At 31.5% G+C, this 72,089-nt stretch overlaps 7 protein-coding genes and 1 long non-coding RNA gene across 16 annotated transcripts in view; 3 read left to right on the top strand and 5 right to left on the bottom strand.

The window, feature by feature from the left end:
• The first annotated feature begins 1,369 nt into the window (after nt 1–1,369).
• LOC129882317 (uncharacterized) lies at nt 1,370–3,614 on the top strand. Its single transcript, XM_055956564.1, has 4 exons — nt 1,370–1,899; nt 1,994–2,338; nt 2,418–2,760; nt 2,908–3,614. The coding sequence occupies exons 1-4, from the start codon at nt 1,597–1,599 to the stop codon at nt 3,168–3,170; spliced, it is 1,254 nt and encodes a 417-aa protein (XP_055812539.1). The 5' UTR covers nt 1,370–1,596; the 3' UTR covers nt 3,171–3,614.
• Nucleotides 3,615–13,794: 10,180 nt separating this feature from the next.
• On the bottom strand, nt 13,795–17,680 carry LOC129882318 (uncharacterized). 7 transcript variants are annotated; one of them, XR_008765745.1, is made up of 4 exons: nt 17,270–17,680; nt 16,392–16,478; nt 14,607–15,138; nt 13,795–13,991 (listed from the first exon to the last, which is right to left on the bottom strand). It is a non-coding gene; the product is annotated as an uncharacterized LOC129882318 (long non-coding RNA). The 7 variants fall into 7 exon arrangements; XR_008765744.1 differs by lacking the exon at nt 17,270–17,680 and having other exon boundaries at nt 14,607–14,726; nt 14,978–15,138; nt 16,392–16,673; XR_008765743.1 differs by lacking the exon at nt 17,270–17,680 and having other exon boundaries at nt 14,607–14,710; nt 14,978–15,138; nt 16,392–16,666.
• An 8,944-nt stretch (nt 17,681–26,624) lies between these two features.
• Nucleotides 26,625–27,558, bottom strand: LOC129881505 (copper transporter 1-like). The gene has a single exon (XM_055955698.1). It carries the CDS (start codon nt 27,309–27,311, stop codon nt 26,859–26,861), a length of 453 nt encoding a protein of 150 aa, XP_055811673.1. The 5' UTR covers nt 27,312–27,558; the 3' UTR covers nt 26,625–26,858.
• Nucleotides 27,559–30,225: 2,667 nt separating this feature from the next.
• LOC129882320 (18.1 kDa class I heat shock protein-like) lies at nt 30,226–31,929 on the bottom strand. The gene is made up of 2 exons (XM_055956565.1): nt 31,520–31,929; nt 30,226–30,683 (listed from the first exon to the last, which is right to left on the bottom strand). Exons 1-2 carry the CDS (start codon nt 31,850–31,852, stop codon nt 30,450–30,452), a joined length of 567 nt encoding a protein of 188 aa, XP_055812540.1. The 5' UTR covers nt 31,853–31,929; the 3' UTR covers nt 30,226–30,449.
• A 7,562-nt stretch (nt 31,930–39,491) lies between these two features.
• Nucleotides 39,492–40,433, bottom strand: LOC129882001 (17.3 kDa class I heat shock protein-like; the record flags this gene model as incomplete). Its single annotated transcript, XM_055956108.1, has 1 exon — nt 39,492–40,433. A coding segment is annotated over one exon (747 nt), but the record flags the coding sequence as incomplete, so codon positions are not given.
• Nucleotides 40,434–41,047: 614 nt separating this feature from the next.
• Nucleotides 41,048–41,743, top strand: LOC129881506 (16.9 kDa class I heat shock protein 3-like). The gene has a single exon (XM_055955699.1). The coding sequence runs from the start codon at nt 41,195–41,197 to the stop codon at nt 41,627–41,629; it is 435 nt and encodes a 144-aa protein (XP_055811674.1). The 5' UTR covers nt 41,048–41,194; the 3' UTR covers nt 41,630–41,743.
• A 23,210-nt stretch (nt 41,744–64,953) lies between these two features.
• LOC129882321 (uncharacterized) lies at nt 64,954–70,381 on the top strand. Of its 2 annotated transcripts, none has more exons than XM_055956566.1 (3): nt 64,954–65,102; nt 67,324–69,656; nt 69,748–70,381. In XM_055956566.1, exons 2-3 carry the CDS (start codon nt 67,380–67,382, stop codon nt 70,018–70,020), a joined length of 2,550 nt encoding a protein of 849 aa, XP_055812541.1. In that variant the 5' UTR covers nt 64,954–65,102; nt 67,324–67,379; the 3' UTR covers nt 70,021–70,381. The 2 variants fall into 2 exon arrangements, with proteins under 2 accessions (XP_055812541.1, XP_055812542.1); XM_055956567.1 differs by lacking the exon at nt 64,954–65,102 and adding an exon at nt 66,174–66,471.
• Nucleotides 70,382–70,728: 347 nt separating this feature from the next.
• Nucleotides 70,729–72,089, bottom strand: part of LOC129882322 (uncharacterized) — a 12,711-nt gene continuing 11,350 nt past the window's right edge. For both annotated transcript variants that reach the window (XM_055956569.1, XM_055956570.1), the window contains one exon: nt 70,729–71,522. In XM_055956569.1, coding sequence (XP_055812544.1) covers nt 70,948–71,522 — 575 coding nt within the window. In that variant the 3' untranslated portion in view covers nt 70,729–70,947. The remainder of the gene's footprint in view (nt 71,523–72,089) is intronic.

The raw sequence follows: 72,089 nt of genomic DNA on the forward strand, positions 1-72,089 counted from the left end.
TACATTATCATAAAATTCACTACATTCACACAACAATTAACTTGCAAAATACGTGAGTATATATATATATAACATGTTGAATTATTAATGAGCCAGATACATTTGCCACTTTATAACATACTTGTTAGCTACTTAAATAAGGAGAATTATACTCAGTCACATACATTGTGTATTCAATATTAGGTAAAGAGGGAAAATATTTAATAAGTGAGAAAACATAAAGAGAACCCTTTATATGAAGAAAAGAAAAGGGGAAAGGGAGACTCATTTAAAATAAGATTTACTAAAGACGAGAAGAGGAAAATGGATATTTTTTTTTGATGAAGTTACATTGTGATATAAAATATTTTAGCACATTATGTAATTATCCGACTAAGTTGATTTCCACTAATTTTCCTAGATTAATTACTTATGTTTAGCATAGTTATATTCAACTACAATTGACTTTAAAAAGAAAAAAACTCTTTACCTGAATTCTCACAAATCTTATTACGTCGCTCATTCATACATTTAGAAGAAAATATAAAAATTGGAGAAACTTATCAAACACATTTCAAAAATCAAACGCAATTTTAGTTTGATTTGTATTAATATTTTTAATGATTAAATAATTTTTTAAAATTTCAAACAAAAAAGGAGAAGAAAAAAAAAAAAAAGCAAAGTAAAATGGATCCAATATCCATTAGTTGCTTACATGCAAAGCATGAAGTGCCACATGGGAGTGGATGAGGGACAATTGTCATCATCCACCACCCACATTAACGAATCACAAAGGCGCTAACACGTTCTCATTACGGTTTTCCTCTACTAATTAATTAACTCTAATTCATTTAAATTTGTCATAACTACCCCTCTCCATTTGTTTTTTCTTGACACATTTCATCATATTACTTTTTGAATAAAATAAGCTTAAAAATGGTTTGAAGTAAATTATACATAAATAATACTTATCACATTTGATAATTGGTTAGAATATAAATTATTCATGCATAAATTAATATGTTGTTTATTTTGTTATTTAGATCTTTGCATAATTTACATACAACTAAATCATGCTATATAAATTTTTTCATAATTTATCCATCTATCCATAATATTTATATAACTTTAACCAATTATCAAATGATCCTATTTTTCGTAGTGGGCCCACCACCGGCTCACATGCATGCCGTGCAACTATTGTCAGATTTAATGGACCCACTCCACTAGTCGAGCGAGCCCACTTTCGGCCCACTCACTCTTACCTGGCTACAACGCTGCGCTTGAGAAACACGAAAATTAAACGCGAGTGTATGGAAGAACTGTTCCCCAGTACCTAGGGTTCGAAATTTTCGTTATAAAAGACTCGCTGCCTCCATTTCTCTCTCTCCTATAAGCATCTCTTTATGCAACTTTCATTCTCTCTGTATCACTGTTTTCAACTTTTCTTCTTCCAATTTTCTCTTCTTGTTCTACTTTGGACCCTCACCCTTTGGAGGCTATAATAATTATTATACCTTCAAGAATCAGCAACCCTTTTTCTTTGCACTTCATAGCTGTTTGTGGGGTTTTTATAAAATATTGAGTTTGGTTTGTGTTCTAGGTGGATTCTTCAAGATGGAGAAAGATTTGGTGGATGATTGTGAGTTTTGGTTACCCCCACAGTTTCTTACTGATGATTATCTTTTGATGGATTTTAAGACGAATTCTCCAGGGAATGATGGGAGTAAGTTGTTTGGAGGGGAGTTTGGTTGTGGGTTTAGCCTGTTTGGTTCGAACTCGGATCTGAGTTCGCCGGTTGAGTCTGTAGTTGGTTCAACAGAGAACGAGAGTGATGAAGATGATTATATCACTGGGTTAACTAGGAAAATGGCTAGTTCTACTCTGCAAGAAGCTGGTTTAGGCTATGAAAATGGCAAGGTAACTTTTATTTTCTTTTAGTTTATGGTTCAGTTTTGGGTTTTTGATTTGGTTGGAACTTTGTTTAATTTTTTTCTGGGGTTTTTTTCTACAGGGTTTGAGTTTGTCAGGTTCGCCACAATCGACGTTGTGCGGTGTGCTTGTAGCTGGGTGTGGTTGTAAGCAGGGGTCAAGTCGTGGAAGCCCAAACTGTCCATCTCAGGCTTCTTCTCCGCCGCCAATGAACAGGCCGGATGTGTCTTTGGATCTGCTTTATGCGGCCGCCGGAGAAGTGGCGAGGATTAGAATGATAGAGGAGTCGGCCGGACTGTACCATAACAAAGGTGGAATATGGTCTGCTCCTCCAGTAACTGTTGGCCCAAAAAACCCCAAACATAATCTCGGTCTATTCAACACAAATCAGCCACAACTCTCTTACCAACAACTGCAGGTGGCTCAAGTATGTTTGGGTCTCCCCTGTTTTCTTCTTTTTTCCTTTTTATTTAGAGCGTTTGCTAATTTTTGTTTTGGAAATGCAGTTTCAGCGTTTGAAGCAACAGCAAATGGTTAAGCAAGTGCAAGGGCAAGGTGTTTTGGGCAATGGAAAAGGTGGATTTAGGCAGTTTCCATTGAACCAAAGTCACCAGCAATTGGCTGAAAACAGAGCCAGAAATGGAGTTAAAGGTACTTTGAACTTGCCGAACTCTGCTTGGCCTACTTTGCAACAATCTCAGCAGCTACAACAGCAGCAGCAGCCTCACTCTGGCTCAGGCATGCGCGCTGTTTTCCTTGGTAATCCTGGCCCTAAACGGGAATGTGCTGGAACTGGCGTCTTTTTGCCTAGAAGAGTTGGAACACAAACTGAAACCCGAAAAAAACCAGGTAGCTTTCTTCATCCCAGATATACTGTTTTTCCCTTAATGTTAATTTGACTAAATTTTGTAGCTATTTACTGCTCCATGTGATTTGGGGTTGATTTGTTCTGATATTCTGATACCATTTTGCCATTTTTTGATGTGTCAATTTCAGGTTGTCCAGTTATCTTGCCAGACAGAGTGGTCCAGGCTCTGAATTTGAATTTGGAAGCCATGGATGCGGCTACTACTAGGCCACAATCCCATGTTCAAACCAGATGTCACAATGAGAATACCAGTTTCACTCCAGCTCCAGAATACCGGAACATGGCGGCCGCGGCGGCAGCAGCAGCAGCTCAACAGAGGAGAAACCAGAGAACACAGCCACCGCCAGCAATGCCTCAAGAACTTCAACTTCCTCAGGAATGGACTTACTGACAAAAATATAATATTAGTTTTTTAAAAAATTGAAGCAGAAAAAAGGGATTTGTTTGTTTGTTTGTTTGTTTTTTGGGTAATGATATTTGCAGAAACATAGGGTTTTAGATTTAGAAGGAAACGATGATGACGAAGTAAACAAATGTTTTTTTTTTTTTGGTGTTAGTATATTAGAGGGAAGAATAAGCTAAATGGAGAAAGAAGTATGAGATTTTTCTTAGGTTAATACTAAGTAGTAAGAAAAAAATAAGCTATAGTTTTTATATTGCTTAGTTTTAAAGGTCAAAGAGATGGTAGGAAAAAAGGGTTGGGCTCATGTTTTGGTTGGAAGAGTTGCAAACCCTTTTATTCATCTTATATTTTATTGTCAAGTGTAACGTTGTATCTGTCCAATGCATAATATGGTCAGGTATAATTAATCAATAATTATATACCATTATTTAATATTTATTGCAAGAATTAATTTTGAAATTTTTTGTTTGGTATATTAATTTTACTGTGATGAATGGTCAAAGTGTTTAGAGGTTTGTAACATGCCTAAAAAGGGTTTTTGATCTAATTTCATGTTGCAGCACATGCATTGGCACTCTGTTCCTTTGACTATAATGGCTGTCCACTAAGTTGCCCTTTTTCTTATTTCTTGTCGCTATCGATGTAGGCATTCATTATAGTATATACTTATTTTAAAATTTTATTGGTTATACCTCAAATTAGTGGGGTATCGAACTATCTATTCAATTTGTTTATATTTGTCAGATTATTAATCTATTTATTAATTTTAGCATAGTTTGAGTTGTAATTTATATTTGAATTCAATTCGGTCCATCGAATGTTGTTCTTTATAAAAGTATTTTATTACTAGTGAGAAATATAGTGGGTGTACATATGGAGAAATGTGCAATGCTTCGTTGAATCTTGTGTCTGATAAATTCAGACTTCTTTTTTCCAGAAGAGAAGTTTGTACCTTTTACTTTACCCGATGTGAAACACTTCTTTTTTTAATTTTAATTCAAATTGCTCTTTTTAATACAGTAATGTAAATATATTTGTTTTGTTCCTTTTCCCCCCTTCATTTTTTACTTGTTCAATTTAAATTTTGTAGGATCCATTAAAGTAATAATTAATGTAAATATTTATCACAATATTTGTATTTGTTGATGTTTGATTTTAGATCTTAGAAAATAATTAATATTTGGGATAAATATAAAAAATTAATTGATAATTAAATATGAATATTTATTACAATATTTGTATCTGATGTTTGATCTTAGAAAATAGTAATTGATAGAATAAATATTTATCATAATATTTGTATCTGTTGATGTTTGGTCTTAAATCTTACAAAATAATATAAAGAATGAATAATTACACTATTGAGCATAAAATGTAAAAAAATTAATTACTTTTTCTTCATATGTTTAAATAAAATAAGTAAAAATATAGATCTATTTTTTCGAACTAGAGGTTTTGTAAAAGTGAACTGAGGGAGTATTTAGATCTGTGCTAGTGTACACTCTTTTCTGTTTATGTCAGTTAACAAATGTATTATATGTGTTTAATAAAGTTTTGTATTAATAAAGTTTTGTAATTTTTAGGAGTTAAACTATCCTACTTATAAAGTTATACTCCAATAAGAGAATATTTATATTTATGATTTCAAATTTAATCATTTTTATGAGACTGATTAAACAAAAAGGTAATAGAGAAAAATATGATTCAAATTTTGTCCTTAATAATTTTATTTAATATGTATGTATTATCTTAAAAATTTAATTAATATGAAATAGAGGGAGTAGTTAATGGTAGTAAAGTAAAAATTTATGCACAACTTCATTAAACTACCTACCTAATAATAAATTTCTATATTTTAATTTAAATGTCTAATATAAGTACGTATTTAACGTATGTGTGCGCATACATCATTTAGTAAAAAATAAATTTAATACATCAACGACTGCTTAAATTTATTTGTACGATTTATTTGGACACTTAAATTATGATCTGCTTTAATTGAATACCTGAACGCATGATAAAATGTTGCTATTAGATATTTTCAATTTAATCTTTTGTGAACGTCTATTGAGGAGTTAAGTTAATCATATAAAAACTATCATCATCTTTAATTATGCACATTAGCATCAATTCAAACATGCTTGAAGTTTTACGACTTATTGAGACTAAGGTGTATAGTTGAAAGAAATAACATATTTTTAATAGTTAACTTATCTACGTAATTAACACTTTAGATGACACAAGAAATTTCTCAAATTCGAGTCAAAAATACACTATAAGAACACTTTATCATGAGTTCAAATTTTTAAATATTTAAATGACAAATAATGTATTAGGCCAAAAATAACATTCCTTTTATACACTCGTAAATATTTTTCTTGGAGGGAAAGAAATTTGAGATTTAGAAGTGTATGTGAGCTGTCAAAGGAGAAAAAAGGAAAAATAAAAAACGAAAAATAGCGCGTTAACTGAATTTAATCTAAGAAGATTTTTTTTTTATCATGTTGCCCCCCTGACCCACAAACAGTAGACAAAGTGACCCCCATATTATACAGAAGGATACCCTCACGCGTTTTATTTGAAAAATCTTTAATGAAATCTGCAATTGAATTGACCCCTCTAAGTTTTTAAATGTTCATAAAGTTAAGGATCTGATTTGAGGAATTGGCGGGGTATGATGGTCCACAAAAACATCACACATTTCTTCACTTAGACACTTTCATGATAATGGCCTCACACAATTTCTATTTTTTTCCACATTGGTCCCATTGCTTTGATGTTTTTTTCCAGATAAGGTTCTTAAATGATCACTTAGTAATAAAGGAGGTAACCGTGAAAAGACGATTCGAAGATCAATTTGCCTAAGTAATTAGTTTTAAAAGAGTATATTATAGTTTATTGATCGAGCATTTTTGTGTTAAAAATAATAGAGTTGAATTTGGGTCTTTCCTACATAGTTCAAAGGAAATAGGTTTTGCCTTGGATTGAGGTAGAAGTACTATTGATCTAAATATAAAATAATGTTTCATAATTTCATAATCCAAAATATATGATGCCAAAATAAATAGAGATATTGTTTTATGTCTTGCCATTTGGATGATTAAATATTTCTATAGGCGAATATTATAAACAATTTTTTAAATTTGTGATTTTTTGGATTCTAGATTAGTGGTATCAAGAAAAGATACAAATTATATCATAGTGAATAATGGAATATAAGTATATAACATTTAAGTTGCGAGTGTATTGAAATTAATCTATCTATTTTTAAGGTAAGAATAAAGTATGTATATTTTTTTTCCAATAAATAAAAATAAATTGAGAGACGGGGGGAAGAGAATTATAAGGTAAGGAATAGAATCATCACCATCTCCGGGTCTCATTTTATGTGATTATTGCTATATTAATTTACTCTTAATATGGAAAAGGTGAAAGTTCAACTTTTCTTCTTTAAATCTCATTTTATATAATTATACCGAGTATGTTGTTGTTATATTAATTCACTCCTAAAATAAGATAAAAATAAAAATTTAAATATTCCCAAATCTACCTACACTTTCTTTTTTCAGATCCCATATTATTTGAATATGTCGAATTATGTTATGGTTGTATTAGAAGAGTAAAACTGTCAATTTCAATCTGAGTCAACTGCCGTCTTGTAAGTTGGGGCAAATGTGTTGGATACTTTTATTTTCTGCCGTTTTCCCACAATGTTTGCAACTAATGGTGGAAAATATCTAGAAGCTTATATTATGATGAATAATAATTAAGGTATTTCCTATATTACCTTATATGAGTTGTCATATTTTTTTCTTTCACACATTATTTAAGGAATTATAAATAGAAAATATTTATATTAATTTATTTTTAATTTTTTTTTAATATAATCAATATTGTTTATTTTCAAAAAACAATTAAATTTAAGAATAAAATTAATAAAGTTAATTAATCCTATCATAATTTTATAAATAAAAAATTATGCTTAGAACAAATATTTTTAGTAAAATTAACAACTAATATGAGAGGGGCAATACTATATATATTTCTTATTTTGTGTTTGTTCTCTCGCAAAGGTTCATTCGGTCGGCTAATTAAGCATTTTCACAGTAATTTTTCTTTTTAAAAAATAATGATGATGTCTGAATCAATTTAACAATTTATTTATCTCAATCTACAATCTTCTATTATTTCAATAATGTATCCACCAAATTTAACAAGAAATAGTTATCTAATATTTTATCTTAGACTTATATTTAGCCTAGTTTTATTTATTTATTTTATTGACCGCTAGATCACATATAAAGTACACGATTACTAATGAATTGTCGTTGATATCCTCCTTTTAAAAAAATGCATATTTTAAATAGTTTTGGGTGTATCTATTTATAGCACTACTATGGAATGGATCTAACTTTCAAGTTCATATTCTCTCCGTCTCAAAATAAGCACTAATTTAGTAAAAATAAATAATTTCAAAATAAAAATTACCTAAAAAATTCAAGATAACAAACAGTACTAATTGTTTTCAATAATACCCTTATATTAAAGAACTACTCCTTAGCGCCCAATCCTCAAGAAACGTCTAACAAATACAGGTAACTTAATAAACTATACATTTACCTATAAAAATCGCTCTGCCACTGATACCTTTTATATATATAAGTTTTGTTTATAAACATTAGCTAAAACAACCTTTAAGTAGGATGTAGCACTGAATAATCAAAGTATGCATGATGAAAATAAAAAGTACTAAACAATTAGTAAACTTGCTCATTAAGTGTTTTTCTCTTTGTATGCTTTGTGATTAGATGAATGCAAAAATTCTACTTTGCTTAACTATATCACTTACATAAATCAAAAGAAGGTAAAGAAAAAGATTCTCATCTTAAGATGCAATTTCTAATTAGGACTGCCCATTTGTCATTAAAAGAGTGGTTTTGCTTGTGTGTTTTAGGAAATTATATCATGAGGTTTAATTTCTCAATGGTAGTGGAATGTGTTTTGTTTTATGTGTTCAATTTCAATAGTTGCTCACCAACTAACAAACTTGTTCTTTAAGGTTGTTTGCCTAATTACAAACTAGAAAAGTTTTTATTTTAAATTTAACTCTTATATGATATTTGAAATTTAGTTGTCCTTTTTTTCTTTTTTTTTGGACATTTGTGATGTGTAAATTACTTGAGGTAAGGAATTTCTTCAATTTCAGGATTCAAAAATAAAAATTTTTTGATTCACATTATTTAAATACGAGACTTCTGATTATGGATAAAATTTACATGAATTTCATGCATTTCAATACATCTTGAGGGGTTAAAACTAAAGGGATAATAGTCTTTTTGATCGTTAAATTATTAGTAAATTCTTCTTTTGGTTCTTATGATATATAATTCATGCATAGTCAATCTTCAATTAATCAAAATACACATTTTGGTCCCTTTGTGTAGAGTTTATGTTGTATATATTTAACTGTTATAGAACTTTATTCTGTCAAATATAAATTAACAATATAGATTTAATATAACACACTAGTAATTAAATGATAAAATTATAATTAATAATTATAATACATTTATAATAGAAGAATTTCCCATAATAATAATTTTTTTTTCAAACGAATTCAAAGTGCACAATTTAATAACTTAAGGACCAAAAGTCCCAATTTTTAAACTCAGTTTAGATTAGAGAAAATATTATAAAATGATACACGACTGGTTGATGAACCACTTAAACAAGCAAACACGTTATCAATTTTACTTAAAATGGTCATTAAGATAAACATAAAATATTTGTTTGTTGTAAGTAAATTTTATTGGTTGGTTTTTTAGTTGTTCTATTTATTTTTTTGATTTAATAACTTTTCGAAATGTTTGCCTATTATTTTGGGTAATGTTATGATTTGGACTTCGACGGTATACATTATTTTTTTCCACTGGTTTTCCTAGAATAGTTTTTAATTAGGCATACCAATATTTATTTCGATCAAATACGCATGCAAAATTAATTAATAATAGTTCTAAGGGATCAAGTTGTGTATCAATTTAGAATTTCCACTCGAAAAACTATATTTGTATCGTTCGATGTATTATTATATCTCATAAAAATGTGGAGCTACTATCATAAACTTCGTACTATATTATTGTTTTGATACATAAAAGATAATGCATATTCATTATTAAGTTACGAACTTCAAAAGAAATTATATTTAAAATTATGGAAAAAATTCACTATTTGTGAAGTTAAAAGTTTTTGAGTCCATAACGTATTGATACACATACAATATATCAAAAGAAAGCTCATCTACGATCCTTCAAAATGATATATATATAGATCACATAAAATAACAAATTTGCACATCATACACTATATGTTATGTCGGGAGGTACATTTATGTAAAAAGTCCTAGATACTAAAGCCAATTTTTGAATTGTGGGCTTAAATTTTTGAATTGGGTTGGAACATTATCAATAGGCCCAAGTAGTTGTTGATAAATTATACATGTTTTTCTGCTCTTAATTAATTTCCTGCTCGCCTAAGTATATATTTGGTTAGATTATATATTAAAAAAAATGAGGAATCACATACTGTATAAGCCTAATTTCATTCTATTCCAACTCTTTTTAATTTTACAAAAATCCCCTTTAAATAACATCATCCAGATACATCCTTGGAGCGCAAATACATAACTTATGATACATAAGTTTAATGAGTCTGTTGAGCTTTAAAAGGAAACAAAACGTAAAAATTAAATTTTAGTGGAGCAAATCACGCACGCGAATTGATATTAATCGCTTTCAATTCGCATCAATTTCAAATCATTCAGAACTCAAATTTTCTTCTGCCTCCAACACAACCCAATACTGAAAAGAGGTTGCTTCTTCAAAAAACAAAGGCTGATACATTATGAACTTAATAATTTTGTTGGGGAATTTTAGAATTTGGAAAAGATGTGATTTATGCCAGATACAAGAGCGAAGGAATAGTTGTTAGTCAAACGATTTCGATCGTGAATCTCAAATCTGCAATTGCAGGGGAATTAGATATCGATGAGATGAGGAAAAACATAGAAATTTAATACATAATTGAAGAAAATTCATCTCCAATGATAATTAGAAACGATATGGGAGTAGGACTGTATTTGGAGGTAAAAAAAACGAGCCTGAAATTGGAATGTATCCATTATGCATTGATACAAATTATGGGTGTTCAAAATTGAATCGTAACCGATAAGCCAGCCATAAAATTGACTTATTGGTATTGGATTATCAAATAAATGGTTGAGTAATTGACTAAAATTTTATAATTAATGGTTTATTGGTGTGGGGACGGATTATTAATTTTTCTTATCGGATAAACCGTTAACCCGTTAAGAATTATCATATACTTACACTTCTTTTCCAGTCTTCAGTCAATTGACATGAGTCTTTTACTCTGGTTGTGTGCAATTCTGTAAAAATATGAGTCATCAAGTTGATGCCAATGTATCCTTGACTGATTTGATTCTCTCAATAGATACCGAGATTCATATTGGAAATCCAAAATGCTTGTTTGGTATATCTTCTCTTCAATAAACTCCACCCTTTCAATGTCAATTTAAGTTCTTTCTCATTGTCAAATAGTCTATGAACTTTTTATAGGTTATTCGATACACCGCCCAATAACCGTTCGATAATTGGTAATCCATTACTGAACCAACCGATATCTTATAGGTTGGTTAGCGGAATAGTAAATTTAAAAATTGATATTCGATAGACCAAACCGTTAAGTGAAATTATCCGCTCAATTCGCCCGATATGCAGCCCTAATACAAATGATAAAAATGGTGAAAAGATACATTGCTTTGATCATTCGTCAGGTGAAATTTTATGTGTCAAAGATTCAAGAAGAGATACACAAGTTCTTGCTTTGATTGAATCAAAAAATAACGATTCATGTTACATTCCCGAATTAGAAATTACGAATTACATAAGTGATTCGAATAGTACAGATGTAAAGGAGAAGCAACTGTATAAGGATAAATCAACACTGATCTCTGTTATGGTGAAATACAAAATGGAGCACAACTTCAATTTCAAGGTAAATAGATCTGATGTGAAAAGGTACGTAAGTCGTTAAGTATTTTGTGTATTTGATACAAAGCTATCTTTATTGTTTACAGATTATTGTGATACACTTTTTTTGGTTTACTGTTAATGATACATTATTGTTCAAAAAATACTCAGGAAATTGTAGAACTGTACCTTTTATTATGATATTAATAGGTGTGAGATACATGAGAATATGTATGTATCTGATACATATTAAAATGTCAAAGTTTAATTTGAATTGTAAGTGAATGTATGTCACAAGTAATGATTTAATTAAATGTATCATATACGTCAAATAATACTACATTGAATACTGATACATAGTCTTTCAACTGAGATTTGAGTTTGACACCTTGAATACTGATACATGACCTTTCACCGATACATTTATGTGATACAACTGAATGATGTATCTGCCACAAGACATGATACGTAAGGCCAAAATTCTGTTTTGGATATGATAAAGTTCATGAGACATTATTGTATATGTGATTGGGTGTTTTTGTGTGAAATGTTATAGTTGTTGACTAATACATGATACACTTTTTGAATTGACATGAATCTGATACATGCAACTATGTTTTAGTGTGTTATTTTGCTGACTGTGGTTGGACTTTGAAGGCATCGTGTCGAAAAAATTCAAAGATATTTAAAATTAGATACTTCAATAGTGAATATATCTGTCCACTAAAAGATAGGATGTTAACAAAGATTCAAGCAACAGTGGGGTTTTTAAGTGGTGTAACTGGTCCTAAGTTGTTCAATCATAAAAGAATACATACTCCAAATGCTGTACTTGAAGATATTTGAGCAATTTATGGGATTGAGATTTCTTACCAACAAGCATGGCAGACTAAGGAACGTGCACTAGAGATAATAAGGGGTAAACTTACCGATGGTCATAGAAAGATGCCCATATACATACATATGTTCAATAATGTGTACCTAAATTCGTATATAAGGATGTACAAGTCAAAAAAAATCAATTTATGTATCTATTCATATCACTGAAGCCCTTTATGAAGGGTTTTGATTTCTATAGACTTATAGCCGTGGTTGACGGTGCATATCTTAGTGCAGTTTACAAAGGGACCTTTGTATCAGGAAGCACACTTGATGGTGCAGATAATTTATTAGTTATTGATATTCTGTTGTATTTAATTTGATACACCTTTCAACTATTAACGGGAAAAAAAACTAACATTTGGCTGGACTTTTTTTGATTAAGTTGCATATTACCATTAGCTTATGGAGTTGTCGACACCGAAAATGATTCTTCATGGACCTGATTCTTTCAACAATTCAAAAATGCATTTGGGGAGAGGAAAAAAATGTGTTGTATCGAATAAAAATGAAAGTATAATAAAGAGTTTAAGCATTGTTTTACCAAATGTTCCCCATTATGCATGCATATGACATCTTTGAAAGAATGTGTGTACGAACTTCAAGAGGAGCAAAAACACATTGAGTGATCTATTCTACTCAATGGCCAAATCCTATAGAAAAGAAGATTTTAAAAACTTGATGGCTAAGGTGGAAAAAATTGATTACCAGATTAAGGAATACCTTGAGAATGCTGGGTATGAAAAATGGTCAAGAGTTCATGTAACAATAAACAGAGGAAGAATGATGACTTTTAATATCGTCGAATCTATCAATAGATGCGTTGTTGAGGCACGACAACTATCTATATTAGAATTCTTGGAGGAGACTAGAATTCTATTTGATTCTTGGCACTGCAAAAACAGAGAGATTTTCTCGTATACAAAGAAAACATTAGGGAGAAGGTTTGAAGAGATTTTGATTCTAAACGCGTCTAAAAATTCAAGAATGAAGGTATGTATTAGGGGGTGTTAAAATGAGCCGAAATATAGGTAACCCGTCCAAACTTTTATGGGTTGGACTCAAGATAATTTGTATTGGACTCAATTGAGCCCAACTTAATCTTCAATTTCAACCCATTTTAAGGCTCTTTATTTGCATTGATGTAATGTATGCTCTCATATTAAATGTATGAATTACTATCTATTTTATATCTTTTAGGATTAATCTATCTATTTGTAAATTTTTATTTTTATTTTCTTAAGTTGAAATTCAAATTGGAGTTACAAAAAGTAAATTATAATATGTTAAAATTATTGAAATTAAGCGGATCAAATTGGGCGGGTCATAATTCAACCCGAATTTTAGCTCAATTGAGCCCAAAGTAAATTTGAGCGTGTCATTATCCAACCCAATTTTTATTTCAACCCATTTTAATATTCTCAATTTCAACCAAACCCATCCATTTGACACCCAATATGTATTTAGGCCTCAAAAGGTTATGTATCACCAGTGAGGTGATGTATCAGTGTGTTTTCTAGATTTATTGATTTAGATCATGTAATATGTCTCAAACTTTCTTAATCTTTATAGGTTATTCCATCATCTGAGTTTATGTTTTCAGTTTATAAATCTGAAAGAAAATACATTGTATGCTTTGAGTGAAAAATATGTAATTATGGAAGATTTCAACTAGACGAGATACCTTGTGCATATGCAATTGCTTTTTTAAAAATCAAAAATATTACAGATATGCATTCATACTACTCTGATTACTATAAATCAGATGCATTAGCCAAAACTTATGAGGTTCCAATAATTCCAATGCCTGGTAAAGAAGATTGGTCGGTTCCAGAGTGTGTTACAGATGAATTAGTTTTGCCGCCTAAATTCAAAAGAATACCTGAACGACCAAGGAAAAGAAGGAAAAAAATCCAGATGAGAAGCTAACATCAAACACAAATTGTTGTGGACGTTGTGGACAAGAAGGTCATAATCGACGAACTTGCACTTTTTTTCCTGAGGAGAAGTGACACAATGTTCTTATGATACATTAATACTACTAATACTTTGATCTTTCAATATAGATTTATGTTGAATTTGAATAAATGTCATTTAATCATTTGGAATAACAATGTATCTTGTTTTTAAATTATTGAGAAATTAAATGTCTAAAGCTCTTATTAGCTTTTGATTTATTAAACAAAATCTTCTCTGTGAAGTCTTAGTAACCTCAAAGTTGTTGGCTGATATTTATCTATCAAAATCTCCTATTGTGGAGTCCTAAGATCCTCTCAATTTTTTAGCTCAGCCAACCCAACAGTGATCCCTTTAACACAATACACTAGCAAAATAATATGATAATCAAAAGGCAATAGCATAACAACTAAAAAGACAAGGCAATAGTGACTAAGCATCAGACTAAATTTTCTAAAATTTGACCCCATTGAAATGAAGAATCATAGCGTTAACAATGATATAGAATTTTCTAAAATTTATTTCTGAATGATGAGCTTACTTGCATAGAGAAGACTAAGTGGAAGGAGACATTGCGCCCTTTGCAAAAGTGTCATGCTTCCTGCCAGTGGTTCCAAGAATGACTTCATGCCATCCAGAGTTGTTCTAGCATATGGAGTACCTTGACATCAGAGCGCGCTCTTTGAAGTCGATAAAGCAGTGCCAATAGGTTATTCATCTAGACAGAGAAAAATTATGCGATCTACCCACATGTTAAAGTGGTCAGAGCAGTTTCAGAGTGTTGAAACTCCTCGGATGGAATTTTCGCAACAAAGACAAGTGGCAGCGAAGGGCAAAAGGAAAAATGTAATATATAGACAGTGAGGATAACATGAAGTAGCATGGCTAGAAAATTGCAGAAACTTTGTTCACCTTAAATGGGTCCATTAAGTTGTTGGACAATGATAAGATACACTCGTGTATAGCTCTCATCACTTCATCTCCAATAATGGAGGTTTTAGAAGCTATACTGGATTGTCCAATGGTCACAGAAAAAATATCAATTGATTTCAAGAAATAAGAAAGTAGAGCTCCTGCAATTAGAATAGTACTGCAATAAGAACGGTACTGACTGTAATTAAAAATAACACAGAACATCTGATAAATATTAAAAGATCACTGCAATAAGTAAAAGAAAAGCTCCTGCCAATGACCCAATAGTGATTGGCTTCAAGTAAAAACAATGACAACCACCAAAAAGTACATATCAACCATCGAAAATTTCATTACAACACATTTTGGAAGCACACTATAAAGGAAGTCTTCACAAAGTTGATAGTACAATACCTACCAGAGCAGCTATGTTGCTCGTCCTCTCTAAAAATATTGCCGCATCTGTGTTGAATCTCAAAAAAATACACTATTTTTAAAGTATGTGACACGTACCCAACTATATTTTGGAAGAGTCCGAGCAACATAGCAGAGCAGTGTTCACAGGTTCCATTTCATGAGACAATCTCCTCAGCAATTTAACAGTCTAAGCACCAGGATTCTTTTCCTCAAAAAGTCATATGACGATACATCACAAATTACTCCCTCCATTACATGTATGTGACTTAGTTTCACTAACCATGCAGTTTAAGAAAATAAGAAAGACTTTCGAATCTTATGATTTTAAACTAAAGATGTGCAGAATGTATCAAAATACTCTTTACATCTCGTGGATTTAAAAATGCTAGATGGGATGATTGAATTAAAGAGCTACTAAATATAGAAAGTGGCTTCTTTTTAAAATAGAATATAAAGAAAAGTAAGTCACAAAAAATTGAACTCAGGAAGTACTTTACAATCCCATGAACCAAACAACACACCAACCATGTGTTTTATTGAAATGACTTTGTGGATGACTAACTAACATGCTGACATTAAATGGGTATTCATGATAAGAATATAAACTCCACAAAGATGGACATTTACAAAAGAAGATTAACAATTTGGTAAAACATTAGATGATTTTATATAACTGCTAAATCTCAATTAATTGAACGAAATAAAAGATTGATTTAATATATTATTTTAATAGATCTAGAGAAACTACTTATCACCACATAAATAAATTGCGGTCCTCAAACATCATAAATGCATTTTAAAATAGGGTACAATATAAAAAAAAATACAAAATAAAGGGCATGTACTGCAACAACTTCTATATTATTCATTTATTTTATGAAAGGTAAAAGTTTCTATACCATTCATATATGTTGGTCCTTAGGTCTAAAGATTTCTTTCATTGCTTTTAAATATTATATTACTGAAAGCATATGTAACAACTAGAAATATAAAGAACCTTGTAAACCAATCACGTTTCAATGGGCAATTTTATCAAAGCAGCTGGCTGATAAAGTTGTATCTCCACGATCAGGTTTACGCCTGACTGTGCCAAAGGGCATGAAAAAACAATTTGTTAAGTTAAATTCAAGAGGAACTAAAAATAATATCTAAGTCAAATTCATTTTCAATGACCGTGATCAAACAAAAAACTCAAATATGTTATTCTCTTTGGCAAACAGTTTGCTTAATCAAACAAGAAAAATTGTTAATAAAGTCTTCATACAAGAATAACTGATTTTGATAACTCTCTTTGTTCAATCAATTGATACACAAAAACAAGTTCAAAACTTAAAAAAAAATGAACTTAGGCAGAGAACATGGAGACTAAACGTAATGTCAAGTTGATGTTTTAGATAAACATGAACTAAGAATTAAATAAAATTCATATCTTAAGTGAGAATTTAAAAATGTAACAAGTTCATGTTTAAATAACTGAAATAGAACAGTAAGAAACATTAATTCATGCTTAACACACAAAATTAAAATGAAGCTAAGACATCAGTCATATAATTAAATTAAACCAAACTACCAAAATAGAAAAGGAAGTGAATTGTGCAAGATTAGTTGATTTAGGCATACTATCAAACAACTTCAGGGCATGAGTGAGCAAACTGATTACTAACATCTATGTGAATCCATCAAGAAACTATTCAAAAAAATCTAGAAACTACCAGATATTCATAAAATCTGATAAACAATAACTATAAATTAAAAACACAAAGCACTCATCACAAAGACTTGAAACTCAACTAACATCAACTTCAGATATATGTGTGTGCCAAATTTACTATTACATCAAACTAACAGGAGACAAAGATTTCAAAATGAACTCACCAGAAAGAGCAATGCAAGCAGAAATTGACAAGCAACCAAATTAAAGAAGAATCAGAACAAAAGAAATTGCAAAAAATGTAAGAGTAGGAAAAAAATGTGTGAGAGAGAATGATTAATTATGCTCGTTTATAGAGCAATGTCAGCAGTATCATCTGAAAAAATGTGCGTTAAAAAAAGAAGGGAAGGCTCAATTTAACAATTCACTATAAAATGGCAAAGCTTAGAAGTAAAAGAAAATATAGAAATTAGTGATGAGCGAAACAAATTGGTACTTTGATTGAGAAAATCTATAAGAAAACGGTTGTGGAACACCATAGATGGAGAGATATTGGTAGTCGAACACCATTGATGGAGAGAAAATGTTCATATGGTTTTGAGAGATACAGGGCCAAATATCATAAAATAAAAAATTAAAAAAATCTTTTTCTTGCCTATTTTTTTTTTAGCCTAAAATTTAGTGAAAATATAATTTTTATTTTTTTAAATATTATTAAGTATAAAATATAGCGGAATTATCTCCCACTCAAAGCCTACAATTATCATTTGGTACCAGTTTGTAAAAGTTTTAGGGACCGAATTTAATTTCTTCGCAATAAAATATACAAATAAGGACCAGGATATAATCTGATCCCAATTAATATACTTTTAGAGACAAGATTATAAGTTCGTCCCAAAATGTTGGTCTTAAATAAAGCTTTTTGTTGTAGTGAAAATAATTAAATATTAATAACTAATACATGCATGGTTGATAATTATTTTCATCGTAATTTACTTGATACTCAAGTAGTAAAAGTTATTAAATATAAAAATAAATAGATGAAGTAAGATATTTAAACTTACACATATCACTGATACATCATTGTTGTGAATCTGATACAAGAGACAAAGTTATATAATCATTTAACAGACCTATGAAAATGATAAATTCAAAAGATGTATATGATACAAAGAGAATGTGTGAGATATAAATTTGATGTTGATTTAGGCATATTTGGTACAAAGCACTACAGATTTTTTATTAAAATATATCAGATACATTAAAGATGATACATTAAAATACTGATACATGAACTTTCAACTTATATTTGAGTTTGATACATTGATTACTGATACATGACCAATCGAATGTTATTTAGGATTGATACATTGAAGACTGATGTATAAGCTTTCAACTGTTACCTGTAAATGATATATCAGAATGATGTATCTTCTACAAAAGATGATACATAAACATTGTTATGTAAGTGGTATATTGAAAGGTTAGGTATCATGACCAAAATTGATATTGATTTAGACTTATTAGATACAATGCACGACAGATTCAAAGTGTTTATGATCTAAAGTTTTAGATTGATATATTGAAGACTTGTACATAAAAATGATATATAAGAGAGATGTAACTGATACAAGGCTTATGTTATGAACAACAAAAAGTTATATTCAACAACACCTGCTAAATAGTTGCACAACAAACTATTAACATAGTATTTTTTCAAAAAAATTCTTACAAATAGTACATAAATAAAAAGATGTTTACTGTAGGTGCCAAAACAAAAGTCTGCATTTTACTACTATCAATTTCAAAAAAACTACTCGACGTCCACCGGTTCTCCTTGATTAGGAGAGATGAAATCTCTCTTAGATTTTTTGGATCGTCATTTTCACTAACATCACCATCCTTGATTTTCTGACAACCATAATTCCATAATAGCAAGGTGTATCTTGAACGAAAGTATTCAGTATATAGTCCAGTAATTAGAATAGAAATTTCATTACTAAGATATTCAACAAAAATAGCCAAGAACACACCACAATCCCTGCAAACAAAGTTTTAATCAACTTTTAAAAAATAAAAATGGCATTTTAATATATGCATAATTGTTAATACTCACAAGCTACTGCTTTCTTGTTGCGCAATGCCTTCAACATATTCAACTTCAAAAGGGTGTTGTGCATCAAGCATGTTACTAGTTGATTTGTTCTTGTATGAATCAAGTGATGACCAATCAGTACGTTTATTCTTTTCAAAAAAATCACTATCCTGAAGGTACGTAGGTAGCATTATTGCTATCTTTTGAATTTTTGGAGAAAAGTTTTTACTTCTTGTTCTAGAGGATGAATCATAGACGCGTATCAACCTCTCTTTCAACATAATTACTGTCAGAACCCAATGAAAATTTCTATCACAATTTATCGAAATGATTGACCAACTATATCTTGAATTTCTTCCGAATGTAGTAAAATATTACATCAATGTGATACACATTTTAAGAAAAATATTAGTTATACAAACTAATACATAGTTAATAAATAGAATAGAAATATATGTATTAGATGTATCTGATCCATAGTACTTATGTATCAGATAATGTCTTGTACTATATCAAAAAATAATTACCTCATCATTCCAACATCTGTTCGGTTGTGACATGAGGTAAAATCAGTTCTTTTCTTGAGAAAATGCTGCTACAAAATTTATTTTTTCAAATTCAAATAAAGAGCATTTTTTTTGTAGTGTTCATCTTTTGATTTTCTGAATGAAAACTTATATTAAAATGAGAGTAAATATATAATAAATAGTTTGTATTGATATAAATTGTAAACATCATACTTACTTGTTGGCATGCGATTTTAATAGTCCCTTATCTATTCATTGGGAGTAGTCAGTGATAAGATCGGTTGGGGAACTATAGCATATGCCAAAACCTTCAAAGAAGTGTGTTTGATACCTATCAGTTGACATTTTTTTTTATCTTTTTCACTCGATCCAAAGTTTGTTAGGTACGGTAATTATAAGATCTTAAAAGGCATCCTACTTCGTGGAAGATGTGTCTTCGCATCATCTGACAACACAACGGGTTTAGATGGAAGCGTGGTAGGCACCTGGCTATCACGTAATAGATATTCAGCTTGAGCTACTTGTTCATCACTAATAACCGTTAATGGCGTAATCGGTAATGAAAGTCTGTATATTAGAGCATCTACCACCTCTCATGTTTCAAACAATATCGAGGTTGAAGTTGTGGAATCTTATTTTTTAAGAATGATAAAAATATTATGAATTTAGAATAATAATTTGTACTGAATTTAATGAATCAGATACAAATGTGGAATATTACCGATACACCGAGCTTGATTTTGTCTTTATTAATTTGCTCAACATGTTCTTCAGCTTGATCAGTATTATCAACAACCTCTCTTGCATATTTTATGACATAATTTGATTCTTCTGATGCATTATCCTAAATTAAATGTATCATGTGAATACTAAACTTATTAATGTTGTATGCATCATAAGAATTGATCTCATATATTACCTTTAATGTATCAAAAGCAATATGCACTTCAAAAGATTGTACAGTAACTGATTTCAGGTGATGTGCTAATACATCCTCCAATTGTTGTGAAATATTGAATGGTTCTGCTTTCTACAAATATAATAATACCAATTACATATGAAAATGACTATTGAAATGAAAAATGAAGGATCTGATACATGACCATGAAAATGTATCAAGAGCTATAGATCATCATAGATGTATCAGATAAAAGAGCTATGTAGTATCAGATTGATCATAAAATTAGTTCTAATACATTACCTTTAATGTATCAGTAGCAACGTGCTCTCCATAAGATTCTGCAGCATCTGATTCCATGTGATGTTCTAATACATTCTTCATTTCTCGTATCATATTGAATGATTTTGCTTCCTACAGATATAATAATAATAACAATTACTTATGAATATGACTATTAAAATAAAAACTGAAGGATATACATGATCATGAGATGTATCCAGATCTCTAGATCATCACAGATGTATCAGATACAAGAGCTATGTAGCGTCGGATTGATCATAAAATTAGTTCTAATATGTTATCTTTAATATATCAATAGCACCTGTTGTTCAAGGACTTCTGTAGCATCTGATACCATGTGATGTTCTGATACATCCTCCATTTCTTGTATCGTCTTGGATGATTCTGTTTTCTACAATTATAATAACAATTACTTATGAAAATGACTATTAAAATCAAATTTAATGATCTGATACAAGTAGTTTAAAAGTATATCAAAATAGAATAACAGATCAAGAACTACATGATGTATCTACCTGAATATCTTCCTGGTCATGAGATTGGCCATGTGCTATGGGGGAGTCAAATTCAAAAATAATAAATGTATCATAAATGTTATGTATACTGAATTAGTACAAAATTAAAAACTAAATAATCTTAAACTACAGTTAATTAGCATCAGATGATATATACATTTGATATAAATATGAATAGGATTTTATGAAATATACCTCATTGAAAATGCTAGACATGAAGGTCTCATATTTGGGCTTGACCGCAACAACACGCCAATTAAAAATTCTGAAGATATGATTACCCACTTTTACAATAATTTTAGAAGAGACTTGAGATGCACATTCATAAAACCATGCATTGAGAGCATATGGCATGCCGCCCAAACGATACATTTGTTTGACAATAGTAAACTCCTACCTCATGTCTTTCATCAATTTAAAAAATGTTATTTTACCTCATCGAAACTGCTCATATTTGTCATCCTCTACCATCTTAAAGTCATCAACATAAATAGGTTCATCACCTAGTAGAGAATAGTCATCTGAACAACGTCTTTATTGTTTTTCATCCTTCCATCAGGAAACGCTGAACGAAACGTCCTTTGTTTACCCTATTTTTGCACCATGAAAATATATAAACAACAATCTGCTTGGGGGGGCATCCGGGTATCGAAATTTATTGATATTATCGGTACATCGCAAACTGATAATAATAGCAAATTTCTTGATTGAGAAATGGAGTATGTTATCCTGAACGTGATGAATGTGCAATTTATCTGTATTTTTCTGCTCCACCTCGAGAATTAAGAGACATTTGATGATTTGACCTTGAAAATTACACTGTGGCATATCTAGGTAGTGACCAAAGATGATTTGCCTAAACAACTGGATACCTTCTTCACCTATTGATGATTTAAAATCATCAATAAACTTAGCGGTATATGTAGTGTCGAATCTCAAAGAGTGGGAAAGAATCTTTTTAATGACGTACTTCAGTCCCTGCATTGACAGAGAAAATGAATAAATACAACTTGTACTTGATACATTGTATATCTGACTTTATGAAAACATATAATAACATAATACATTAGAATAGATGATACAAAGTGACTTTATGTATAAGGGGCATGACTAATCAGTATACATATAGAGCTTAGGTATATTGATATTAGACACTTTGTTTTGCCCTTATGATAAAAAAAATAATAGAAAAAACAGAAATTAATGTATCATAAACAACGCAAAATCAAAAAAACCTTATGTATCATGATTAGTACATGATGTATCATGAATATTATAAAAAGCAGTAGACCTTATGTATCAGTAACATAATAACAAAAATCATATCAGAACCTTATGTATCAGCATACAAACTTTAAGAAAGATACATTGAAATGTATTAAAAAAATTGAGATTTAAAAAATAAAAATAACAGAATACAGATTAGATGAACTCATACCTTTGGGAGATTAGGATGTGTTGTAACACCTTCAATCTTTTTCTCTGCTTTTGTGGGTGCTTGTTGAACTGGAGATTTCGACTTCAATTTCGCACGTAATTTATTCATAACTACGTGATCGTTATGATGTTTGGATCTAATCTCATGGTAACCTTCCCAAAATGAATCAAAATCCGGTGAAACAAGAATTTTTTAATTTTGATTCAATTGTATGAGACCAACACTAAAGGATGGAGCGAAATCTATATGTATCAGTGAAAAAAAGAATAAAAACAACAAAAAATTACAGTAGAAATCAATGGAAGATCGAAGGAGGTGAAATTGAAGTGAGACGACATAGAAGGAAGAAATTGAATTATCTTAATTAGAAACTTGAAATTCAGTAAAACTGAAAATTCAAAAAAAAAACTGTAGCAATTGTGGCTTGAAAATAGGCGTGAATTTAGAATAGTTGGGAGAACTGAAATAGAATGTATCAGTGAGTTTGAGAGAGAGTTAAAAAAGAGGGATTTTTGAGATTTTTATAAATGGTAGAGAATAATAGTAAATATAGTAATATAAGGTGTGTAGATAGGTATTTTTTTCATATATATACGTAGGGAATATGAATGATAAACAGGCGGATTGTGCTGAAGTTAGATGGGTGAAAATGACTTGAATTAATAAATAGGGGATCATTGACCCACCTAATTTTGAACAGGTTGAATGAATTATATTTGTATGAGCTATTATCACCCTTAAATGCCACGAAAGTCTTTATGATTAATTTTTAAATGTCCCTTAAATCACAATTAGCTTCTCTAATGGGCTAGTGGTTAAAGAGATCTTAATTCTAAAAACAATATCTCAAGTTCGAATTTGGTATTAGATAAAAATAATTATGCGTCTAAGCAGATATATAATACTTAATTATTTATCATAGCTATAGTTGTAAACAATTACCTCTCACCACTAACCTTTCATCTGATTTACGTGGGACCACTATACCCAACATATATTACCATATTTTTCGTTTTTCCCAACTATACAAAGTAGACTTTCTCTCTTTTCCTAAATTTTTTTTACTGATTTTTCTCCTTAATTCACTCAAGCACAATCAGATTTCAAATTTTCAAAAAATTTGTTTCTTCCTTTCAATTCCTGCTCCCACAATTTCAATCAACTTCTTTGTGGTTTCATTTTTTATTTATTTCTCTTTGTGCGGTTTCAATCTTTTATTTTTGATTTATATTTGTATATCACACTGAGTTCTTTTAGTTTTTCAGTTATAGATATATACAAAATCATAGGTAACATATATATATATAATATAATATAATATAATTATACAAATGATAATTATTTATACATATACAAATACTATGTACTATTTGTTTATATATATACAAATATCGTATGCTATATTTTTTGTATAATGTATATAACTATACAGATGATAACTATTTATACATATACAAATATTATATACAATATTTTTGTATAATTATGTAATTATACAAATGATAATTGTTTATATATTTATACAAATATTGTGTTCTTATACATACACACTTACTGACTGATTATACATATACATATTTTTACCAACAATTTATTCTCACAAATTATACAAATTAACTTTGGATATATATTTCATATTATTTTTCGGAACATAACTCCAACCTCAATGAAAATTGCAATTATTCCATTACCTCCTGAGTATGTCGAATCAGATACAACTCCACTTTGAATTGATTGTATCATGTACTTGTTGTATAATAAACAAAAAAATCAATTGATTTTTTTTATTTATTATTTCCATTGATCTCATGAATCCAGATAGAATTGTCTTGTTCGTATGGAGGAAGACATATTCAGTATGAAACTCTAATGTGATACAATACCATGGTTTATTAAATTGTTTTCCTTTTTATAAATATTAAATGCAATCAAAATATATAAGCGGAAATATTCATAGCAACTGAAACTATAGCTATAGTAAATAATTAGGCAAACTGTAACTAAAGAGTCTCATTATGTTTTAAGTCTTTACTATTTTTGAAAGTTAACCATATTGATTTTAGGTTGAACACATAGATAGGCCCTTGAACTTGGTTGGTTTTTCCTCTCAGGCATCTCAACTATGCTGTCTTCTTATTGAATTCTTGAACCATACATAATTTGTATCTTTTAAACATTCATTGTTGACATTGCATAAAGCGTTTTATTACGGTTGAAGAGAGCGTGAAGGGGATTTAAAGGGGCTGATGTGGAATTCATTTTGGAATGTAATGGACTTCTTTTTCACGTGCTCTTCAAACGTGATAACACGTTTAATGGATTCCACATCAGCCCCTTATATCTCAAAATAGATTTCACATCAGCTCCTTTAAATCTTTTTCACGCACTCTTCAAATGTGATAAAACGTTTTATGCAATGTCAGCAATGAATGTTTAAAAGGTACAAATTATATATGATTCAGGAATTCAATAGGAAGGCAGCATAGTTAAAGTGTCTGAGAGAAAAAACCAACCAAGTTCAAGGGCCTATCTATGTGTTCGGCCTTGATTTTATTGTTCTCATTGATTCTGAATGATGGCAACCGAATTCTTGTGTCGTATCTATCACATGATGATGGATCTTTTTTTTTCTTTCAGAATTCTTCAACTTTGTAAAAATTAATTGGGATAATTATCTTTTTGAATTTCTATTATAAAATATTTATTGCTTTTAAATATATTTTTTATTTATTACCTAGATATATCACATTTAGAAAATATTTATCATATTTAATAATTGTACTATGTATTAAAAGTAAATTATATATATATATATATATATATATATATATATATATATATATATATATGCATGCATTTCAATGTATTGCATTTGTTTTGATAAAATAAAAACTACACTATGTATTAAAAACGAATTATGCATGCAATATAGATGTATTATAAGTGTCTTAAAATATATTAGGCTTGTTTTGATTAAAAATAATTATGCATTATGTATTAAAAATGAATTATACATATAGTACAGATATATTAAAATTATATAACTATAAATAATAAACAATTTCTAAATATAATATATTTAGGAAAGTTTCCCAAATTAATTGGTGAATAGTTGACGTTCAAATATAAACAGAATCTATAAGAAACCCAAAGGCCCAAAAGTTGTATATAATGATGGCAATCTTCTACCCTCTACTATCTGCGTCTATATCCTGTCGAGCTGTGGTGGAATCTGAAATTTAAATAAAATTATATAAAAAAAATTCTATTATATTAAAAATATGCGAAATTAAATATAAGAATAATTAAAAATTTGCTTAGTACAATTATAATTATCCAGCGAAAAGGGTGTGCACCAGATCACCTTAGATGGCTCCGCCCATACTGTCAAGCATACTTCTTAACATATGATTACATAACTTATGCTGTTACATACAACAAAATTACATAGAAACATTGTCGCAACAAGAAAATTTTTCAAAAAATCAAACTTGTAATTTAAAACAAATTTTTAACTAACTTACCACTATCAGAGAATTGAAAAGTTAATACTTTTCCTTTTATTGCCTTATTTATGAAAATACGATTTTTCAATAAAAGGAAATTCAGTTGAACTCTTTCTTTGCTCTGACTTTCCAAATCTATATAAGCACTATTTAAGTATTTATAATGAGCTTTTCCCATAAGTCATAATTGTGTTGACTAATTTCCCATAATTCATTCCATAGGAATTTTGTTGCACAAACCATGACGATCACAAAACGAAAGCCAAATAAATTATACTTTTTTATATCATCCCACAAAATTACACACATGAAAAAGAAGAAAAAGTTAATATTAAGCAAAGATTAAAATTACCACCTAGTTAGGTAATATATTCAACTAAAAAAAGAAGCAAAGATTAAATTATCCTTGTGGTGCATTTTTTTTAAACCCCTTCTTTTGACTTGATAAATTGCATCTGAATTCACTCCAATTTCAACATATATCCATTATCTGTAACACCAGTTCTAGACGTATACTATATTCAAGAGCCTTTAAACTTTAGGATCAGTAACATTTGAGTCCATTGTCGTCTCAGCAGTTTCAAGTTCACGGAACTTAACGAAGACATAGCCCAATCCATGGCCTAAAATAGCAACAATGAAAATACCAATGTTGAAGGACATAACAGCAAGCATAACAAAATAAACAAGAACCATTCGTACAGTATAATAAATCCCAGCTTGAATAAACCCAACAGCAGCTATGGGCCTCTTGCTGATCATTATTGGACCCATTGACATAATTTCAACACCAAAAGCCATAAAGAAAACAAAGAACAAAGACAATATGTACATGCCTAGGTTATTGTCCGGCCATCCTTTGAATAATATTGTCACATCTTTACCCCAATAGAAATTCATCTTCATCACCATGTTCATAATCATAGGCATATCTTGATCATGAGGCATGTCCATGTTTCCTTGATGGTCATATGTGTGAGACATTTTGAGGAGTAAGAGTTGCAACTTTGGATATGAGACACAAAGATGGATGAATTGTTTGGTTAGGAGTTGTGAGTGTGTTTAAATAAATTTGTGAGAGTCATTGTCATGGGGCGGATGCAGCTATAAGTTTCTGCTTCATCTGAATTCAGTATTTTTGATGCACAATATAAATTTATGTGTAGGAGTTCATTAAAATTGCCACAAATGGTAGAAATGAACTCATAATTTGAAAAGGAAAAAAGAGTCTGATATAACCCTCAACTTTGTCATTTAGAGCTAATATACCCTCATTATAAAAGTGTCTCATATACTCCTATTGTTACACAATGATCCAAATATATTCTTTTCATCTAATGAAAGTGAAAAAAATTATTTTTAATTAAATAAATAAATCAGGTAGTTATTGGGTTCATCTGAATTCAATATTTTCGATGCACAACATTAATTTATGTGTAAAGTTCATTAAAATTGCGATAAATAGCAAATATGAACTCATAATTTGAAAATAATGATTCAATACTAAGAATCTTAAAGATTAAACTCATAGAACTTAAATTCTGAATTCGGCTCTCTATCATTATTAGCTCAATTGAGTGGGGAAAAAACAAGGATGAAATTGACTACTACTAGTATTTTACTACTTTGTTGTCTGTTTATTTGGAATGGGCAAAGCCAAGGGAGAATATTATTATTTGCTGGAGCCAGCCTAAATACAACAGCGTCCGTTATCTTTCGTTGTTGAAATGTTTAACGTAGAATAAGAATCTGCATCGTTTGAATGAGTTACAGAATTAAAGACAACAACAACCTACCAAAATATTTGCGATGTTCCAAATTCCGAGTCAAACTATATGAATTTTATTCAGCATTTTAAGATGTCTTTTTTCACCACATTTTTATGATAAGGACATATATAACGGAGAAAAAAGTTAGGAGAAAAGATACCTTTTCGTAAAATTAGAGGCCAATGTAACCTTTGGAAAATACTTTCAATTGAAACTAAAAAAATTGGACGTATAACATATAGAGTATATAACAAAAATTTCAACAATTGCTAATTTTTAAATCCTTTAAAATCAAATTAACATTAAATTCAATGTAAATTCACCTTAAAAGTTGAATTCATCGTATTTAAATCATGAATCTGCTACAACAGGAAAGTTTATTAAAAGGAATGAGGAACTTCTCTCCTATAAATCTTCTTTGCATGAGCTTTTGTAGGTCGAGAAACAAACTCCAATTACATGTCGTGTGATTCCATATTCTATGCCAATAGATTCGTGACATTCATGTACTGAGTCGTCAAATGAGCCACATTAAGACGCGCTAAAAGATGCACTAATCACATATGGTACTCCTAGTAGCAAATTCTGATAGTGTTTGGCTCTGTTCATTATGATATTGGTATATCTTACAAACAAAATTTCCAACGAAATGACCTGAAACAGACACCAAGAAAAATCTAAAATCTGTGCTGATTATAGAGATGATAACAAAATAAGACATAAACATCCTCAAACAGTGAAATCCAGCATCTAGTAAACAACATTTGGGGCCTTTTCCTTCTAATTTCCTCATGGTAAAATTGTACAAAGAACAGAACTCAGACATAAATGCAAGCAAGAAAATGAGGCAGAGATAAAAGCAAAAGTCCATTTGAGATATTTCATGTGACAATTAGTAGATAAGAAACTAGAGACTTTGGACTTTGATAATTGAGAAATTAATTGGTTGTTGAAGTATTATATATAAATAGATGGGGCAAATTGAAAGTGATTAGAGTAGTAAGATAAAAGTAATGTAAGAATTTATCTACCATAGTCACATAATGCATAATTAATTGGTGTTCATAATTAATCATCACAAATACTACTTACTATATATTATCAAATCCTTATTTGCAATTATGAAGATTAACTTCTACTTCTAATTCATGACCAATCATTCCTTTCTTTTGACATGATAGAGCTTCTTTTGATCTTTCCCTTTACGTTACGATTTCTGTATAATCCAATTAATCTGAGACAAATAATCATGATTGATAACCTGTTTGACTAAACTTCTAAAATCTGTTTATTTAGAAAAATATTTTTTGTTAAGTACTCTAGCTATTTGTATTTGACGAATTATTTTGAAAAACACTTTTGTCAATATATTAGAGCAGTACTTGGTGCTTGACCAATATTTCAAAAATACTATTGGAAAAATTACTTTTTTATCTTATAAAAATCAATTTCTGCTATTACTCATAACACTTATTTTTTAAAAACATGTCCAAACACCTCAATTTTCTAAAATATTTTTCTTTAAAAAAAAGAAGAACAATTTTAGCTCTAAGAAGTTTAGCTAAGCAAGCTACTCCTATCAATCTAGGAAGAGGTTCTTTTGCCCTTTAACATGTGAGCAAAATCGAATTTACTAAGCCCAAAAATACAACAAAACTTCTCATGTGCATGTAATACTGACATCATTTTTAGGACGTGATGCATTTCTAACTTATCGAGGGCATGTCTTAAATAGCAATTTATAAAAAAAAAGGATTATAATAAATAGTTAGTTAGGTAGTTAAGGGTTCTCTCTTAATCATTCATACTATTAATCGTTATTTTTCTTGCTATTCCATCTCTAGTACTGTTTATTATATCTAGCTCTTCGATTATCATGTTCTTTTGTGGTAGTGACTGCTTCATTTTTAGTATGTATTTTCATGTTTTCTTTAGCATGCTTTCTTTAGCATTTTGTCTTAGCTTCTTCACTCTCCTTGTTTCCTTTTTATATTGCTTTATTATGATTTTATTTGAGCGGATGGTTTATCGATCTAAAACAATCTCTCTACTTTATAGAGATAAGATCTGCGTACACATTAACAGTAGTTTAGAATGGAAAGCAAAAAATATAAAAATCAAAGAAAAAATAATAAACATTAACATTTTATTTATGTAGTAGTTACTACTACTATTACACAAGCATATGTCAAACTACTTTTAATTCTTCTCTCCATATTATATAGTACTACTAAAACTTTTTACTCTTCTCTCTTTATTTTTACTTCTCATTCCACAATATTATATATATTATGTGGAGTAGCAAATTAAACAAGACATATATATTATACCATAAGATTCATGCTTTATTCAATTAATTAATTTGAATAGTTCTAAGATGGTGGTGGTTCCTGCTAATTTCCTTCTTAGGAACAGTTATAGTGAGCACTCCATTTTCCATTGATGACTTGACATAATTAGCCCTAGAATTCAGAGGCAGTGAAAAGGATGTGAAGAATTTCCCACTGCTTCTTTCATAATGGTTCCATTTATCTCCTTTCTTCATCCTTGTTTCCCCAGTAATCTTCAGTACTTTGTCGTCCTCCACCTGCGGAAGAGACGTATACAACATATAATCAATGGGTTCAACTGAATTAATTTTACATTCCAAAAAAGAAAGATAATAAATCCTTATAATCCGATAAAAAAAAGAATGACACTTGTTAAAATTTAGAAATATTTCATTTTACTTTTAGTGCATGACAAGCTTTTAGAGCCACCACAACAAATATTATGACACAATTGATACTTCTTTTATTTTAATTTATGTGTTTTACTTTTTTTTACTATATTTTAAAAAAGATTATCATTTTTTCTATTTTACTGTCATCTCAATTTATGTGTCACTTTTCGTTTTTTGAGATTCAAACTATGTAAACTTGACCAATATTTAAAGTCTATACTTTATCATATTGACATTAGAAGAGATGCAAGTAGTACTTTTTGTATAAGCATTGAATGTTTAAATTTTAATTTTAAAATATTATGTTGATTTAATTCAATTTAGCTTCAAAGATTAGAAATTGACTTTCAAAAAGTGAGAAGTACCACATAAATTGGGACGGAAGGGCTAACATCTTTATTCCAACATCTTACATAACATGTTTAAGACCACACAATTCAGAAAAGTCATTTTAGTAGATTATACACATTGTTAATTTAAAAATCACTCTTACTTTCTTAAATTACGTCTTCAATCAAATTAAGACGTTATGAAATGAAATAGAGAGAATACAACAAGTTTCAAAAGTATTCCTATCTATTTTAAACTTCGTGTACAAGCAAAATATGTCATATAAATTGAAAAAAAATAGTATATATGTTTTAAAAAAATAAGAAATTAGTAATAGTTTCAATTATAATAACCTAAAGGGATACATTTACCTGTACTTTGACGTCTTCTTTCTTGTAGCCATGCAAGTTACACCTAAAGATATGTGCCTCTGGTGTTTCTTTATACTCGATTTGCGCCATCGTTGCAGGTGCTGGGGCTATGAGGGCTAGAGGGTTTTCGAGATAAAATTCGTGGAAAGAATCCCATACTTCATGAGCAAAAGGGTCGTGCACTTGGTGTGCGTGTTGAGAATAAGGATCATGCACTTGATGTGGATGATGAGAATAAGGATCATGCACCTGATATGCATGGTGGTCGGAATAAGGATCATGCACCTGGTGTGCATGATTTTTCCGACCACCAAATACAGGCCTGAGAGACATCTTTTTTTCTTTGGCAAAACAAAGTAAAGGAGAAAACTGAATGTGATTTGTGGAGTTAATTTTTTGGTGAAATTATTATGAATAATAGGGTAACGTATTTATATAGGATAAAGATCTAGAAATTTCAAGAAATGGAATTTGTTTGAGAGGGATGTAAAGTTGAGGAGATAGTGTAATATGGAAAAAAATTATGGCTGAAATAAAAGAGAATGGAATTATTTAAGGACATGATAGACACAATGTGGAAAACAGGATTGAAAGATTCGATCTTTATCAAGAATAGAACAAAAAACATAGAAAAATCCAATAGCTCACGAGTCACGACGAAAGGCTTAAATCAGTGAATCTTAATAATAAGGTCACTTTACCACTTATAATATTTCATTATGTATTTAAGTCGTGTAATTCTATAAATTGAGATATGAAAAATTAAGCAGACAAGTCAGTCAATTTACTCTCGTGGTCTCCTTTCTATAACTTGAGAAATTATAAGAGAAGAAGAAATTATTGTGTAAAAAGTCATGCTTATTATCTCCTTCATTGCGTAAAAAGTTGTGTTTATTATCTCCTCCATATACATAAACACATACTCACTTACTCCCAATTAAATATTTTAATTTGATTGAATACGATATTTAAAAAATAAATAGAAATTTTCAAATCTTGTAGTGTTAAATTAAACATACGTATACGTATAGAGTCCTTGAAATATTTCAATTTAAGAAGGTTCAAAGTGTTGATTTTCTTGAGGTTTCAATTAATATTTAAAATACAGTTTGAACGTGTCAATTCTAATTCTGTTCATATCTATCTATACTTTATTCGATCTGATCTTTCATTTCGGCTCACAACTTTAATTATGCGATTCCAACGAGATGAAATATCGAATGACTTAGAAATTTTTTTATGATACCATCACAATATATATACTATGATGGTATCATTCAATATTTGTATGAAATGATTCATAATGATACAATACCAGTATATGATGGTTTCATGGAAATATAGCTGAAGAATTGAAGTAGACATCAATGATATCATGACAACATATAGATATACTGTGGTGGTATCATTAAGGACTGAACCAGCCTCAATGATACCATGTCAGCGTATTGATACTGCGACAGTATCTTGGTCGCAAATCTCATGCTTTAGGGGGGAGGAGGGGTTATAAATTGTAAAGGGGAATTTGTCTGTAATTATTTTGCTTTTATGGGGCATGTGCTTAGTTTTTCCTAAAATATTTGCTTTAAGCCTAATAATGAATTTTATGATTTTAATTTCACATAAAATAATATTAAAGATGGTAAAGAAGGTAAAAAAAAATTATCTAAAAAATAATTTTAAAAAAACTATTAGCTTTTTATCAAAAATATTTTAGAACTTTAGATTAAATAACTCAAATCTTCATACTAGTAAATAAATTTTTTATAACAACATCCAAGATAATATATTATAAAAAAATGGCCAAATTCTTATTAACGAGAAATACTATGGCCAAATTCTTATTAACGAGAAATACTATGGCCAAATTCTTATTAACGAGAAATACTTAATAAAATAAGGCTACAATTTTTGGTCTGCATTTCAAAAATTCCAGCATTCTCATCATGTACCTCTTCGTGCATTAAAAATTCATATATAAAATGGACTATGTGGTTACAACAAACAAGAAGTATCTAATTAAGCTAGTTAATAAAACTCAATATAATTACTTTTAAAAAAATAGTAGCTTTTTTTTGATTGATTGTTGAATATTTCTTAACTAAATAAATAGTTTTAAACAATCTGACGGTGAATAACAATATTCAGATAGGTTAGAACTATAATTTTCTTTGATATTGCTTTATGATTTAGTCTTTTATTTCATTATAAAAAAATATTACACAAGTTGAATATTGATTAATTAACCGAATTCAAGTATTATCTGATAAACCCTATACCTGATAATCATGAAACATTAAAATATTAATCTTTATGAACTTGAGTGTTCAGAACAATTTGTTTCACGAAATGAATCACGTTTTATCTCTATAATCCTCACCCCATTTGTCATACACCATTCCACACCTATTTTCAGAGTCATAATTTCTTCATTGTTCATAAATCATATGCCTGATAATCATAAAAAATTAAAATATTAATTTTTATGATTTTCAGAGACATGTCATATATTAATCTTCCACTCGTCTCTAATAATGTCAGCCCCACCCCATTGTCCTAGATTGTCTTTCGAACATCATATGTGTTCAGTTTCATTCATGCCGCCTCAAATGCTAGCCACTTCAGCTAAAATAGTTTTACTAATATTGGCCTCTCCGATAAAGTGAATTCATTTCATATAAGGAGGGATATTTGGCAATTGTTTGTGATCAGATTTGTGTTGATTTGTTGAATGAATTTCAAGATGATTCTGTTAGAAGACATTTTCATTCCTTCAAATCTGCATTTAAATTTTATTTCTCAAATCTTTCAGATAATAATTTCAGGTAAAATATGTAAAGTTAGTTTGTGAACAAGATTGTGTAATCAATTTATGTCTAAGACTTTCTTAATCCATTCCAATACCTAAAAGTTGGTTAAAATATTTTCAAACAATTTTCCCAATAAGACTATTCATGAATAATTTTATTCATCTTTCAAAGCAGGAACTATACAACAATCACACTTAGGAACTAAAATTAAATCCATCTCTAAAGGAATCCACAGCAATTTTGTATTTCAGCACTTTTTATATTAAAAAGGAAATTTTTGAAAGAATTTTTTTTTTGTGTAATATCACATTAATAAGAGAAAAATTGTGACTATCATAATAAAGATCCAAACCGAAAGTTGGTCATCTTGATTAGGAGAGTGAATAGTGATTCTTAAAATGTGGCGCACAATATGATAAAGAAGTTGATTCGAGAGAGTACTAATATTGGCCATTAGTGATGTAATCAGCAACTTTGGATTTAATAGAAGTGGGAGCATAACTATATACCATCAAAAGTTAGAGTTACCTCTATTGATCTTCTATTGAATCTAGTGATCAACTTGGTCTCTGATTTGTATTAGCCTCCTCCAAGTACGCGAATGTGTATACTTTCATTTTCTAGCCATGTTCTTTGAGCATAATTAGCTCTTATGAATTTAGTCTACATAGTGTCTTTTGTTCTAAATTTCCACCAGAGCTTGCCGAGCATCTAAGATGTCTTGTATTCGAATTTCAGTACCACCTTCTTGAGTAGGTTTACATAGAATCTGAATTAGAATGGTATTGAGAGGTTCACAGATTGATAGCACATGCAAAATTAATCAAAAAAAATCGCTCTTATGGATAACATGTTACGATTCCAAGAACCCATTCTTTGAATAATTTTGGTGATCATATTTGTGAAGCAGTGGACTTTGTTCTTTCCAGAGAAGAATGTGCATCCTACATAGTTAATTGAGAACTTTTTTTTACTGATAGTTAAGTGTATTGGGAACTTTTTTTTACTGATAGTTGAGTATTCTAGCCATAATGCTTCTTCTCTTTTGATGGTCATTCTCTTCCATAAGAAAACAACTTTTTTTTGATGTTGATTAGAATTGATTTCATAGTCACTCAAAGTATTCTTGATGAGATGCAAAGTAGCCGACTTACCTGCACAAAAGATTATTATAATAAGCAGATAAATTATTTATCTTATGGCATGTTGGGTGAATATTAAAAGCAATAAAATTTGGATTCTCAAATAAATTATTTAGCTTTCTAGATAAAATTTCAGCTTGAAGGAGATAAGGGTCTCCCTGTTTAACTATCCTCCCAGATTTGAAAAAATAATGTACTCCCTTCGTTATAAAAAGAATGAGTTAGTTTGATTTGACACGGTATTTAAGAAAATAAAAAATGACTTTTTAATTTTGTGATTCTAAATTAAAATTATGTCAAATATATTAAAACATTTTTTTATCTTGTGCTCTTAAGTATATCATGTGTAAAGTTAAAAGTTAAAGTTTTACAAAAAAAAAAAATTCATTTTTAAACAAACTAAAATAGAAAGTAGATCATTCTTTTTAAAAGAGATGGAGTATCCTAACCTTCGCAATGGCTGTTGGATATCAAGTTTCAAATGATAACTATCCATTACTGTGGAAAGCCCATTTTCTTCATTACTGCACATATGAAAAATCATAAAAGTCTTTATGATTTAAGACTTTAGACACCAATTTTTTGAGAAACATTACTGAAGCTAATTGGTCTAAATTCTCAAAAAGATAGAAGAGTCCCAAATTTAGGTATCAAAACTAGACATGTAATAATGAAAATTTAGATATTTGCTTAGCATAACAAAATTCTCTAACAAGTTCTTGGATATCATTATCAATAATATTCCATATTTTTGAAAAAAAAACATAGTATTAAATCCATCGGGACCTGCTAAGCAATTATGGTTGATATAAAAAAAACATTTGAAACTTTTTTTCTTAATCGGTTTAGCAAGTAACATGGCATTATCTGAATCAGTAATCAAACAGGGAAAACAATTAAGGATATTTGGTAGAATTCATAGTTGTATCTGCAATGTTTTCATTTTCTTCTGTCCACTGATTATCTGCAAGTATTATGTTGATGTTGTGAAATTTCCTTCTACCCTTGACAACGTTGTAAAAGAATTTGATATTTTCATCTCCCACCAGCTCTGCCTTAGCATGATTGAGATCCATTCTATCTTCTTGATTCAGAGTGGTTATGTAATGAGCTTTCCGTTGATCCATTGTTGTTTTCAGGGCTTTAATATTTGCTAAAATATCCCCAAACTTTGTATCTTGACCACTCATTGAGGGCCTTACAGGCCTTTGTCATCTTCTGGTGAACTCTCAAAAAAAATATTTTCATTTATCTGAACATCAGAGTGTCATAACAATCCTTTTTTCAACCCAAAAGTTCAAAATTTTAAAATATTTGACGTAATGATCTTTCTTTTCTTTCTCAGCAGTCATGAGTATAGCGCAATTATCAGGACTGGCCTTTGTGAGGTGCTAAATAGATGTTTTGGAGAAACACGAGTTTCGGTCTTCATTAGCAATCAATTTATCCAGTTTTTTTCAAATAATGTCAGTGCCTTTCCTCTCATTGCATTATGTAAAGGGGTGACCAAAGTATCCCATATCAACTAAACCACACTCAAAGAGACATTCCATAAATGACAAGCTCTTGTACATCCTATATGGATTACCTCCCAACTTCTCATCAACATTTAGAATACTATTGAAATAACCTATGACAGCCTATGGGTGGAGATAGTACTAGCAAACACTCACATTTTTTCTGAAGTTTCTTCTCTCCCAAATTGTCTTGTTTTGGCATAAACTATACATATGTTACTCTTTATTAGAATTCTTGATGGTAAGTTTACAAGTAAGCATCTGGTGTGAATGGCCAAAACATTATAATTTAGATTTTTCTTCTAGAATATCTATATCTTGTTGCTTAAGTTAGCATAACTTCCTTGCATATTCAGGTTACTCTTATATATGCAGAATTTTTGTAAAAATGGTACTGGAGAGCCACAAAAACAATATTATGATGTTTAGTCATGCTGATCAATCTCTCGATTGCAGCTTAAGATTTCTTACTCTTGATATTCCAATTTAAGAGCTTAATCATTAAACAAGATCGGAAGTGTTGGTTTGTGAAGATCTCTTTTGATTTTCTGTCACCAGAGACTAATTCTTTGAAAGGATTTTGCTAGATATTTATTGTTTATCGATGTTCTCTTCTTGTGCATTCTGAAATATCTCAATCACCTTTAACTTTTCCTTCAAAAACTTGAGTCAACGATTCTGCTTCTTCATCAATTGTATCCTGATCTATTTCTTCTTCAGAAGTTTCTACTTCATCAATAGACGTTTTCTCAGCCCACTCATCTATAGTTGGAGCCTTCTCATTTAAAGTATGTTATGTGCATGTTCCCTCTTCCTCACTTTGTTGATCTTTTACCCTCTGAATACTCTTCTCAGTGTTAAAGGTGTCAAATTTATTCTTAGAGTTGGGTGTTGTTTTCGCATCATTTGGAATAGCTCGTGTATTGATACTTTTTCCTTTAGAGTCAGTCATTGTTCTGTTTCTTTTACCTTTTTCCCAGAGCATTTAGGTTAGTGATAAGAACATGATTTCTCCCATTTTTATTCGTTTGTTGGACATAACTTTGGATAGGTTGATCCAGATCTTTTTGGTTAGTATTAGTTATTAGTATTTAGAATATGTTTTACTTTCTTCGCGGTTGCAAATCTCTCCAGTAGTTGGGGTTAGGATCATGGATTTGGTCGGAGTTAAAATTTTGTATAACTCAGATAAGTTAGGCCATTTTATTGACCCATTTGCATATATGTGATTATTTTTAGACCAAGAACAAGCCGAACGATCCCGAAAAAGAAAAACTCCAGCAATTTAGAGTTTTCAAAAGCTTGGTTCGAGGTAGGTGATGGTTTTACCTTCCCGTATGAGTTATATATGCTTGATAGTTGCTTTATATGCATATATGTATGTGAGTAGGGAAGGATGAAATGAACCATGTGAAATAACTGTTTTATTGTCTATGGCTTGCAACGAACCTATTCTTGGTAGTTGGGACTGTTGAAACTATTCAATGTGTGTGTGATTGATTGTGTATGTTTGGACCGAGTGCCACGTTCCAACACATAACTGAATCAGATGTCATGTTCTGATACGTATTTGGATCGGGTGTCACGTTCCGACATTGGATCGGGTGTCACGTTTCGACACAACCTTGGGCCGAATGTCACATTCCGACACATTAACAGGTGAATGTAGGTTTCATGAAAGGACCCTTCTTGAGTGGGTATTGCGACTGAGACTGTTAACCTGTGTAGATGTATATGTATTGTCCCTTAAATGAATTTAGTAAGGTGTTCTTTATATATGTGTGTAACTGTGTTGTAGTTACTTGTACATAACTCATTTATTGGAATAGCCACGTAATTCTATCAATACACCATTATGTAATATACTGATACTGCATTTGCTCTTTCCTTATTGAGTACAGGACATTGAAAGCCCTCACATAAAAGATCATTAATTTGTCGTTCAAGGGTGAGCTGTATAATTATTACTTGGTATAACTACCTAATTTTCATTGTTCTCCCAACATCTCAATAAAGATTGAAATAAATTACGACAAATCGACTTTTTATTTCATATGTTACAAACTTACGGGCCGTTACACTAACAATCTCCTCTTTGTTCGTTGCCTTAATCTCTTCTCCAGCATTCAGTATATCTTTTTCTTGGTTTTCCTTTTCTTGGTTTTCTTCATTGATAGAGTTTGACCTTGGAAGTCTACAATGTCTAGAGCATTTGGGTACTACACCCTCATATTCTATTTTTTGGCCATATCCTTGAAAATGGTTTACAGAATTTCTTCTTCCAACAAAACGTTATTTTGCTTAGGTTGATAAGATCAATTTCAACTCGTACCTTAGTCATACTAGCTAGGTCTAGGTCTAGTCCTTCCCTTTGTGGGCTGGCTATTTGCTTCATATAATGCCATTTGTGTAAATGAAAAGACAATTTATGTATTTACTACTCCACAGTCTGTATATTAAGAGGAATGAAAAAGAGAAAAACAGTAAAGTTACTAAATGATAATGAAATGAAACTCACTCAGTATATTAATATCTTGATCATTACACTTATTTACAACTAGAAGTAGTCATTATACAAACATGCACACATGTAAATTCAGGAGCTTTAGACTCCAGAAAATTTTTTACTAGGAACTTTTAACAAACACTTTGTAGTCATTACTAGTAAAAGCACTCATAAATCAGTTGTATAATAATTTTAAGCAGAGATATCAATAGCTTTCACCTCAGGCTTCTTCTTCTCCTCTTCTTTCGGAATAGTCACAGTCAGCACTCCATTCTCCATCGCCGCCTTTATTTCACCCATTTTAACTTTCTCCGGTAGCCTAAATCTTCTTACGAACTTGCCGCTGCTCCTCTCCATACGGTGCCACTGATCGTTCTTCTCCTCTTGTTCTCTGCTCCTCTCACCACTTATCTGTAATACTCTTCCTTCTTCAACTTCAACCTTCACTTCCTCTTTCTTAATCCCCGGAACGTCCACTTTGAAGATATGGGCTTCTGGGGTTTCTTTCCAATCGATTCTTGCATTTGCAAAATCATAGGATGATTGGAAATTGGCGAGGTTGGTTGAAATTGGGAAGTCCAGAAACGGATCCCATACGTCGAGTGAAAATGGATCGAAGATGTTGCTCTTACGCCCACCGAAGAAGCTTGGAATCAAAGACATTTGTTTTTCTTCTTCTTCTTTTTTTTTTGAAGAAAACAGAGGACTTGAAATTGAACTTTGGATTGCAGCGTTTAATTTGTCTGATGACTTCTGGTTGCTTATTTTGATGAAAGAGGAAAGATGTAGAATGCTATTTATAAAGGAATTTGTGCAATTCGAGTATAATCTGGGATGTTCTTCAGTTAATCTTTGATAGCAACAGAAGACGATTCTAGAATTCCACAAATTATTTTTAAAAAAAAAAAAACTATTTAAGATTGCCACAGCCAAAGATGTGATTTATGTTCCCTGGCCTACTTATCGCAATCATGGACAATTATTATTGTTGAAATGAACAAATTAGAGTCATGCCCAACTCTTTCAATGGAATTTTGATTTAAAAAAAAATAATCTCGAACACACTGAAAATGTATATATTATCCATACTTTTTATCGTTTAACTTGATATAAATTTTAAGTAAGAAGTAAAGAAATAATTTTTTTAAAAAGTTGTGATTTTAAAAAAATCAAGCTTTGCTCAGAAACGTTATCAAAATTTAAAAAAAAAGATCAACTAATAACTAACGACTAATCAACGCCCCTTATGAATAAGAGCCTATTTGAATTGACCTATAAGTTGGATTGTACTCTTTTTTTTTAATTTATAAATAATTTTCAACTGATAAATTATTTAAAATAAATCCATCATCGATCAATAGGTATTTTCAACGTCATTCTTATCATCCAATCTTTTATAATAATAATAACAATTATTATTATTTTTTTAAAAAAAAACTACTCCTAGAAGACCTTAATTCCTCTAGAAAGCACATGTAATCAATCACCCAAGACTGGCTAATTCTAGATGCCACGTTAGAAAAGTAACACAAAAATGTAGAACCCCCTCGAAATTTCAATTGCCCAATAGCTAAGAAAATCCCTATAAATATTGGCACATATATATTTGATCAAAAATGCCAAGTACAAAATATTTCATCCAAGTGATTTAATTTGGTTGCTTCTTATTTACTTCGTTTCAATTTCAATTCCAAATTAAAATGGCATTAATTCCTCAATTGCTCGAAAATATTTTACAACCCCTTAGCCTAATTAATTCAACTAATGATGGAACCTCCAAATTTGTCAACCCACGAGTCGATTGGAAGGAAACTCAAGAAGCTCATATCTTCAAAGTTGATCTTCCTGGATTAAACAAAGAGGAAATTAAAGTTGAAGTGGAAGAAGGAAAGGTCTTGCAAATTAGTGGTGAGATTAAGGGTGTTGATCCTATTAATAAAAAAGATCAGAAGGAGGAGAATGAGACGTGGAGGCGCGTCGAGAGGCCACGTGGCAATTTTTGTAGCAGGTTTGGGTTACCTGAAAATGCTAAGATTGATGAGGTGAAGGCTAATATGGAGAATGGGGTTCTAACTGTTATCATTCCTAAGCAGGAGATTAAGAAACCTGAGGTTAAGACCATTGAGATTAATTAGTGGCTAATTACGTAATTAATGTTAGTCTTTTTGTCTTTTTTATGTACTTAATAATTGGGCATGAGCTTTGAGTGAAATTTTCTTATTTTTCTTTGATTGTGGTTTAATTTGAGATATGAGTATATTTAGTGATGTTGTAAGTGCTATGTAAGCAAATAATAAACGTTGTTTGTTTGTAAAATACGTATTCACAACTTTGGGATCTCAAATTAATTTTCTTATTTTTGTAAGGCATTGGAAGGAAGATACGACTCCAAGGCTATATATATTGTGAGTAGACTCCTAATAGATTTATTATCATTAACTTGGTTTTGCTGGGAAATATTTGATTTAAAATTATCTAATTACAGCTCTTTTATTTATTATAATTTTCATTCATTTCAAAATATTTCAAAATTTTTTTTTTTTATTCAGATACATTAATTTAGTAATTCGGATACATTAATTTTTATTTATTAATTATCTTTATAGTTAATGTATCATGTTTTAAATATTATCTTTTGATACATAAAATTTTAATTAATGTATTTGAATTATTAAATTAATATATATGAATTATCACATTTTTATAAAGTAAAAAAAATGATAATTAACATTTTATACATGTGATTTAGGTAAGTTATATAATATTTGAACACCTTGGGACTTGGAGTGGCAACCAATTTCACTCGTTGAATATTTGGGCCAGAAGCCAATTAATCTGATAAGAGGCCCATTCCTAATAAACTAAGAATTTGACCAACTAATAAATAGGGATATTGACATACATATACAATTTATTAAGATCAGATGTCAAAATTTATTAAACTTGAAATCACTATTGACATATTTTTATCAAAGAATAAGTTGGGCAACTGAAGCCTTAAAAAATGGCATTCGATATAATAGGAGAAATTAAGATCCTCCTCGTGATTTCACGCATGAAATATGTATCCCTTTCAAAATAGTAACACGGATGACATTTTCAATTTCTAATTTTAAATCTAAAAATCAACTCAAATCTTCTTTAAATTGTCTCAAAACAACTTTAAAATTGATTACCAATACAACATGTTTCGACAAAATTTGATATCACCTAATCAAAATTTGAAAATTCGCTAAACAATAAATAAGGCTGAATATAATAGATTTTTATGATCTGAATCTTCTTCGAATCATGCACATAACATTAGCTTTAATGCATCGGGCTAGTTGGCATTTTGCCAAACACCAAATAATGATTTTGGAAAGAATAGTTTCCTACCTTTTTTTCAAATGAAAATTAGTTCTGGTCAAACCAAATAATGCCCACCCACCTTTTGTTACTATTATTTTCTTATAGACAAACCTCAATGTGCATTAATTACTTCATGCAGCTAAACCTAACCTATGCTACGTCTTTGTTAGTAGTGTATTTATAAATTAGATTAAGCTTCACCATGAATCATTCTCAAAAGGTGCTTAGAGGATTTTTAGCAAATTCTATGTAAGTTAAAAAGTTAAGTATATGAATTTCATGATTACACATGCTTCACCTTCAAGCAAACTATATTCAACCATTCATTTGGAATAAAAAGAAACACCAATTGTATATGAATGAATTCTCATAAAAGACTCAAAACTACTCATTCCAATTTCATCTTTTTAAACCAATAAAAAGAAGTTTGGGTATCCACCGGGTGTCTATTATCGCATTGAAGTATGACTAATAAATTTAAATTCTTGTCGAAAGTTTTTTATTAAAGGGTACTTTATCAAGTGTTTTCTAACAAATGTGGTTACATATCTAGTATGTGAACCAAAGACTTCTGATTAAGGATGAAACAATATTTATCATTTTATTAGAATTCATATTATTAATTAATTTATATCTAAAATTAGATCGAAATCTTTGATCATGAATGCAGGAGTACATCCCACTCCGTCGATACTTTTTACACATTGAATATGGAACACGGATGCATTAGAAGATTGGCATCATTTTAAAAACAAGAAAAGGCATGCAAAAGAAATGAAGAGATAATATTAAAAAAAAAGTAATGATGGATTATTTCACACTAGGCGTGCCACATTCTTTTCTCATCATTTCTTTTTCTGTCCTTTTTCTTTAATCTTTTGATAAATCACCTATGTGAAGCTTAATTAGCCAACTTTGGTTTGCTTTACTTTATGATCACTTGTGGCTTTTGGGGATATTTTTTTTATTTTGTGTCCAACTTTCAGATGTGAAAGGCCAATAAGATACTCATTTACCTAGCATTACATTTGATTGGTTAGTTAGAAGTGATATTTTTTAATTTTTTTGGTTATATTTTCGTTCCTTTTTTTGGAAATTAAATAAGCATTTTTATCATTTTTCTTGATAATAGGGTTTAGAAAGTCCTTCCCTCATGTTCGACTTGTCTTGTCGATTATAACGAACTTGAATTTATTTTTCTAAAACAAAAGGGACAAGAAGTTGCGAGACAGAGGATTGATCAAATTATATTAAGTTATAGATCTGAAGACCGGTTCGGATCCTTTTTTCCCTAACACTTGAGGTTATCCACACTTTTGTTTATGTCATATATGCATTTGGTTAAGGTGGTATATTAACAGAATTTTACATTGCTGACATTTCATAAGATATAGATATAGATATAAACTCACATAATCAAGGAGGAACCTTCGTTAAAGGAGATTCAATTTGCACCAGCTCACCTGAGCAAACAAACACCACAATAACTACTATTCACACCTCTCCTCTTTCAATTTCTACTGAAGAATCCAATACTAACAACAATTCGACGGGGGATAATGACTCACACAAGCCTACAAACAATCCCAAAATATAACTCCCTCAAAATCAACCCAAAGTATCCTGCAATTTCGATCTGCAAATACAAAAATTAGACAACAAAAAAAAATCTATTGTCGATCAACAACATAAAGAGTTGTCTCAAAACATCGACAATGAAAACAATTGTTATACCCCGCACTTTTGTATATTGGAACATGTTTTTTTTGCTAAAAGATTGTCATGTGATCCATGTTATCTTATGAAGTTCTATGTGAGTAGCGATGGTTGGAAATAGGTCTAGAGGGATTTGGAAGGAGGTGGAGGCCAAATAATGAGTCATGGTAATCAACCTACTTGCGTAATCTACTGACTTGGATGTCTTGCATAATTAAGCTACTTGAGTACATGTCGAGCTTAAATAGCAAGGATTACATAGGTTTTTAAAGTGAGACGAGATTACGAACCCACGAAAGAGGAATAAGGAGACGATGCACCTACTTGGAACAAGTAGGTGATGCACCTACTTGGTCCAAGTAGGTGACGCACCTACTTGGGTGGACCCCACCCTGCCACGTGGCAGTCAGGGGGTGGACGCATGGATGAGGTGGCCCAATAAGGGCTGGACACGTGTCACCTTTAGGGGTTGACATGTGCCACCTTCTAAGGAGGGGTATATATAGGTAATATGATGAGTAATTTCTCATTCTTCAACTTTAACTTAGAAAAGAAAGCTAGAGAAAGCTAGAGAAAAAAAGAGAGTAGCTACGGCTTGGCCAAGAACAAGGTAAGCCCTCGACTTTTTCTCCGTGAATTAATTATCTAAGGTATCCATCGGTTAAATAAAGGTGTTTAACAACGTAAATTAACAGTTGGGGCAGCAAGGAAGTTCAACGTGAGCCTACAACTTTCGGCAAGTTTCGGAAGCTCGTTTGTTAAGGTATGACTTGATTCTCTTTTCACACATTTGAGTAAGGGTTTAAACATGTTATGGGTGTGCAAATATGGACTGGAAACATAAAATTATGCACGTTATTGGGAAAGGGTGCTGAAAATCGTGTAGGGGTTATTTTAAAGTTATTCTAGCGAATTAAAGTTTGGATAGTGTTGTCGTTATTGTGGTGTTGTATTTGAAGGTCGTTTGTACATGTTGAAGGGCTGAAAATATAGCTATGGACGAGTATAGAGCTGCTGGTTGCAGCCATGTTGTGCTCTTTTCCGTGTGGTTGTGATTTTATAAAATAAAGACAGAAAATTATATGTCGGTGTGGTAGTTTTGAGCAGACTATTTGGAACTCGTATTGAATAGTGTTGTAGTAGTTGTAGTGCATATGGATGGTGGTTATTTTTTTGGTATGGCTGCGCTGATTGAAGGTTAATTGGAAGTTCGGATAGGGCGAGTTATAGGGAAAATGCTGCTCGATTTCTGATAACTTCTTACCTAATCGACATACTAGTCGAGAAGTGTGAACAAGAAAGTAATTCCTATGGATAGTTAGTTGTAGGTTTAGAAGCTAGAAAGACAAAGATTATTAATAATAATGTTACCTTCGTGTTAAATAGGTTAAGGAGTAACGAAGCAAGCTTGGTTACGGTTGATCGAGAAAAGGTATGTAAAGCTATCCCTTCTTTCTTTTGGCATGTCTTTGACATAAGTGATGAATGGTATGAGCTTGAGGGTAATTCTACTCATAAATTCCAAGCGTAATTCACAATTCTTATTTACTTCTTGATGATCGCACTCTTACAGTAATTGAGCTACTGCTTTTCAAGCCTTCTATACGCTGGGAAGTAGTAAGTATGTAAAGCTTATCCCTTCTCTTCTCTTGGCATGTCTTAGATATAAGTGATATGCGATATGAGCTTTAGGGTAATCCATTCATGAGTCCGAACATGATTTATTTCTGAATGTTAAAACTCTTAAAGTAGTTAGGCTATTGCCTTCGAGCCTTCTACATGTTAAATAGTAATTAAATGTATAATCTCCTATTCCTAAGGACTCTTCGATGACGAATGTCTCTGATTCCATAAGTTATTTAGCTTTGTCATGATACAAGTCTATGACTCCTGAGGCTCCATTTGATATGATCCCCAATGACATTTAGAGGGTACTTGAGACGATTACTACCCTGATCTTCAAGTGATGGTTCACTTGACTATTCTATTGAGTCTCAGATGATGATTTAATTTGCATATGGTTTCTCACTACTCTGCTCGTGCATACTGTTAATACATCTTTCACCGAGTCCCATAATGGGTCGGAAATATTATCGGACGCAGCTTTACTACATCTTCACCGAGTCCCGGGCTGGGAATAATATATGTATACGATGATATGATGATATGATTATTCATTGAGTCCTAGGCCGGGAACGATATATGTATACGATGATATGATAGGAAACTGACATAGTTATAGCACCAAGTCCCTCACTAGAGGGCCGGGTACGGTATGATATATATGATGATATGATATGATAACATGATGATATGATAATGGCACCGAATCCCACGATGGGCCGGGTACAATATAAATGTACACCACTCTCTTTACCGAGTCCCTCACTAAAGAGCCGAATACAGTATATAGATATGCATATGAAAATATAGTGATATATTTATAACACCGAGTCCCACAACAAGCCAGGTATGGTATGTGACAATGATGTACATGACTTTATTTCATAAGATGCAGGTACAGTGATTTGTTAACTGTCATACTTGTCTCTTGCATCCCTATTTCAGCTGTAATCTCCTTATGATGTTTTATGCTTTACATACTCATTACATATATCGTACTGACCCCCTCTTTTTTTGGGGAGGGGCTGCGTTTCATACCCGCAGGTACAAATACGCATTTTGAGGATCCGCCAACTTAGGATTTCCAGTCAGTGATTTTGGGAAAAGCTTCATTATGTCGAAGCCTAGCTTTTTGGTAATGATCTTTGATGTATATGTTCGTTTATTCAAGGGTACGGCGAGGGATCTGTCCCACCATATGATACCGTTGATACTCTTAGAGGTCTGTAGACATGTGTATGTGGGTTGTATGTAAGTTTGTTTCAGCTGTCTCTATACGATGTGTAGTAAATGTTAGTATGTTATGGCATTCTTGGCGGCTTGCGTGCCCTTTCATGATATGATTAGTGGTAACTCCTTAGGAGAAAACTGAAAGAGGCTATATGTATATGAAAATGTTATGACCTATTGGGGGGTTTTGTGTATAGTATCACATTATTCATAGTCCGACTTGACTACAGCTGATAGACATGTATACGGAGTTCAGGTCAGACCCCATCCACGACCTACGGGGTTGGGTCATGACAACAATACTTCTCAAAATCAAATCAACTATTACACGCAAACGAAGGCTACAAATCAGGATGGGAAACAAAGCAATCTATCGGGTAATAGATGAAATGAACAGTCAGTCTCTAAACCAACATTCACTGTAGTAATTCAAGCCAAACTATCCAACCTCAATGATAAAACGTAACAAGTTGATATTCGACGTGGAAATCACTTAGGCAAACCTGTGGTCTATTTCTCTGGTGAGGATTACTTTATTAATCTAGCACAAGAATGCAAATTTACTCTTATTGGAAAGTTCTATAGATGTAAACCTACAATGGATGAGATTAGGAAAGTCTTTAATAAATAATTTCAAATGATTGGGTCTGTAAAGATTGCTTTCTTCGATTATCGACATGTCTACCTATATTTTACTAATGAGGTGGACTACAACCACGTCTCTTTAAAGAATTTATGGACATTGATGATTTCCTTATGAAAATGTCACGACCCAACCCCGCGGGTCGTGACGGGTGCCTGAACTGGACACTCACGTGTACCCCTGCTAACTATAAGTAAATCTGCCTCATGTTTGAGTTATAACGTATCCAACTGACAGCATAAGGCAACACAACGTATAAGCCGACGAGGCTATCGTAACATGTAGTATCATTTTATAATGAACACACGCGCGAGCCGACAAGGCTGCCACGATAAAGGGAATGACCCAAAACATAAGATATATAGGCACAACTGTACACATATACATATACAACCCACATACATGTCCACAGACCTCTAAGAGTAAGAACAATAATATAAATCGGGATACGGCCCCCGCTATACCCATAGACAAATAAATATATACATCGAGGGTTAGTACCAAAATCTAGGCTCCGACATAATAGAGCGCTTCTGAACTGCTGAGTGGGACTCCTACACTGGCGGATCCCCAAAGTGTCTACCTGTACCTGCGGGCATGAAATGCAGCTCCCCGAGAAAGGGGGTTAGTACGACATATGTGCTGAGTATACAAAGCATAACTGGAAGTAAATCTGAAATAGAGAGAGTCAGGGGGATAAACTCGTTACGTAAGAAAACACTGTACCTGTACCTTGTGAATCAAAAAAAACATGCATGCTCATATTATACAATATAGCTGACCCTTTTAGGGACTCGGTGAATCATAATTGTAGGACCATCATAGGGCCCGGCGCCATCACCACCGTATCACATCACATCATCATCACATATATATATACATACATACCCAGCCCTCTAGTGAGGGACTCGATAAGTTATTCATGTCATTGCATTATCATGTCCTCATATAGCATACACGGCCCTTTAGTGAGGAACTCGACGGATAATATAGTGAACTGCGCAAGATTACGTACCTGGCCCGTTATGGGACTCAGTCATACCCGGCCCTTTATGGGACTCAGTCATACCCGGCCCTTTATGGGACTAGATGAATACTTATATCATCTTATATCGTACCCGGCCCTTTATGGGACTCGGTCGTACCCGACCCTTTATGGGACTCAGTCGTACCCGGCCCTTTATGGAATTTGATGAATACTTATATCATCTTATATCATACCTGGGCCGTTGTGGGACTCGGTCGTACCCAGTCCTTTATGGGACTCGGTGAATACTTATATCATCTTATATCGTACTTGGCCCATTGTGGAACTTGATCGTACCCGGCCCTTTATGGGACTCGGTGAATACTTAAATCATCTTATATCATACCCAGACCGTTGTGGGACTCGGTTGTACCCAGCTCTTTATGGGACTCAGTGAATACTTATATCATCTTATATCATACCCGGCCCATTGTGGGACTCGATCGTACCCAGCCCTTTATGGGACTCGGTGAATACTTATATCATCTTATATCGTATACCGCTTCACTTATATTAAGCTGTTTCAAGAGAAGGAAGGAATAGGCTTCACGTGTACTACCTTTCATCATGTAGAAGACTTATAAGACAATAACTCAACTATCGCAGGAGTTTGAACATCGAGGAGTGAATAAGATTTACGAACCATAGTCGGAGTTCTATGAATGGAATTGTTCCCACATTACATATACAATCCACTTAAGACTAGGACATGTCAAAATAAAGAAAGATATCTTTACATACTTATGCCAAAGACATGCCAAGAGAAAGAAGGTAGTTTCACATACTTATGCCAAAGACATGCCAAGAGAAGAAAGGGCTTCACATACCTCTTATGGATTACTCTTAACCACGTTCGCCTCGCGTCTTTTGAACCTATTTAACATGAAAGAAATACTAAGGTTAATAACCTTTCACTTTTTAATTTCCAACTCTACAACCAAGTATCCATAGGAATTGTTTCCTTATCCATTTCCCTCGACTAGTTTATTACTAGTTCCGAAGTTACCGAAAATTGGGAAGCATCTCCCCTATAACTTGCCCTATCCAACTGCTAATCTTAGCAGCCATATTACCAACAACAATCAGCAGCCATATATACAATCACATCACTTCAACATTACTCAATACAACTCCAAACAACTAGCTCAAAACTACGATATCAAAATAGAGTTTTTAACCTTGATTTCGTAAAACCTTTAACAATACGAAATGGAGGGTCGTGTGCCTGCAACTAGCAGTAACCATACCCTTTTTAGAATACTTTTTAGTCCTGCAACACATAACCAACCCAGCTGCAACCACAGCACCACAATCACAACACACTACTCGACTTCGATTTAACTATAACGACTTTAATTTAGTTTGTTTCTAACGTCAAGCATCCTTATACAATTTTTCTACTTACAACCTTATTTAAGACATATAATATACCTCATAACAACATCATAAACTCTAATTTGGTAGGGAAAGCCTTACCTTGTCCGGAACTTACCAAAACTCACATTCGAAGCTCTTCTAGTGCGGCTGAAACTTCATGGTTGTTTGTTATCCTTTTGATGCTGCTCCAAATCATAATTTTTCATTACTAACACATTCATATCATCGTGGTATACCATAGATAATTAATTCACAAAACAAAATCGAAGAACTTACCTTTTTTTCTCCCAAATCCGTAGCTCTCTCTCTCTAGTTTAGAGTTTCTCTTCTCTTTTCTTTTCTAGAATTTTTTTGAATAAAGATGAAACTTATGGGATAAGAATGAATTGAAAATTCATAAAACACACACATATATATAGGCCACCTTAGGGGGTGACCCGTGTCAACCCCTAAGTAGTGATACGTACCAACGCACCACCTCCTCTAGCCATGAGCTTCCATGTGGCATATGGGGTCCATCCCCTTGCTCCAGCTGCTTCCATGTGGCACTCTCTCAGATGTCATGTGTCACCTTCTTTTCCCCCTCGTGGGTTCGTAATCTCGTTCTATTTTATAAACCTACGTAATTCTTGCTATGTAAGTTTGGTATGTACTCAAGTAACTTAAGTATGTAAGATTTTCAAGTTGATAGCTTACGTAAGTAAGTTGAGTCCTACGACTCATTACTTGGCCTCCAACCCCTTTCGGATTCTTATAACCATATTTTCAATCTTCCTTACTATGGGGTGTCACATTCTCCCTTCCTTAGAGTTGTTTGGTAGCGTTATAGATTATCAGGCTCACATGGTACTTTTAAGAAGCTTTAAGAAGCTCAAAGAAACTTAAGAACCCTCCCAGAAACTTAAGAACCTTTCAAGACTTGAGAAGCTTAAGAAGCTTTCCAAGGTACAAAAGTACGGGGTATAATAGAAAATACTCAAGTGGAATGTGGATTTCAAACCGAATGAAGAAACTTCTATAGTCCCTATGTGGATTCTAGTCCATCATTTACCATGGCATTTGTTTAAATGGCATATCATCTCTAAAATCGTAAGTGATGTGGGAGTGGCCATCGCACCTGATCAAGCCACATTTTCTAATTCTCGTGGTAATGTTGCTAAAGTTAAGGTTGAAATAGATCTTTTGAAGCTAAGATTGGATAAAATCTGGATAAGATTTCGTATATTGGATGGGTTTGAAAATGTTAAGTGGCTAGATATAAAATATGAAAAGGTGCCCAAGTTACTATCTTTATTGCAAGTTCCAAGGCCATCTCAAATCTCAATGCAGAAATAATGCAAGGGACGGCAGAGTTAAAGCTCAAAAGGAAGAATAAAATAAAAAAGAAAGAGAAATTAGACAAGAGAAGAACTTGAGAGATGAAGATGGTTTTCAAATAGTTATTAGGAGAAAAAATTCAAATGACAAGAGAACTAGTATTTTTCATCAACAAAAGAACAAGTGTGATCAACCCACAAATCCAAAAGTGAACGGAACCAACAATATCTCTAATCCTAATAAAAGCATTAGCATCACTGAACCAAAGGAGAATGCGAACACTAATGCTCCCAAGGAAGTGCAGGGAAAAGACAAGGATAAGGTATTCTCAAATTGTCCTGTTGTAACACCCCGGAAAATTTTTCGCAAAGACTCGAAGTTTTCTCCACATGTGTGTAGACTAGAACCGTATGACTTGTAATTTTATATATGAGTTAGTATTCATTTTTAAGTATTTAAAGTGTGTTAGATGTGTTTAGGGGTCATAAGGGATCTCTAACACCTAGTCGAGTCCAAAGAATCCCAATCGATTAAGTTTTCGGATGAGTTCGTATAAGGGGTCGACTTCTAACGACCATGTCTCCTAAAATAGGATGAATTGGGTGGCCCATGACTATCACATTAAAGGTATTTGAGTCTTCTTTCCAACGCCGCCAAGATTGTAAATTTTGGAGTTCGGAGTCAAAAGTTATGACTATCCTTAGATGGACTAGTACTGCCGGAATTTCAGGCCTGGGTTGTGACTGCAGGAAGCCTGGGCTTGACGCCGCAGTGGCGCGACGCGCCACTATAGCGCCAGCAGGAAATTTTGCCCAGTTTTCCAGATTTTGAGAAAGGGCAAACTGGACTTTTTCCCTAATTATATATACTCTAGCCTTGGATGATTTGGACCATATTTTCAGCCTTGTGTCTCTCTCTAAAAAACCTAATCTCCATCCTCTTCTCTTCCAAACATCTCCAACAAGATTTGTCCTCAAAAATTCAAAGATTCAAGCTTCCCATTGAAGATCCAAAACAAGGTTTCTTCAAAATCTACTCTAAGGTATGTAAGGCTAACCTAAAATATGGATTGATCTCTTCCATATGCCCCATAGATGTGTTGGATGAAGATTGTGAAAGGTTTGAAACTTCTATGAAGATTTTCTTGAATTTCCTAAACTATAGAATATTTTTTTTATTATTATTAATTGAATGATGATTTTCATGACTTGAATGACTAAATAGTTATATTTCATATTGTTGACTACAAATGAATTTTTGGTATATAAATTCATATGTATTGATGGTGTTTTTGAGTTGAGTTTTGTTGAGAGTATGAATTCATGTATTCATTCACATGAACCTAAGGTGAGATTTTTTTTTGGTCATAATTTGTCTTGAGTTTGAGATGGATGGTTTGTGTATGTGTATTGATTGGAATGAAAAGAATTAAATGAAATAGTTATGATGTGATAATGATATTTGATGATGATGCGATGATGATGTTTGACGATGACGTGAATGAAGAGGTTTTATTGATGAGGATGTTGTGTGATGAAGTAGATTGAAATCTAATGTGATTATGTGATATGTGATTTGCATAATTTGATTTGATTGGAGTCTTATGAACATTTTGAAAATAAATGATCTTTTGAGAAGGAGTTTTAAATAAATGATTGTGAGCATTTTTGCATAAACTATTTATACACTATTTTGAGTTTTAAAGAATGATTATTTTCATCTCTGATTTTTAAAAAGAGTTAAGCACGATTTGAGTTTGAAAAGTCTCTTAATTATCACTTTGAACATGAGTATTTTGAGTATAAATGAGTTGAACATTTTTACATAAAAATGTCTATTTTGAGGTAGATTTGAGGAATTGGAACTATATTTTAAATGCATATAATATTTCCTACATCCATTGAGTTGAGATGGTATCAATTTAAAGAGAAGAGTTTGATGATTGAGATGAGTTGATTTGAAAGAAGGTCCAATGAGATCAGATTGATTGAGTTTTGAAAAGAGTCCAATGAGACTAAATGAGTTGATTTGAAATTAAGTCCTAAGAGACTAAATGAGTATTTTGAATATTTTACTCACTTGATAGATATGTGCGTATTGAGTCTTGGGAGGAGTATTGAGCACCGAATTGGGTAAGAGTATAGTCCATACTCGAATCCCATAAACTACGCCGCCAACGTAGGAAGGAATTGTTATAATTTGTTTTGAGGTTGAGATTGATAGTTTTTATGTAAATATTGCTTTCAAAGGGAGATGGTGTATTTTTGTTAGTGAGTGTGAATGAAATTAAATATATAGATAAATGGGAATTTTGGAGCAAGATGTTTGATGATGATGTGAATAATGGTTAACTTTAACATAGGTAGAATGATTAATGAAGAGGTATGTTGATGATGATGTTTGAGATGAAATGGATTGGAGTCTAATGTGACTACATGATATGTGATTTGCATAATTTGAATTAATTGGAGTCATATGAGTATAAATGATTGTTTGAGAAGGAGTTTTAAATAAATGATTTGTGAACATTTTTGCATAAACTATTTATACACTATTTTGAGTTTAAAGAATAATTATTTTCATCTTTGATTTAAAAAGAGATTAAGCATGAGTTGAGTTTGAGAAGTCTCTAAATTATCATTTTTTGAACATGAGTATTTTGAGTATAAACGAGTTGAGCATTTTTACATAAAAATATTTATTTTGAGTTTGAGTTGAAGAGTTGAAATTATGTTTTAAATGCATCTAATATTTTCTGGATTCATTGAGTTGAGATGGGATCAAATTCAAAAAAGGAAGAGTTTGATGATTGAGATGAGTTGATTGTGAATGAAGGTCCAATGAGACCAGATTGGTTAAGTTTTGAAAAGAGTCAAATGAGACTAAATGAATTGATTTGAAACTAAGTCCTAAGAGACTAAATGAGTATTTTGAGTATTTTACTCACTTGATAAATATGAGCATATGAAGTCTTGGGAGGAGTATTGAGCACCGAATTGGGTAAGAGTATACTCCATACACGAACCAATAACTACGTCGCCAAACGTAGGAGAGGATTGGACCGTTAAAGTCGGATGTTCCCAAATTACCGTCCTAATATGATAGGACTTGATTGGTTATGGATCCATGATTGTTGATTCGTTCTTATCGTGACAAGGTATGAACGGACGTGGCAATAACGTCGGCTTGTTGTACTATCACTGGCTCATAGGTGATAGTTGTCGGTTAGAGAAACTCCCAATTTGAGTTGATTGTGCATGATATGATTGGTTGATTAAGATTTTTGATGATTGAGTTCGATTGTAAAACATTGCTAAATTCTAATTTACATGTCCAACATATATACCCCAAAGTTTTGCTATTTACAAACAAGTCCAACATATAAGAGGGTTTTTTAGCCAAAAAGGCAACAAACAATTTCCAGAAAATATGCTCATTTTTTCAGCAGAAGCAGCAGCACCAGCAGCCCTTCCCACATTCATCTTCGTCTTCTTCCATATCTTTTTTTTTCAATCTCAACACATTTCAGCCTTCCAAACACCTTGCTCTCTTCAAACTAAGGTTATATTTATCTTCATTGAACAAAAATGAAATCTGCATTTGCCTTCTTCTTCATCACTAAACCAAAGATTTTTTAATTTGTGTTACTTCTCCACGTCATCATCACCTCTAAACAACTAGCAAATGTTTAAACATTTATCTAAACAACTAACAAATGTTTTCATATCTCAATCTCCAAAACAATTAGCAAATATTTTCATATTTCTCCAAACAACTAGCTGATATTTAAAATATTCTCATTGTTTTAACTAAAGAATCATAAAAAACACCTAAACAACTTAGGGTTGTTTAAATATCTTCTGGTTGTTTTAACTAAACAACTTTTGATTGTTTAAACAATTTTTGGTTGTTTAAACAACTTCTGTTATTTGAACTAAACAACTTAGGGTTGTTTAAACAACATCTCTTGGTTGCTTGAACAACTTCTGTTTATATAAACAACATATCCTCTCCTATCTTCTCTTCTCTTTTCATCAATTTTTTTTTATAATTTTCACAATCAAATTGGAGTGAAAGAATTGGGAAAAAGAAAAGAGAAGAGAAGAGAGGAGAGGGGAACAAAGAAAATCGAATAAAGGAGAAAAAATTGGGGAAAAGAAAAGAGAAGAGAAGAGAAGAAAGGAGAGGAGAGGAGAACAGAGAAAGAGGAAGAAATGCGTTTAGAAAATGAATAAAATTTTGGGTTTTGTTAAAAGTTTTTAATCTTTTAATTTTTTACCTAAGTTTATAAGTATTTTAAATCAACACCATCTCTTCATAATTAACCCCTAATTAAATATTTATAACAAAAAAAAAAAAAAAAAAAATCCCTTATCCTTCATTCCACTCTCAAATAACCCTTTTAGCTGATTTTCTCGAGTACATAAAACTATTAGTAGTCAAATTTAAATTTTCAAAGCATAATTTAAAAAGTTAGTTTAGTAAGTTAAACCCCTAATAAATATTTTCTTTAAGGTGAGTATCAAATCAATATGAGTCAAATAAAATGAAGCAGGAAGAAGGAGTACTTGTTCACTTCAATATATCAAAAGAATAATTTTTTTTAGCGGTAATATTAATTATTCATTCCAAATCATCTTTATAGTTCATTAATACTATATACAAATTAATATGAATATTATAAAAAAATATGCACTTTATTTTTTTAAAAAAATATATACAAAAATTATTGTGAACAAATAAAAATGAACCAAAGAAATAAATAATTATTTCAATTATTTTCCTACGCAAATTTAGGACATAGAATCAAGAAGGATATATTAATTTATTGAAGTCATTTCAAATAACAGAGAAAGCGACTTTTGATCAAGTGAATAAATTAATTAACATTTAACCTTTGGTGCATTCCCTTCACTTTAATTGATGTTGAAATTTAACAACAATACCTTAATGATATCTATTCAAAGTCATTCATAATTAAATACAAATAATAATATCTCTTGATTTTTCTTGAATATGACACCCTTCCACCCCAAAGCCACTAATTATTTTATGTTTACCTTTATGTTTAATTTACCATACATTATTTTTAAAATTTTTTATTTATTTATTTTATGATATTTGATAAGTAAGTAAAAAAAAAAGAAAAATTCCTAGAAAAAAATATTTTTCAAACCATTTTATCCTACCCTGAGTTTTACTTCATTGACTCACGCTCTATGACATTAACAATATATAATGAGAGAAGTATAGAAAATATTTTTAAATTTGTGCAAATTATTAGTTTCGTAATTTAATTATTGACAGACTTAAAACCATTATCTATTTGACTAACTAAATTTAGATGCACCCCTGATCTTAAACATATCAAAGTAAGTGATCTCAAACTCTTGTAGGATCATGAGGCTCATAATAAAAAGTCGAGAGAAATGTTAATGAAAACTCTCCTAAACTTGGCGAGAATTTAGGGGTGTATTTCATTCACGTTGTAAAATCGTGGGTATATATAAGTTCAGTTAGCCAAGTAAAAGAGTATTTTTAAGGTGGTTAATAGTTTGAGGATGAAACTAATAATTCGTCTGAGTTTAGGAGTGTTTTCAACTCTTCATAATCACTTATACTCAGTTATTGATTATTATTTTTAAACTAAAGGTATGAATTGGAAAATTGAGAGAAACAGAATGGAGAGAAATAAAATTTCGGAAAAAGACCTAAAATACCCCTCAACTATGCGAATTAGTACAAAATTACCTTTCATCTATCTATCGGACCTAAAATGCCCCTCACGTTAACTTTTAGGCTCTGTTTTCCCTTATCTCTAACAGTCTAAATATTAAAAATAATTAGCAAGCTCATTAATGACGTGTCATTATCCTATTGGCTATCCTAATATTTAATTAAACTAATTTTTTAAAACCCCCAAACCCATAGACATCCGTTCCACCCAAAAGCCCCACCCATAAAATCCTTCTTCACCATCAATGTTCATCTCCTCTCTTCTTCACCATCAACGTTCATCTGAAGAAGAGAGGAGATGAACATGGATGGTGAAGAAGGATTTTACAGGTGGGATTTTTGGATGGAGCGGGTGGGTATGGATTTTGGATTTTAAAATTAGTTTAATTAAATATTAGAATAGCTAATAGAATAGTGACACGTTATTAATGAAATTGTTAATTATTTTTAATATTTAGACTATTAGATATAAGGGTAAAACAGAGTCTAAAAATTAACGTGAGGGACATTTTAGGTCTGATAGATAGATAAATGATAATTTTGTACTAATTCGCATAATTAAAAGATATTTTAGGTCCTTTTCTGATAAAATCTTAACTAAGTTCATTTGTCCGTAATTGATAGAAATATCGCTTTACAAAATAGATTTTCATTCTATTGTAGAAAAAATTAATCTGTAAACCTTGAATAACAATTAGGGATTATTTTTCTTAAGAAAACATAAGCAAATTGTGGCTTGAAATAAGTTTCTGCTACATCTGTTTTCTGATTGATTGTTTCGAAAACAGATAGACAACATTGATTCCTTTAAACAAAACATATTATTTTTATGTAAATCTAAATGTTAGTTCTTTAATTTATTTAAAGCAAAACTTATATTGTTGAAATATAAAAGAATCTTAATATAAGAAAACACTGACATTGTCATATAAATAGGTTATTGAAAGTGTTGGTGTATATGCCATAAATATAATAAATTATAGTTGGAAATGAAATGACAAAAATGAATAAAAAATATATTCAGGTTAAAGCGTGAATATTTTGTTCTCTTTAACGAGATTCAAGCTTACTGAGACATAATCTACACCGATCCAGCAGTATATCTCTTGACTTATCCTCTCCAGGATACAATAGCCCAACAACATCGTATGACTCAAACAACTTAGAATTAGTTGAAAAATCCAAAGTTCCACCACAAGATCACCTTATTTCTACGTATAATTACTCTCTTTCGTATAGTAAATAAGTTGAAGATTTTGAATAATTTTTTTGTTTCAACTCTCTCTTTCATTACCCTAACCTCAATATAACACACAACACAAGGTGTGTTTGGTATGAGGAAAATGTTTTCTTAGAAAATGTTTTCTTGAAAAACAAGTTGGTTTCTAACTTATTTTCTCATGTTTGGTTGGTGAGTGACAAATATTTTTTGAAAAATATTTTCTATTGTTTGGTTAGTAAATAAAAATATTTTTTAGAAAATATCTTTTACTTTTGGCTAGAGAGTAGAAAAATATTTTTTAGGAAAATAGTTTCTGACATGAAAATCAACCCTATTAATTGACTCGGGACTCAATTCAACTTTCAATCCAAAATTCGACTTTTAAATTTAGATTCGATCCCAATTTTCGAACCGAAACCCGACCATACCCAACTTTCAAAACTTCTCATCTTTTCTTGCATTCTCTCTTTTACATATTTTGTGTATTCAACACAAAGTAAGACCATCATTATTTATAGGTGATGATTTTTGAATAAAAATATTATAGATAGTAAATTAGGGAAATGAATAGCCCAAAAATTAAGTAAATTACGAGACATAAAGAAGTAGAATAATGAGTGTAATAATATCAAAGTTTCAATAGAGAAGTAATAGTCATTATTGACAATTACCATGATCTGGCATTAAACAAAATGGACAATTAAGCTTAATTATCATTGATTCCAAAAAGCAATTAGGTACACAATGCCTAACATTCTTATTGAAAAAGCAGGAATGGCCAAAAGGATATTAGAAGTATTTTTATTCTTTACATCATCATTACTATTACTAGAAAAAGATAAATATTAAAAAAAAAAGTAATTTGTAAAAATTGAATCAACCTCTATTACAACACTAATTTATATTAATTAGTTCAAATCAACGTCAATTTATTTGACGTGGCTTTTCTGGAAACATGTGCCGCCAAAAACGTCATTCACTAATAATTACTACTATTATTATAATCTCTTTTTGACCATTTAGCCTCCCATTGGCGCCAAATTAGTATCAAATCAATTTACTACTTTGTTCCATTCTATTTGTTTGCTTTTATATTAAAAAAAATAATACTTATTTTTTTTGATAATATATCAATTTTAATTTTTCATATAACATATTTAATTAATAAGACTACATAATATTTTAGTATATTATATTTTTTTCATTTAAAATTTGAAAATTATTTTATTAAATTTTGCATCAAATCAAATCAAACAAATAAAATAAACGGAATGAAGTATAATTTTCTTAGAAAAAAGGATAATATTTGCCTTTGGACTCTCACAAATAAGTCATACTTGTTATTCATTATATTTTTTTAATATATTTGTCATTTCGTCCAATTTTAGGGTCATATTTGCCCTTATACTCTAAAAAATGATCATATTTATCGCTACGACGTTAAATCCTCATGTTCTCAGTATATTTGTCATTTTCTTTCAACTTTAGAGTCATATTTGCCCTTATACTCTAAAATGTCATATTTACCCCTACGACGCTAAATCTTCAGATTCCACCTTAATTTTCTTATGTGATTTACGAGATGTATTTCTTTTCAATTAAATCTATTAGCTCACTTGTTGGAGAAAAAAATATGTCCCAAAGGATCCACATATCTGGGACATATTTTTTTCTCGATTAACTTACTAACTTATTTAATAAATGGACTAATGACTTATTTAATAAATGGGCAAATATTTTATTATTATTTTTTCTAAATAAATGGGTTAATAGATTTAATTGAAAAAGATGTCTCGTAAATCACATAAAAAAAATTAAGGTAAAACACGAGGATTTAACATCGTAAAGGTAAATATGACTTTTTAAAAATATAATGGAAAATATGACCTTTTTAAATGCATAAAGGCAAATATGATCTTCAAATTAGATTAAAAAAAAAGATAAATATATTAAAAAATTATAACAAAAATAATTTATTTATAAGAGTATAGAGACAAATATGATTCTTTTTCCATTTTATTTATGGACAAAACGTTTCTTCCTGGAGCAGTAAAGAAATGAGAATAGAAAAGGAATCTTTTCGCAATTCCTAATTCATAGTCACTTTCCCCTAAAATCAGCTACACACATATTTTCAGACAATTCAAGAAAGAGACCAAGATAAGTCAGATATTTTTTTACATAATAATAAATGCCATAGTTTGGATACTTTCTTTTTTAAAAAATAAAATAAATAATAATCCAACAGTTTATCAACTATTTGATATATTAAACTATAAGGGATCGTTTGACGGAGAGGATAACATCAAATAATTTCGAGATTAAATTATAGTGGCCCTTTAATTGGTGTTTGGTTGGCAAGTTCGTAATAATTTATCCCGAAATTAATAAATAGTACCGAGATAAGTTATCCCTCTTCTTGGGTGATATACTAATTTCGAAATAATTTATCCCGGAATAAAATAGGTAAATGACAAATATATCCCTTCAAATATTTTTTACTTTAACAAACTTAAAATGAAAATTCTATTTTAAAATTAAATAAGAAGAAAAATTTATTTTTAAATACATACGGACATCGTGGAAATGCACACACAAAAATATTTAAGGTAAAGAAGATGAAAGTTTTATTTTAAGAATGAATATTGAATAACTAAAGCTTGCAAAAAAAAATATAAAACATCAAATAAAATGAGGGATATTTTTGTAAACAAACAACATATTCTTAAAATCTATGCAATGCATACTATTTTGAATACAACAAACCAAACACTCAATAAGAAATAATCTCATCATGACTTATCACATCATAACTAATCTCAACATAACTTATCTCATCATAACTAATCACATCATAATTTGTATTCAAACCAAACGATTCCCAAGAGAATGAAATAGAATACAAAGTTACGTACTTATGTCTACACATATTCGCATATGTGGTCTCGTTTACGGTCTTATTTTTTTACATACTAATTTCAAGTTTATATCATAAAATCGAGGATTATGTGATATATTCCTCTCATAGTTTAGTGGTGTAAATAATATATAAAAAATAAGTTTAGAAGGGTAACAGATATATTGAATATTTTAAAAGTGTAACTGATAATTTCGCTATGAATGTTGGATTCCAATAAAATAACGCGCAAATGTTTAATATAATTCTAACACAAAAAAAAAAATTAAAAAAAAATTGCCTTAGGGACATTTTTCAACCTCTAGCACAAAAAAAGTCCAAAAGAGATACTTCAATTCACTAATGACTAAAAACGGCGTAAGCCTCTTATTTCAACGATTTATCCACACTATGTCCATAAAGTTTGATATCAAAACTACTTCAATTGACCAAGAAGACACCCTGTCTGACAGGGAAGAAAAAAATATACTAATTTTAATAATAAAAAAATTATCCTATTAGGCAAAGAAAAAATTGAATTGAATTTATGAACTTTAGATTTAAACAAAAAAATATTATTGAGCTTCTTGATAAATTATGTATATACATTAAATAGAAAACAAATATAAAATAAAATTACTGAATTCTATGAAATTTGTAGGTGAAAAGTTAGTTCGATCTTTACTAGCAAATTTAGCTAATTTATAATAACACGTAACTTTTTATATCAAGCTTGAAATGATAACTTTAAATATAAAGTAATAACCTGATAAAAATTATTAGATTGACCTGATAATGTAAAAAGATTAAGCATTGTCAAATTCATTGCATATTATCCACAATTTGCATGATCTCATATGTTATTATTTATTTATTTTTCATTTCACACGATTGGTTAAATTATTACTATTATTTTATTTCAATTATTCATCCACATTATGTCCAAAAAGCAAAACTACTACAATTGAAAAAGAAGGCATTCTTTCTGACAGGAAAGGGGAAAAAATAATGTATAAAAAAAATGAATTTTGAGTGTATAATAAGTTTTAGATTCCAAAAATAAAAGTTATTAGGTTTTTGATAAATTAATATATTTTAAAGTATTTTTTTAAATACAAATATAAAATCTGTGTAAATTATGTCGATCTCGTATGTGGAAGGCTAGCTCCGTCCCTACGTTCAGATTTATAATAACATATAGCTCTTTATATCAAGTTTAAAATGATAATATTAAAAATAAAGCAATAACCTACTAGAAATTATTAAATTAACTCGACTGTGCAAAAATATTTAATATTGTCCATGCATATTATCCATAATTTGCGTGATCTCATTGGTTAAATTATTTTTCTATCATCCACACTATGTCCAAAAAGCTTTCTGTCAAGCTACACAAAACTTACCTGAATGTGTTATATTTATAAAAATATTTATTATTTATAATAGTTTTTTTTAATAGATATTTATAATATTTTATTATTTAAAATAATTTATAAAATACATATAATATAAATTTTATTCATAAATAATATATTTATCATCTAAGTAATTTTTCCAATTTTTAATGTATGGACAAACAAGGTACCCTTTCCTCCAGGGAAGAGAATAAAAGAATACGAGTGTGTAAGAAAAATCATCTATTGCAGGATTTCATTTTATTTTATTTTTTAAAAAAAAAACATTTCCCATGATTGGTTAAATTATTCTTATTTTTCCACCAAGTCATGACTCATGAATTATGAACTTATTTTGTGTAAGTTAAGGAAGATATAACTTGTAACTTAGTTTATTCTCTACCCAACTTTAATTTTTTTCCTGTTAATCACCAACTTGTTTAGTGTACCTTCATATCCTTTCATTGTAATTTGGTGCTATTCAAATAAAAATGTAATTATACTCTGATCAATTTTGAACCATTTTTAATAGTTGAAACAAAAAAATACAACAAACATAACACGATTTAAGAATAATAAAATAATATGATAATTAGAATACGAAAAATACAACAACATAATACATAAATATGTTATTTTATTTGAACTGAGCTGACATTTATGTATTTTGATTTTGGGTGTTTATAAATAGATACTTAAAAAAGGGAAGTCCGGTGCACTAAAGCTTTCGCTGTGCTCAGGGTCCGGAGAAGGGCCCGACCACAAGGGTCTATTATACGCAGTCTTACCTTGTATTTCTACCAGAGGTTGTTTCCAAGTAGACATATGATTCTATATAATAATTTTTTGGATACATTCAAACTAATTTATATTATGTCATGTGTTTAAATATTTACTTCTATACACTTTAAAATTGTAGGGGTGTACATCAGTTGGTTCGGTTTGATTTTATATATTATTAGTTTGGTTTATTGATTTTCGATTTTTAAAAACGCTAAATCAATAACAAATCAATAAAAATATTTTTTTATTGATTTTTGATCGTTAACGGTTCGATTTTCGATTTACCCAATAAAAAAATGGTCATAAAATAAATATATGACTTCTCATTTCTCAAAATATTTGGCGTGATGTAGTGAAACAAGAAAATCAACTGTAAATGCTTTGATATATTGAAATAAGAAAGATAATGAAAAATTGTATCAATAAGAGCAGGTGTAGTACGAAGGCTATATCAATTACATGTTACATCCAAAACATAATATAAAATTTCTGATGTTAATCAAATTAAAGATATTTACAAACTTGCAAAAGCTACAATTACAAACTAATTTTTAAGTTTTGAGAAAAGCGTAAAGACTAAAACGGTGTGAAGCAGTACTGTAAAATGGGTCGACTGTGTAGAGTAGCGATATAGATATATGGTGTCTACTTAGATTAATTATTAATATTTATGAAGGATAAAATAGTAAATTACTATTGTCTTAATGAGTTATCAATTTACCCAATAACCCAATATTAAAAGTCAAAATCGAACCGTTAACTCGATAATTTTTTTTATAAAACCATTAAAAATCAGTAGATTCAATAACCCAATAATATGTTTTCGATTCAATTCATCGATCAGTTCAATTTTATCCTATAAAATTGAATGACATAAATATCAATTTATATTATGTAAAATATAAATAACAATAATAATCGTAAAATAAGCGTTGCTAAGGGCCCACTTAAATCAGGAATATGGGCCTTGGGATTCGTGACGTTGAAATCATGTCAAATAAATGGGGCCCATTAACAAAAGGGCCCACACGGACACTCCTAACCGGGCCCACTCAACTTTGCACCGTCTGATTGAAAACGAAACGTCTCTCTCTCTCTCTCTAGATTTTCGCGGGGTTTTCTCTATCTATACGTATATGTATGTATATATCAGCTTTGGAGTATACTCTCAGTCCTCCCGTTTTCAAGAAAACGTTTCATGCCATTCCAAGAGGATTTTCTTAGCTTTGGAAGTTGGAACTCTCTCTCTCTCTCTCTCTGCTCTGTTCTGCTATTCCTTTCTTTGCCTTTACTGTAAGTACATTGATTTCTGCAAATCCTTCCCTTTCCCCTTTTTTATCATTCTAAATCTTGAAATGGGGTTTTCATGAATATTGTTGTTATGGGTCTGCATTTTTGTTATGTTTGTTTTTTACCCACTCAAAATCTTGAAATGGGGAGAGGTGTTCCAGTGAATTTTGTGGTGTTATGGGTCTGCATTTGCTTGATTTTATCTTTTCCTTTTTTTCACTAAATCTTGAAATGGGGTTTCCATGAATATTGTGTTATGGGTCTGCATTTTTATCTTTGCTTTTTACCCACTCCAAATCTTGAAATGGGATTTCCATGGATATTGTGTTATGGGTCTTCACTTTTGGTGAATCTTTATTTTGGGGGGTTCTTTGCTTTTTATCCACTCAAAATCTTGAAATGGTTTTTTCTTTTCCAGTGAATGTCGTGGTGTTATGGGTTTGCATTTTCTTGATTTTTTTGTCTTTTCTTTTTTTATCACTCTAAATCTTGAAATGGGTTTTCCATGAATATTGTGCTATGGGTGTTCATTTTTGGGGTCTTTGCTTTTTACCCACTAAAAATCTTGAAATGGGGTTTTTTCCAGTGAATGTTGTGGTTTTATGGGTCTGTATTTTCTTGATTTTATCTTCTTCTTTTTTTGTCTTTTCTTTCTTACCACACAAAATGTGGAAATGGGGTTTCTATTGATGTTGCATTATGGGTCTACGTTTCTTGATTTTTTTTCCATGGAATGTGATATTACATCCTTTTTATGTGAGTGTGAAGGCCTTAGATAATGTTGTGAGCTATTTTGACTCTTTTACTTTTTTGGAGTGAGCTCCATTTAGCTGGATCTGTGATTTGGTTTGGATTTCATTCAACTGTATTAACACATGTGATTATTGACTCTCAGATCTTGTTTCAGAAATTAGGATTTTTTTTTCAATTGATAACTTTCATGAAAATGCCATTCCAGTTGAACTAAATCCTTTTTCTGGGTGAATTGAAATGTGGTACAATGAATTAGATTCATGACACTTTGGGTCCAGCTGGGTGAAAAATGTTCAATCTGTAAGTTAAAGTTGTGGGAATTGTGCTGCTTTATGTTACAGATACAGAATCTTGTGATTGAAGACTCAGAAAAAGATGGTGTTTTGATACTTTTGGTCTAGTTAGGATTTGTTTTCCTCACTTTTTTCAGGTCCCCTACAGGCATGCTTTTTTATGTGAAGAAAATATGTCTTATTGGGTCGCCAAGCAACTGCTATTGGCTGGTTTTAGTAGTTCCATATTTCTATTTCTATTTTTCTTGTTCTTGTTATTCTTCTTATTCTTCTTATTCATCTATATACAGATCTTCTTGGAAAGCATAGTATGTAAGAATCAAAAGGTTATTCTACAGCTTCATTTGGTTATAATTTTTGTGTCATTTTCATAGAAGGCTGAAGGTAGCATTTACCAGAAATGATGAGATTTCAGATTTGCGTTTGCTCAAATTCTCAAAAGAACTTCTGCTAATCCATCAGTTGTCCTGTTTGCTTTAGGTTCAATTCATGCCTTTTAAACATGGAATTGATTGGTAAAGTAGTTGCCATGTGGCCAGGTTGAGGAAACAGCCTTTTGCAGAAATGCAGAGTAAGGTTTTTTTCTCTGGACCTGCACATAGCGGGAGTGTAGTGCAGCGAGCTGCCCCTTTTACTTTCCCCTCTAGTCTTTGCCAATCTGCTTACAATGAGTTGCTGGTATACTCGTACAGTTGGCAAATTGCCTATTTTAAAGAAGCTGAATTATTAATTGCTTACTGCTAGAAAAAGATATTGACCACTGATTTGAAGTATTTTAGTATATTAGTCTGCTAACGCTTTTATTTTTATCAGGGGTCTACATTCAGTTCAGGTCATTACTCCGCATACTTGACCCAATACCTTTGCTCTTGATAAAGCTACCGTTTTCTGTCAAACATCAGACTCACTAGGAGTCTGTTGTTCTCTTAGACCTGGATGATTCCATGGTTCAAGAAGTACAATGGATATTTTGTCTAGGAGTTCTTGTGTTAATAGTCTGCTTAGTGCTTCCAACTCCTTTGTGCAATCGTCTTCTATAGAAGTCCTTGTGGTTGGGCATATCATTCAAATCCTTTCCTAGTGATACATTGAGTAATAGGATGTTGTAGCATGTCTCTGTTGTGATTTTTATTTGATGTCATTAAAATATTACTAAGACCTCTTTTTTCCCTTTGCAGTAAAGAATGTAAGGGAGGAGTATAATATGAGATTTTATGCCATTTGAAGTTTGAAAATGGGGCACAGACTAGAAACTAGACGACATCATGGAAGCTTCAGTTCTGCAAAAGAGATCAAATCATCCCTAGCAAATCAAAGTTTAAAGCTCAGAGACAAGTATAAAGTTGAAAGCACAGAAGATAAACCATACATAAGTAGGCATCATGACTTAAGCAAGACGGTCAATGAGAATGTTTCAGAATTGACCTCCTCTGGATATCACCAAAACCAGTGGTTAGGGAGTAAGGAAAATAAAGATGACGAGCTTGTCAAGTACATGTCCAATTTGCCAGGTTATCTGCAGCATGCGGAAAAGGGAAAAAATATACAAGGAAAGGCTTTGAATTTTGGAGTCCTTGATTGGGAGCGTCTGGAGAAATGGAAGTATACTGAACGTATGCCTGCAAGCTGTCATCGTAAGGCGTTATCAGGTAGTTCTTCATTTGTTGCTGTAAGGCCTCCCCCTCCCAAAGCTTATAGCATGTCTTCTCAGAGAAAGCAAATGCCATTACCGAGCGTTCCGTCTTGTGAACAAAAGCTTGCAGAACCTGTACAGCAATCCCAATCAGAGTTTATGCAGACCCAGGATATGCAAACTACACGGTGCCCCACAAAGCATGGTAAGCAGAAACAACGTCTTAGGAAGGAGGTACCACCTCGCAGGTGCAATTCCGAACTAAATATTGGCAAATACATGGACTGTGATTCTGTTCAAAAGATGAGAACAGATGAAGAAGATTTGTCCTGGGTACCAATCAAGAACGTCAGTGTTCGTTGTAGTCATACAAACAGTGTTCAAGATTGTAAAAGCAAGATCAAATTCGATAATGAAGACAACCTTAGTTCCCAAAATGATGCTGCTGAACCCAAGAATATTGTTCTCTTGGTTCCAAAACATCGTTCAAAAACAAGTACGGAGGCCTCTCAATTCTCAGAATTGAGAACATCTTTTGATAAGCAACCAGCTGATGTGATGAGGACAGGATTTTCTGATTGTTCTTCTCTGGAATCCTTCTCTAGTGAAGTGCTTGCTGTTCCACATTCATGTCCTCTGCCTGTGAGCTCTGCGACGAATATGGAGTCTCATGTGAAACAACGCCACTTGTCCAGTGCTCGGGACATAACAGATTTACGCTCATCCCCATGTCAAAATGAGAGGATAACTAGTCGCTCTTCATTTGATGCCAAATGTCTGAAACACAATAAATCTGATGTAGAATTGAAAGTACCAGCTGAGACTTCGCAGAGAGCAGATTTGGACACTGCAGAACAGGCAGTGGTGAAGGGAAGACACCCATCCCCTAATAAGAGGTTTAGCTTCAGTCTTAGTCGAATGAGCAGAAGTTTCAGTTTTAAGGAGACCTCGGCTGCTCCACCACAGAATAGTACAAATAGCATCCCCAAGTCTGGCCCAGCAGGAGCTTCTTCCAGTACAGATCTCAGTAATCGGGAGAAGACAAATGCTGGTATCAGAGGAAGATCTAGTCCTTTGAGAAGACTCCTAGATCCATTGCTGAAGCCTAAGGGCGTTCATTCAGCTGAGACATTCTCGGTTTCTAGTGGTAACTCAAATTGCAATACTTTGCCCACTAACCACAACAAACACGTTCATCTGAAAAAGCATCACCCCTCAACTCTTCAGGCTCTTCTGCAGCTTTCACTTAAAGATGGAGTTCCATTTTTTAAACTTGTTGTTGACGATGATGGTGGCATTCTTGCTGCAGCTGTCAAGAAGTTACCAAAGTCCGGCAAGGGTGGAAATAGCTTGGTTTATGCTTTCTATGCAGTTCATGAAATTAAAAGGAGGAGTGGGGGTTGGATGAGCCATGGAACAAAAGAGAAATGTGCTGGCTTTGGTTATAAAGTTATTGGTCAGATGGAGATTTCTTGTTCTGAAGTTCAAAGCTCAAGTCTACCTGAGCAGAAAAGCATATCTGTGCAAAGGGAATCTGTCTTGTATAGCATTGATTGTGGACAGGTGGAAAAGCAAGTCCCTGATTCTTGTCAAAAGAGAGAGCTTGCCGCCATTGTTGTTATGAACTCAAGTCAATATAAACAAGAAGGTATGCAGCAATTACCCGGAGAGACCTGTGAAACATACAGTGACGTTGTAGTCATTCTGCCTGGTGGTACACATAACTTGCCAAATGATGGAACTCCTTCCTCATTGCTTGAACGATGGAGATCTGGTGGATTATGTGATTGTGGAGGGTGGGATGTCGGTTGCAAGCTAAAAATTCTTGAACAGGATAAGAGTTGCAGGAGCCAAGATTTTCTAAACCTTTTGATTCAGGTACTTGTGTGCGTCAAACTTACGTTCAGTTTGTTTGCTGCTTCTCTTGTTAAGTCTTTAATAATATTTGGTTACCAATGCTTCTTCACAGGGAGGAGATCGGAGGAGCAAGCCTATCTTCAGTATGGCACCACTCAAGAATGGACTTTACTCAGTCGAGTTTGATTCATCGGTTCCTTTGTTAGAGGCATTCTCCATCTGTGTCTCTGCCCTGACTAGTCATAAACTAGCTGACATCTTTGAAATTGGACAGAAGGCTTCTTCAGATGCAACGAGGGGGACGAAGGCTTCAACCACTGTACAAGGACAAGTCCCTCAAAGATATGTGTCATCTCCACCCCCCTCACCTGTTGGAAGGATCTAAGAAACTGATGAAGCAAGAATCTCAGAGACTGTTTTAGCTTGTTGAGCATCACATGTCGCAAACTGAAAATCAGTGGTTCAAATAAGTCTAATCTTCGACCTCTCATTATGTACGTCTTTGATCAGTTGTAAATTCTCTTATAGTATTTAGGTAATAATGTCATGCCGCAAGGTATGGAATGGAACTCAATTGAAAAGGTTTTAGAGAAAGTAGTAGTAACTCTTTAATATACAGTGGCTGGATTTCGTTTCCTTTGTTTTTATCCAAGGTAATGTTGATGGTTGTACTGTTATTCAGGTTTCCATAATTCATTAAACTAAGAGACTTGTGCCTATATATTTATCTTGATGTTGTGGATCAATCCAATACATCTTTGACACTCCAGAGTTCTATCCAAAATTAAATTATCTTGATCTACATTCACCTAGGTTCTTTATGCAAAAAGAAATGAACCTATGGCCAAATTAAATGCTAAGTAATTTTTTTTATATCTGTCTAAATCTTAGTGGACGAAGTACGTTCTAAATCTAGAAAGGAAAAAGATCATTCTGGTTCTTAATCTCATTGCATGCACCATCCAAGTCATGGTAAAGGCTTTCAAGCATTCCTCTTGATACTTGTATGGACAAGCTTTTGAAAAGCAAAATCTCCTTTCTCATAATTTGACCCGTAAAAGCACTATTTGAAAATATTGATCAAAACACAAACTACTAACAAAAGCACTACTCAAATGATTCAGTCAAACACAAATTGTTACTCTCCCCAAAACAATTTTGATAAGTACTTCTCTAATAAGCTGATTTTGTCAGCTTGACCAAACATGCTATTAATCTAATTGTGCTTGACATACGACTCGATAATAATAGGTTAAAAAACCTATGATAATATACGATTCTCACTCCTAAAACAGCTCTCTTTTTTCACAATTTACAGGTCAATATAAGAGGCATGATGAATACATATGAACCATTGTCCATCAACCTTCTCAAACACATTAGTAGCAAACTGTTTTCCCCAGCTGCTACCCTTTGTCTTGACCATTTCAACACATGTAACGTACCCGAGATCACCTCTAACATGAACCTGGACATCTCTGATCTCTATATCAAGTGGGAAATCATATTCTGCCCACACAAACTCCCAGCTTCCCATTACAAGATCATAGCCTGATATGCCACTCACCCCTGGGTGCACGATGCATGTATTCGCACCCCTCGACCAGAGGGCTTGCATAGAAGCTAAATCTCCAGTCTTGAAAGCATTGTAAAAACGAGCATTTGCTGCTAGTACAGATGCATTACTATTCTCCTGGAGAAGCCGGAGGCTATCCCTGATTTTTGCTGCTTGAGCATAGTTCTCCTCTTTAATAGCAGTCTTTAAATCTCGAGCCAGGGTTTCTACATTTTGCAAGATGCTTTCGCCACTCAAAGTTCCTCCTGAATCTTCACCCGTGACTTGGCATCGTCTCACCAATAACGAATTGGATGCTTTTCTAAAAGGTGCTGTTCTGGATAAACAGACAATTAGACCATTTTATAGCTTAAGAGAGAAGAAATATAATATAACCCAAATAGAAGACTAGAGATTAAAGATGAAAGACAGAAATAACTGTTAATCCTGACATGCGACATACAGTACATATTTCAAGACTTCTCCACAGCACTGACCGGCAACCGCTAAATATGGAGGACAAAAGCAGGCACTTGGAAATGACAAGAATTTAGGAATCTGTCACTAAATGATACAAGGAAAATTTTGCAACTGTAAGATGCTATGAAGGTCGAAGGAACAGAAGTAGGCGAATGCTAGATGTTGCTTCTTTTTTTTTTCTCTTCCCATAATGCCATCCTCCATCTCATTGAAGTCCAAGTAAAAGAAAATGCCAACACATCAGCTAGTAGTACCATTCTAGTAGTCCCAAGAATGTTAACAACATCAGCTATGTTGCAATCCCAAACTAGTTGGAGTCAGTTATATAAATCTTCAATATATATACCTCTCTTCCAAGTTAGCAGGATAACAAATGATGGTATATATAAGATAAGGCATATCTGACGAACTCAACAATC

The sequence above is a fragment of the Solanum dulcamara genome, chromosome 3, assembly GCF_947179165.1.
Source record: "Solanum dulcamara chromosome 3, daSolDulc1.2, whole genome shotgun sequence".
NCBI classification, from domain to species: Eukaryota; Viridiplantae; Streptophyta; class Magnoliopsida; order Solanales; family Solanaceae; genus Solanum; species Solanum dulcamara.

Coding starts and splice junctions, on each gene's coding strand:
- LOC129882317 (XM_055956564.1), top strand. CDS start 1,597: ATGGAGAAAGATTTGGTGGATGATTGTGAGTTTTGGTTACCCCCACAG. Junction 2,339..2,417: donor AACAACTGCAGGTGGCTCAA/GTATGTTTGGGT, acceptor TTGGAAATGCAG/TTTCAGCGTTTGAAGCAACA. Junction 2,761..2,907: donor TGAAACCCGAAAAAAACCAG/GTAGCTTTCTTC, acceptor TGTCAATTTCAG/GTTGTCCAGTTATCTTGCCA.
- LOC129881505 (XM_055955698.1), bottom strand. CDS start 27,311: ATGTCTCACACATATGACCATCAAGGAAACATGGACATGCCTCATGAT.
- LOC129882320 (XM_055956565.1), bottom strand. CDS start 31,852: ATGTCTCTCAGGCCTGTATTTGGTGGTCGGAAAAATCATGCACACCAG. Junction 30,684..31,519: donor AAGAAGACGTCAAAGTACAG/GTAAATGTATCC, acceptor TCTCTTCCGCAG/GTGGAGGACGACAAAGTACT.
- LOC129881506 (XM_055955699.1), top strand. CDS start 41,195: ATGGCATTAATTCCTCAATTGCTCGAAAATATTTTACAACCCCTTAGC.
- LOC129882321 (XM_055956566.1), top strand. CDS start 67,380: ATGGGGCACAGACTAGAAACTAGACGACATCATGGAAGCTTCAGTTCT. Junction 69,657..69,747: donor TTCTAAACCTTTTGATTCAG/GTACTTGTGTGC, acceptor GCTTCTTCACAG/GGAGGAGATCGGAGGAGCAA.